Genomic DNA, 72,089 nt, shown 5'->3' with positions numbered 1-72,089 from the left:
TGTAGTAAGGGGAAGTCTGTTCCTATGAATTCGGTGATTCGTGGAGGGAGAAGAAAGTCGCCTACTAAGTTGAAAAAGAAGAAGGTTTCGCCTACTCAGTCGCAAAAGAAGAAGGAGAAGGTCGCAGAGGACATACCAGAGCTTGGTGATGAACTGGATGAAGAAGAGGTTGATGAGGATGAAATCGGCGAAGAGGAAAGGGAAGAGAGGCAAAGATCAGATGTCTGGAAAGATTTCAAGGTGGTCGAAAAAGCCAATGGAAAGTTGAAAGCGGCATGCAATCATTGCAAGAATGAGTATGCATGGTAATCTCACTCGCATGGAACCAGTGGGTTGAGAAGACACCGGTTCAGATGTAAAATGTATCCAAGGTATCGAGGAAGGCAGCAACAACTCAACACCGAAGGGAAAGTGGTATCTCGCAACTATGATCACACTGTGTTTAGGCAGATGGTAGCTAAGACAATAGTCCAGCATGATCTACCTTACTCGTACGTGGAGTATGAAAGAGTGAGAGACACCTGGAAGTATTTGAATGCTGATATCCAAACCATTTGTCGAAACATAGCGAGAGCAGATGTGTATAGACTATATGAAAGTGAGAGAGACACACTCAAGAGGGAATTAGCGAGTCTCCCTAGACGAGTCTCCTTCACGTCTGACTTGTGGACATCCGTGAAACGGGAAGGATACATGTGTGTGACAGCACATTACATGGATCGGAATTTGAAGTTGAACAGTAAGATCCTGACATTTTGTGCTCTACCACCACCACATACCGGTATGAGTATTGCGGTTCAACTCCTTGAGACACTGAAAGAGTGGGGAATTGATAAGAAGGTGTTCTCAGTCACATTTGATAATGCTACAAGTAATGACTCGATGCAGGAGATTGTGAAGTCGCAGCTGAATTTGAATGATGATTTGTTGTGTGGAGGAGAGTTTTTCCATGTAAGATGTGCAGCTCACATACTTAATCTCATAGAGCAAGATGGGTTGAAGGTTATTGGAGACTCTTTGCAGAAAGTAAGAGATAGTGTTAAGTATGTATTAGGATCGGAAACACGTGTACAATTGTTCCAAAAATGTGTGGATGTTGCGGGTGTAGTAGAAAGTGGGTGGCTAATATTGGACGTGTCGACGAGATGGAACTCAACTTACTATATGCTTGAAAGATCCCTCAAGTACCGTAAAGCATTTGTTAAGTTGGAGACATTTGATAAGAAGAGTTATAAATCAGCGCCCACAGCCGAGGAATGGACTAGAGCAGACAACATCTGCGATTTTTTGGGTCCTTTTGCTGTGATCACAAGCTTGATGTCTGGTTCGAATTACCCGACTGCAAACCTATATTTCTATCAGGTTTTGTTGATCCATGATTGGCTTCGGAGAAATGAGGAAAGCGACGATGAGATTGTCAGACACCTGGTGCCACCGATGAAGGAGAAGTTTGACAAATATTGGGATGAAGTTAGTGGTATTTTTGCAATGGCAGCAGTCTTTGATCCACGGTTTAAGCTTTCAATTGTCGAATGTTGTTTAGGGAAGCTTGACATGAGTACATGTGATGAAAAGGTGAAGAACTTGCGTGAGAATCTGAGTATTCTGTTTGAGACATACGACAAAAAAATCAAAGAATAACTCACCTTCTACTGAGCCACGTGAGACTGTTTCGCAAAAAGCCTGTGCAGCAGGATCTGTGCAGCAGGATCAATTGGGACTGTTTGGGAACTACAATGTGAGTGTTTTTCACTGAAATTCCTTCTGTTTGTTTTTTTTTTTCTTCTCTGAATTTTTTTTTCAACTTTGATGGGATTTCTTGGCATTTCGCAAAGTCAGTGGCATTGTGAGTGGAAAGACACCTCTACAAGCTTATCTTGAAGAACCACCATTGGACATTACTAATTTCCAGAGCTTGGACATCCTCGATTGGTGGAAAGATAATGAGCATCGGTATGGTGACTTGGCTGCAATGGCATGTGATCTTTTAAGTATTCCAATCACAACAGTGGCTTCTGAGTCCTCCTTCAGTATTGGATCGCGAGTTCTAAATAAATATAGGAGCCTCTACTCCCAAAAAATGTGCAAGCTCTGATATGCACTAGGAATTGGATCAAGGGATATGAATCTTATGCACATGGTAAATAACTGACATTATATATTTTTTTGTAAAATCTCATTATCCTTTATCCTAAGTGAATGAAGTTTCAGATATTTGCAGATGAAGAAATCAATGGTGATGGTGATGGTGAAGAAGAGAAATTACCAACATTTGAGTCCATTGTTGATGGAGAAGATGAAGATGAATAGATTAGCAAGTTTGAAATGTTATCTTGATTTGGTGTTTTGTTTTGATTACAATTTCGGATTTCTTGTTTAAGTTGCTTGGTTTTGTTTTGAAACTATGATTTAGACCATTTGGTTTTTTCTAAAATTTACTTTGGTTGAGACTTAGCTGTTGGTTATGTGCATTGTCTGGAGTGTATCTGTCTAACTGTCTTCAAGAGTAAGCAGTTTTGAATCGGTCAGTAACCAGTTGTAAGACTTCATGTCGTATGTCGGGACAGTAACCAGTTTTGTTGTGATCAGTTCTCATCTAAAACAAGAACTTGTAATAGAAAAAATAGACAGACTTCATGAACTTCAAAAAAAAACTAAACTTCAAGAACAAGATCAATATATGTAAAATTTTGTTAAGCTCCAATAGTAGATGCCTCATATGTTCATGTATCTTCATTATGTGCACTTAGGTATGTAGTGGAGCAGCCTGCAGCGCCGAGAAGCGTCCTGCTGCACTCCTTTCGCGTCCAGCCCGCGGGACGGCTTGTAAGGCACTGTGCAATTGGGCGGTACGGGATTGGGCCGACCTTTTGGAGACCGCAGCCCGCGCGGGACGGGACCGCCAGGACCCGCGAGATGACGAGCCCGCAGCGGTTCGGGACGGGACGGGACGGACCAACCTGTTTGACATCCCTACTAATATTCACTTTTCACTACAAAAAAAAATCTACATTGATAGCAGATTGTTATAGCACGTTTTACTGAACTGCTATCGTAGATGATTTAGAAATTTCCAGATTTATATAATAGCGTTAGATAAACGCTATGATAGAAAATAAAATAAATAGCACTTAATTAATGCTATTTTGAAAATTAAGTGAGGGGGAAGACAAAATTATTGATTCCACCATACTTCGCGGGAAAGTAGACTTAAGCGCCAAAAACATTATTTAAGCGGCTTCAGTAATACGCTATCAAAAACATATAATAGCATTTTTCTAACGCTAAAAAATCTATTCGAACCCCTAAACTTTAAACATGGTTTTAAACCCTAAACTCTAAAGAAAACCCTTAAAACTTTAATCTTTTTCATATTATAACTTCAAATCTTAAAATTAAACTCAAAATTAATCTTTTTAATCTTAAACTATAATTTGCTAAACACAAATCTTTATCAAAATCTATATCCTATAAATTTCAAATCAAACTATTAAAATTTAACTATAAATCTTATATCTAGTCTTCAAATCTGTTATTTCCCAACTTTAATACAAAACTAGATTTTGACCCGCGCTTTCAAAGCGCGGGTTTATTTTTGTTTATTTTTTCAATTGACAAATATTTAGTAAATGTCACATTTTCATATATTTGTGTTTTATTTTATAAAAGACTTAAAAATTTTATCTTTATTTATCGTATTTCATTTTAAATGACTATTTATGTTAAAAAAAATAAACTTTATTTTTTTAATGAATTAAGTTGGTATAACTCTGATAAATTAATTTTATTATGGGGTTAATATTTTAATTAAAAAATTATATACTTTTAATAAAGATTTATACTTTTCAATAAAAAAATTCAATTATTTTTATGAATACTTAAATTATATTAAGAAAAGAAAAAAATAATAACTAAGAATAGTTGAAAAAAAATTATTTGAACTTCGACTCAATGGTCCAAAGGAAAAAAAAAAGGTGAGAATTGAATCTGATTTTTAATAGGCCCAAATGGCCCAAGAGAGATTTGATTTGGGCTGGATCCAAAAATAATGACCCAATATAGATTTGTTATTAATATTACTTAATTGCCCTTAATGAAACATGCAATGTTAGTGAAGGAAACATGCCCCTAAGGTAATTATGACAATAGGATCCTGCTTTAATAGTATAGATACTAAACTTTAATCCTAAACCTAATATTCCAACATCCAAACCTTAAATCACAAAACTAAACTTTACACTTATTCATAATTATTTTTATAAACCATAGAATCGATATTTAAAACTTTCCAAGTCTATCTTATAGGCAATGGCTACAAACCTTATAGCATACTCCAAACCCTAAACTCCAAAACTTAACCTCAAACCACATACAACATTTCAAACCCCATACACTACAAACCTTAAACCATAAATTTTAAATAGAATATATTTCCTCTACAAACCTTATATCATACTTCAAACCCTAAACCTCAAAACTTATCCTCAAACCACATACAATACTTCAAACCCTATATACTACAAACTTTAAACCATAAATTTAAAATAAAATATATTTCCTCTACAAACGTTATATCATATTTCAAATCCTAAACCCCAAAACTTAACCTCAAACCACATATACTAGAAACCTTAAACCATAAATTTAAAATAAAATATATTTCCTCTAACATATATATACCCCAGACTATATACATACTCCAAATTCTAAATTACACAAACCAATCAATAGTTTTATTTAATTTAAAATTACTTATAAAAAGTGAAATCTAATCATTTTGTTGATTTTATATCATTACTTTTATAATGAAAATGAATAACTTAATTTTTATATAAACAAAAATACTCAAAAATATAATTAAAATTACTAAAATAACTATTAAATAAAATAACAGTTTTTATATTTATTGATTAATTTTGATCATAGATTGACTTTAATCAAATGGTCACAAATGAACCTTGTGGTTATCCTCACGCTTCTTTCCTATTGGTCAATTCTGTTAAGACAAGGATTGCACTTCTCTCTTTCTTCTCTCACGACGTTTCATCTCCTCTCTCTCTTTCCTCTCTCACGACAAGGACTAGATCTGAAGTTGATTGGAGTTTGAGTCCAAAAGTTGAGAGAAGAAGAATCATGGAGAGGACGACCAAGTCTCTGAAACTTGCTTCTGTACGCCTCCTCTCAACTCGTCGACACCACCACCACCGAGGCGCTCGTTACCACCACTGAGGCGCTCATTACCACCACCACTCCCTTCGATTCCGACGCACACTTCACCACCACTAAGGTCACCTCTATCTTCTCTCTCTGTATTTAGTCTGATGAGTGAAGCACGAGATCTGATCCGTCAAATGTCAGAAGCTTCTCAAATGTCACTCTTCACCACCACTAAGGTCAACTCTCGCTCTCTGTGTTTTGATTTTGATTTTTTGTTGTTCTTATGTATTCGATTCTCTCTGTGTATTTTTTTTTCATGTTCTTAGCTAAAGAAGATGGAGGATGCTGAAGAAGCTTGATGGTGGTGGTCTCAAGGTCGACAATGGTGGCTGAGCGTGATGGTTAGATGACTTGGTGATATCGTGCTGTTGACGATGGCAGAGAGAGAGAGAGTGACGACGGTGGCGAGGACAGCAGATGGTGGCGAGGGTGGCGGAGGACAGCATACGGTGGCTGAAGCTTTGTGAAGGTGGTGATGGCGGCTGAAGCGTCTAGGTTTAGATTAAGGTTTAGGTTTAGTTAATCAATTGGTTTAGTTAGGTTTACATTAATTAACTGATTAGTTAAGAGTAGAGTAGTAATATATTTATGTATTATTGGTTTAGTTTTGTAAACCAAAATTTATTGTAAACTAAATTTAATTTATAAATAAAATTTATTTTATTTTTAATTATAAAGCAATTTTAATTTAATTTTTAATTAGTTTATTTTTAATTATAATTATTTTTAGTTTATCGAAGGACTTATAATAGCACGAAAGTAGTGCTAATAGTTAAGTTAATAATATCATCTGAGTATTGCTATCATATCTCAACATTTCATAGTGTTAAAAAAATGTTATCGTAGAAGGGGTACCTATGATTGCTAGCGTATACATAGCATTTACGAATTCGCTATCAAACATCTAATATAGCATATTTTCCGCGCTAACAATGTACATATTTCTTGTAGTGTTTTTAACATTCCACATCATTTTATCTCTCTTTCATCTAATTATTTAACACTCATTTCACTTTTAACATCTACAATAGTTTTGTTTAATAAATTCAACATCATACCCCACCATTTAATTCATATTTTTATTTTTTGTTATTTAATAACTATGAGTTCATAATTTTTTTAGATAATAATAAAGATAAATAACATAAAATAATAAATTTTAAAATAATTTTTATTTAATTATTTTATATTTATTCTTAATTATTTTTAAAATTATTATATTAATATATTAAAGAAAACAAAATTACAAAACTTTAAACACAACACGACACAAATATACAACACAACAAATAAAAATATATAGTTTAATTAGTACAATAGGCAATAAAGCTCTTAAATTACACAAAATACTTTTAAAAAATTTAATCACAGACATTCCAAATTTTTAAAACAAGAACAAATTGAAACTAAAGAAATAATTGAAATTTAAATAATTTTTTTATAAAAACTGTTTTTCTTGTTTATATTTTGTAAAGAATGGATTTTTATTTGGTGTCCAAATTAAATGAAACAAATCTCTATTTATAGAATTTAAAAATTTATGAATTTTGATATAAAGTTTTCAAATAAAAATAATAATTATCAATTCATAACTGATCTCAAATTATTTGGATGAAAAAATAATAACTATAACTGACTTGTCCAATTAATTAATGACATACATTCATTTTTGGCTCCACTTTAATCGATTCAACTATGTTGAATGTTTTCAACAAGTTTAGTCCACCTAAGCAATTTTTTTATTCAACTTATTATTGCAACCTTTTCAACGGTTGAAACTTTTGTTTCAATTACCCATTGTAAGTAGTCTAAAGTGTAATAAAAAAACTTATTATGCTTTCACTATTCTTATCAGTGTAGCTGACTCCTTTAAGCTCTGTGTGTTTGCTTTTCATTTCATATCAACAAGCTCAAGATCATTATTCATGTACTTTTTTACGTAGACGCATATCTTGCAAGGTTCACATGTGCAGTTCCTTCGGGATGCTGAAAAAGGAAGCAGATGGAGAGGAGGCGAAGGTAAAGAGACACGAAGAAGTAATTGTGCCTCAACCTTCTCTAATGAATTTCTTTACCTGACATTTCCCAATAACGGTCATGTCTTAATTCGTGGTCTGGGCATCTCCATCCAGCCGTTTTGTTTATTTTATAGATTTAGATATACGTGTAACGTCGTCCATGATCGAGCTAACTCTTTTGTCTAATGTGAATTCTTTAATTTTGCCTCTCTTTAATGGATGTTTTTCGTTTCAATTTTAGCTCTCTGTTGCAGAAATACCATTGGAATTAAAAATGACTTGGAATAAAAGTTTTTCTTTCGATGGATTAAGAAGAACCATGAAGTCTTATGCCCTTTTTCAAAATAAAAAAAAAGAACCATGAAGTTTGTTATAAATCAATTGATGGATGTCCATAACCGGTCCGGTCCATAACCGGTCCATAACCGGTCCATACACTTAGAGAGAGAGAGACGGCCCAACCCTAGAGAGAGAGAGAGAGGCGGCCGTGACCTTAGGAGAGAGAGAGAGAGGCGGCTTATGCTTTGGAGAAAAGAAAACTCTATTTTCTTTTCCTTGTAATTGTTATCTTTCCATTATTATGTATTAGTAGTTTTTCTAATCCTAGTTGGTTTAGGTTTTTGGATACTTTCCTTTTTCTATGACTTGTAATCCTTATATAAAGGAACCCATGTTATGATTAATAATACACAGAACTATTCAGTCTTCAATCTTCTAATTACAACACGTTATCAGCACGATTGTTCTCTGCAATCTAAGCTAAAATCTCCAATCCCTTAAACCTAACCTAGCCGGCGAATTTAACCTAATCCCGACGAACCCTAATTCGTCCTAGTTCGCGTTCTAGCTCGTCAGCAACCGATCAGCTCCATCCCTAAGGTGTTCCTTATCCTAGACGACCTCAGCTTCCGTTCGCATCACAGCCAGCTCGTGTTCCCGATCAACCAGCTCGCAATCCCGATCAGCCGCTTGCAAACCCGATAGGAAGCAGCTCGCGAACCCGATAGGAAGCAGACGCGTCCCGTCCCGTTCAACTCGCATCCGACGACAGCCAGCTCGCGTCCGTCCGTGTGCAGCTCGAGGTTCATCAGTTCTCTTTGGTGGTCCAGTTTCAACCCTACAAACAAAGGTATACCGATTAATCTAAGAACATAATGATCAAACCCTAAAACCCTAATCCATTATTATGGAAATCCAATGTTCTTGATAAACCCTAAAAATTGGCATAACCTAAAACTGATCATCTTATAATGACTAGATTGAAATCGATTCCATTAGAACATGTTGATTGATTGTTCTGATCGGAATTATGAAAACCCTAAATCTTGGAATCGAAAACCCTAAAACCCTAAAGCTTGAAATCGATTTAAATTGTTCTTGCTTGATTGAATGATTGATAATCTGAGTTTTAAGATTAATAGATTGATTGAATCTCGAAACTAAAATCTTAAGGCCTTGAAACCCTTAACCTCATGTTGATAAAATCGGCCACTTAAATGTTTAAAACCCTAAATCTCGTTTTAAATTCCTAAAGGCCTTGAAACCTTAAATCTCATATTGCTTAAAATTTGAATGATTGATTTGAGGTTTAGGATTGATTACATATTGCATGAGAGTTAGGTTGCTAGATTACTCTGATTCTGAAACCCTAAAATCTAGCCGCATATTACCAACCTTGAAATTGGTAAACCCTAATTGATATGCAACTGAATGATAAGATTGAATGCATCTAAATTGATTATCCTTGTTTGCATTATATTCTGTTGTGGCCGTGTGATTTTGCTATGAACCATACCGAACGGCCGTGTGGCCTAACCATTCCGATGCATTGTTCATACTCGCGGCCTTGTGCCCTTGATAGATCACATTGTTTGCATCATGTGATTGAAATCCGTGTGGCTTAATGCATCATAGCTTGGCCGTGTGGCATAGAGAGACATAATATCTGAATGGTCGTGTGATCTTGCTTGCCTATCTCATGAACCGATCTCTAGGATCGTTGTATCACATTACATGGCCGTGTGGCCTAAGCATCACATATAGACCTAGCATTCTCGACTTGTTTCGCACCATGATCGAGTAGTAAAGTGTTTTGGTCGAGAGACTTATGAAATCATATGCACTGATTATTTTGAATTGGTTGCATCCTAAATCATGAATTGATTGATAATATGGTTTCGGATGCCGAGATTTGAGCCTTTGGATTATGTCATTCTAAATCCCTCTGGAGAAAATTATCTAGAATGGGCAATGAACACTTCAGTTGTCCTGAAATCTAATAAACTTGGCCGATTTGATTACTCTCTTCCTGCACGCCCAGGAAAGATCACGCATCAGATGCGTAGACTAAAGAACCTACACTGAGGTTCACATCAGGGGGAGCAGTACATGTTGTACTCTTTTTCCTTCATCATGGTTTTGTCCCACTGGGTTTTCCTGATAAGGTTTTAATGAGGAAACATTAAGCGTATTACAATCCCTAAATGGTTATGGCATCCAAGGGAGAGTGTTATAAATCAATTGATGGATGTCCATAACCGGCCCGGTCCATACATTTAGAGAGAGAGACGGCCCAACCCTAGAGAGAGAGAGAGAGGCGGCCGTGACCTTAGGAGAGAGAGAGAGGCGGCTTATGCTTTGGAGAAAAGGAAACTCTATTTCATTTTCCTTGTAATTGTTATCTTTCCATTATTATGTATTACACTACAAGAAAACACAAATTTAACGACGGCCAAAATCGTCGTTATTTCCTCGGAAAAGAAGGCTTACGAGGAAATGGCGATGAAAGGCGTTTCGTCGTTATATGATTGTCGTAAGAGAAGATTCGTCGCCATTTCCTCGTTAATTAGCGAGGTTATATTTTCCTCGTAAAGAAGAATTAAGTTTTCGTCGTAAAGACCACGTGGGGTTTCCACGTAACGCGGTCGTTGTGCTTCCTCGTAAGAAACTCGTAAATGATTCGTCGTAAAAGACACGCAAAAACCTCTAAATAAATTCGTCGTAATAAAAACGTAAGAAACACGAAAATAATTCGTCGTAATAGAATCGTAAGTAAATCCACGTAAAATCCTCGATAATTGTTCCTCGATATTTCGTCGTTAATTTTCCTCGTTAATACATCGGGAATTAGCGACGAAATTACTTTGTTTTCTATTTACTGAATTTATAAATAAAAATTATATTTATTTAATTTATTAATAAAATTTTAATTGAAATTAAATCGAATAGGAAAAAATTTTTTGGCCGAATTAAAATGAAATTATATAATATATAAATAAGTTTTGAATTTTAAAATACAATAACAAAAAAAAAACTAATGCTGCATTGCCGCGTCGTAGAATTCCTCGCTCCTTCTCGAGAGATCTTCCTCGTTGACTTGCACGGATGTCTCGCCTGGAATGGGGTTTTGTTGTCTCATGGTCCTGAACATGGCCTCCCATTCCGGATTTGTGGCCGCTATGACGTCCAAGAAGTTCTCGAGACCAGTCATACGAGCTGTGAACGACGATTTTGTCGAGGCCAACTCGTTTTGTGTCGACGACAGCTGATGTTGTGTCGTCTCCAACACGTCGCGCAGCTGAGAGACTTCATCATCCCGTCTCTGGCCATAAGAGGAAGTCGCTCTCGGAACATCGTTGACGGAACCAATCCCCAACACACGTCCCTTTTTCTTAGGAGCGACCTTAAAAAACAATAAAATATATATTAAAATTTAAATTTTAAAGTAAAATGGAATTAATAAAAAATTTATATAAAATTTACCTCCTCGTAAATTCTATCCACTTCTATTGTGGATAAGACGACGGGTAATCCGTCGGCGGACTCCTGCGCCAGCTGGGTCTCACGCTCGTCAATACGAGCTGCCACATCATTGTAGATCTTCTCAGACCTCTCATCTACAAATGCGCCCGCCTTGTTTTTGTGGGTCCGATCGAAAAGTTCCATAAGAGTCGGTAAACGTCCCAACTCCTTGGCCTAAAAATAGTTAAGAAAGTTTTTATTATATATATATATATATATATTAAAAATCAAAAAGTTAAATATTTAAATTACGTACCATTTCCAAACGGACGCGGGCGTGTGGTTTTTGGCCCGTACTATGTTGCATCGCCCTGTGGCCATGCTCATCTACCGAGTTACGGGAGGCGGAGCAAGACTGGGCGACTCTCATGGCATCAGGATCCCTCCAGTAACGGATGAGGCCATCCCACACGTCCGTGGTGATGGTTGAGGGTTTGCCCCGCTCATAGCCCTTCACGATCCAGTCACCCTTCCAGTTGGAGACCGTGTCCAACAAACGTTTCTTCGCCTTGTCGATAAACTCTTTCCGCACCTTCTCAGTGACCCCCATGGACCAATTAAATTTTTGCTGCAAAAAAAAAAACATTAATAATTAGTTTAGAAAAATAAAATTTAAAAAAATATAAATCAGGAATAAATTGTAAAAACTTACAGCGTAAATCTTGAACCACGTCCTTCTGATGTAGATCGGAGTGGATTTCCAGTTGGGATGTGCCATGGAGAAGTAACCTTTAATCGTCTCGGTTACTTCTGTTGCAAGGCAGTTATCAACCCCAAACCTGGAAAAAAAAAACAAATTCAAAGTTTTAAATATTTATTAAAGTCACAAATGAATTTTAAAAAATAAATGTAACATACATACCAAAGAGTTCCTTCAGGTCGGTCGGGGTCTATGATCGGTAAGCCTTCTCTGCCTGGCAAACCGAGAATGTCCTCAACAGTGTACTGAGAGTAAGGACAACTCGCTGGCACCATCAAATCAGCATGAACCTGATGGGCGGGCATCTGAGGAGGCACATGAGGAGCTGGCATCGGAGGAGGAGCTACCGGAGGAGGCACATGAGGAACTGATGGCGATGCCGTAGAAGAAGGCGAGACTCTCTGAGAAGATTGAGTCTCGGGGACGGTCTCCTGCTGACCCGAAGAACCAGGAGCTGAAGAAGAACCGGGAAGTGAAGACGGGTCTAACCGACTACCCGGTGGACCGAACATCTGCGAGTAGTGAGCACTACGCTGGTGCCTACGAATAGTCTGCAAAATTTAAATTTCTAAATTAAATTCAAGAGTAAATAAAAAATTATGAACAGTATTAACTACGTAATTAATAAAATGAGGAAACCTAAATTTTGTAAACTAATTTCGTAAACTAAATTCCCTAAACTAACCACCTAATCTAAATTCCCTAAACTACTTAGAGAGGAAAGAGAGTTACCATGTTGAGAGGAAATAGAAAGGCTCTAGAGAGGAATTAGAGAGGAAATGAAGAGGGCTGCGGTTTCGCCTATATATAGGATTAGTGTTCGTCGACAATTCGTCGCAAAATAACGAGGAAAGACAGAGGCCCGTCTTTCGTTTTGTCGCAAGGCCCAAGCAAATTAACGAGGATATACAGAGGCCCGTCTTTTATTTAACGTCGTTCTTGCGACGATTTTTGTTTTATCATCGATTTTACGTGGGCCCGTCTTTTGTTTCGTCGCAAGGCCCAAGAAATTAACGAGGATATACAGAGGCCCGTGTTTTATTTAACGTCGTTCTTGCGACGATTTTTGTTTTTATCATCGATTTTACGTGCAAATAGCGAGGCTTTTTTTGCTAACCCCTAAAATTTTAAACCCCAAACCTCAAACCCTATCTTTCTTATCTCCAAACCTCAAACCCTATCTTCCTTATATTTCTTATCTTATACTTCATATATTTCTAACCCTTTAACTTCAATATATATATTTTTTTGAATTTGAAAGGTTTAATACGTTGGAAAACAATTTTACAAATTTTGAATTTGACATATCACACAACAAATCAAACACACTCTACAAATCATATATGAAAGGTTTAAAAACATAAAAAAAAAATTGAAAATTAATTTTTTTTTAGTTTATATGAAGTAGGATGGGGAGTTTTAGGGTTTGCACATTTGGGGTTTAGGGATTTGGGTTTCATTTTAGTATATTTACCGACGAATTAACGACGAAAAGTAAAATAAAAAAGCTAACCTCGCTCATTCCACGTAAGTTAACGAGGCTCTTACGACGTTTTAGTCTTACGTGGAATAAGCGAGGTCCGCTTTTTTAATTATAAATCGTCTCTTATTCCACGTAAGTTAACGAGGCTCTTACGACGTTTACTGTTACCGTGGAATATGCGAGGTAATGTATTATAAATCGTCGTAAAATTCCCGTGAGATAACGTGGAAAGTACGACGACTGTCTCTAAACCCCTAAAACGAAACCCCAAATCCCAAACCACATCTTCTTTATCTTCTACTTCATATATCAAACACCTCTATCCTTTAACCTCAAGCAATTCATTCTAATCCAAACCGAAAATTATAAAAACACAATTCCTTTACTTATAATTAATGTCGATATCTTATTTATAAATAAACTCCCATTATCTTTAATTATATATAATAAATCAAACTCATACAAATATGAAATACATTAATCGGATTCATCGACATTCTCGTCATCACTTGAAACATCATCATTTACATGAAACTCGTCTTCAACAGCTTCCTCCGTGGGATCTTCGGTAAGATCTTCATACTCGTGATTATGCGGATCAATGAGAAGGATGTCATCAATTTCTTGTTCAGGTTCATGAACTTCATTTATTTGTTCTTCTTGCAATGGTGGTTCTTCTCCTACGATGATTCGTCCTCGAGGTGTAACTTTGATCACGGCTAACCAATTTATACCCGACTCTCTCATCCGTGGGTATGGAAGGAAGCTAACTTGGTCTGCTTGTGAAGCTAAGATGAAGGGCTCGAATTTGTTGTACCTCCGGCCACCGTTGACATCTACTACACCGAATTTGTTCAACCGAACACCTCTATTGACGACGGGGTCGAACCATTCACACTTGAAGAGGACGCATTTTAGCTTCAATATCCCTGGGAATTCGACTTCAATAATCTCCGTCAAGATTCCGTAGAAATCTGTTTCTCCTTTCACACAAATTCCATAGTTACTGGTTGCCCGCTGTTTACCATACTCATATGTGTGAAAAGTATAGCCTCGTGTGAAATACATCTGTGATGTGGTGACCTTTACAAGTGGAGATTGAATTACTTCGTGTAACCACTTAGGATAATCTGCATCGTCGTCATAATCAACCTATTTAAAAATAAAAAGAACGTTGAAATACAAATCATTCATGTATGAAAATTTTAAAAGTATTTGATTAATACCTGATTCTTCAACCACTTAACAAAGTGTTGATCTTTTCTTTTGTCTACGTCACTTGTGGATATACCAGGAAATGTTTCTTCGACTTGTGAAACAAACATGCTGTAAATTCACATTTTACATGAATTAATCTCTCTCAATTATATAATGTATACTCAATTTAAGTTACCTTTCAAAATAACGCATCAATGGATCCTCGCAATTGAGTAGAATATAGGTGTGTGCACTATGAGCGTCTTCTTCACTCGACCACCAAACCTGTTTTGATTTCCCACCAAGTCGTCCAATCTGGCTAAAGATTTCTGGAACACCAACAACTGCATATGTGGGCGCAACGCCACCATCATCATATCTTCTTGGAGCTCTTCTTCGTGTACGTACTTTTGACGCAAAGTAGTACGATGTGAAGTGAGAAACTTCTTCTGTCAAACTTCCAGCAATTATAGAACCTTCAACTTTGGCGAGGTTCTTTGCTTTTCCCTTCAAATATTTCATGGCTCGCTCGTACTGATACATCCATCCGTAATGTACCGGTCCACGAAGCAATGCCTCATATGGGAGGTGGATAGCTAGATGCTCCATCACGTCAAAAAAGCCTGGAGGAAATATCTTCTCCAAGTTGCACAATAAGATAGGAATGTTCTCCTGAAGCTGTTCTACGACTTCTTCTTTAAGAGTGCGTGTGCTCAAATCCCTGAAAAATGCTCCAATGCCTATTCCAAAAACAATTAAACACATTGTTAGTCAAATACTATTATTGTAAACTAAACCAATTTAATATTATTGTCCTATTGTAAACTACCTGCAAGTGGTTCATGTACGTTTGTTGGAAGTAGCTCCGCAAATGCAAATGGCAGAAGTCGTTGCATAAAGACATGACAATCATGACTCTTCATCCCGGAGAACTTTTGACCCTTTTCAACACATCTTGAAAGATTTGAAACATACCCATCAGGGAACTTCACTTCTGATGCCACCCAATTGAACAAAACCGACTTTTTTTCTGAAGACAATCTAAAAATTGGAACGGGAACTTGGCCATTGCTTTTTATATGTAACTCACTTCTTGAGCAAATATCCGGCAAGTCCAACCTCGATTTTATGTTGTCTTTTGTCTTCCCTGGGACATTCAATATTGTATTCATGATGTTCTCAAAGAAATTCTTCTCTATATGCATCACATCAAGGTTGTGGCGCAGAAGGAGATCCTTCCAATATGGTAACTCCCAAAATATACTCTTCTTGTGCCAGTTGTGATGAACACCGTAAGAATCAGGCATATTACGAGGGACATGCCAATTACCACCCCAGCGAACTGTTTCGTTAGCTCCGTAGTAGTCGATTTGCGCTTCAATTTGTTCTCCAGTTAGATATGGAGGAGGAGTGTCTCTCACAACCTTTTTGTGCCTAAACAAATTCTTGTTTCTTCGGTACGGATGGCCAACTGGAAGAAATCGACGGTGACAATCGAACCAACTTGTCTTTCTACCATTCTTCAGTTGAAATGCATCTGTCGTTCCATTACAATATGGACAAGCTAATCTCCCATGTGTAGTCCATCCAGACAACATCCCATAGGCAGGAAAGTCACTTATGGTCCACAAAAGCATAGCTCGCATCGTAAAATTCTTCTTCGTTGAGCAGTCATACGTCCTCACCCCTGTTGACCACAAATCCTTCAACTCTTTTATCAGTGGTTGTAGGAAAACATCAAGTGACCTTTTTGGATGCTTCGGACCGGGTATTAATATGGTCAAGAATAAAAACTCCCGTTGCATGCACATCTCCGGTGGCAGGTTGTATGGCGTAAGAAAGACAGGCCACAATGAATATTGTCTCCCTGACATTCCAAATGGACTAAATCCATCTGTGCATAATCCGAGGTACACATTCCGGCTATTGCTAGCGAAATTCGGATGTACTTTGTTAAAATGTTTCCAGGCTCTTGCATCTGATGGATGAGTCATCTCACCATCCGTCTGAGTATGCTCGGCATGCCACCTCATCTTTCCAGCAGTCTGCTCCGATTGGTACAATCTTTTCAATCTATCTGTAATTGGTAGGTACCACATCCTTTGGTTTACGTCCCCTTCCTTGCGGCTTGAATCGTGGTTTCTTGCAGAATCGACATTCTTCCAACTTCTCATCATCTCCCCAGTAGATCATGCAGTTGTCGATGCAAACATCTATCATCTCCGAAGGCAACCCAAGACTATAAACCAGTTTCTGAATCTCATAATAAGAATCAGCAGACTCATTGTCTTCCGGCAAATACTCTTTAAATAAATCTGCCCATTCGTTCATGCAACTTTCAGGTAGATTGTGATCAGTTTTAATATTCATCATTCTAGCAGCCAATGACAATTTAGAGAGACCTTCTCTACAACCACTGTAAAGTGGTTGATTTGCCGCATCTAACATTTCATAAAACTTTTTTGAATCTATGTTAGGTTCTTCATCTTCATCATCATGAGCTACGAATGCATCAGTTACCATATCATGAACCCTATCATAATCTACCATCGGCTGATCCTCCTGATGGTAACTATGTGCATTATGCAATTGATGATCAACCGGTTCTTCTTGAAAGTTGTTTTACTACTACTAGCTTCATTCTGATCATAACTATAACCTTCTCCATGTTGAAACCAGATATAATAATTTGGCGTGAAACCTCTATTTACTAAATGCTTCCAAAATTTTCACGATTTGCCAACTTTGAATTGTTACATTTCCTACAAGGACAGAATATTTTACCGCTTTCTTGGGCGAGCGGTGTAGAATCTGCTTGATGCATAAAACGCTCCAACCCAGCAAGATATTCTTTCGTCACTCTCCCGTTAGCATCTCTATGCATATACATCCACCTCCGCAACTCGAAAATATTTCCCAAGCCCGACATTTTTTTCACTTTTTTTTTTCTTGTTGGTGTGCTTAAAATTATGTTCAAACCTCCATATATATAGAAAATTTTCGAATCTGGTAGTTGAATTTTGCTAGGAATTTACGACGAAAAATTAGGTTGGTGGCAAAAAAAACGTGTTAAGTTGGTGGATTTCTCGTTCTTTCCTTGTAAGTTATTTCCTCGTAAAAATCATGCTAAAATTACGACGAATTTGCGACGAAACACATTTTTCTCGGAAAAACCACGTTAACTTACGACGATTTTACGAGGAAAATCTTTACTCGGTATTTTACAAGGCCATTACGACGAAACTTTATTTCCTCGCAATTTCATCGTTAAGTCATCGTAATTTCACGAGGAATAGTTTTCCTCGTTAAATTTCCTTGCTAAAACTGTGTTTTCTTGTAGTGTTAGTAGTTTTCATAATCCTAGTTGGTTTAGGTTTTTGGATACTTTCCTTTTTCTATGACTTGTAATCCTTATATAAAGGAACACATGTTATGATGAATAATACACAGTACTATTCATTTTTCAATCTTCTAATTACAACAAAGTTTTATTTGACAGCCCGGCTTTGTCTCGGACAGGATGAGTAAAAAAAAGTCAAGAGTTAAAATTGTGAATAGAAAGACATTTATTAAAGCATCACCATTGAGGGTTTTAAAATTTATCAATTATATTACTATTAACCGAAAAGTTTCCTAAAACTTTGAAATATTCATTTCAAAATCTTAAATAATTTTTCGAATGTAATATATTTAATCTTCTGAAGATTTAATTTGTAAACTACGATTTTAATAAAATATATATTGTCAACATACAATTAAATTTGACCGGCACAAAACATGATAACATTTTAGATGATTATGTGACATTTGTTTTCAATAAAATATTTAGTTATAATATTTCTAATATTAGTATATAATATATGTATAATAATAGTTTAAATTAAATAATTGGGTAGATCATATAATTTTATAACTAAACTTTAATGTTGAAATAAGCTAATCAATATCATATTAACCTAATATAAATTTCTAAATTAACATATTAAAGTAGAAAGAACATCTATCGTTAACATAACATCTTTCACAACATAATATTCAAAGTTGGTAAAAGTAAGTGTTTCAAAAAAAAAAAGTTGGTAAAAGTAATGTGAGTTTAGTACTGAAATTTGTCTTCTTTCACCTTCATGTATGTTTGAGTCCAGTTTTGATATTTGTTCTCAAAATAAAAAATAACGTATGCACCACAGACTACAGGAACAAATTGTTTATTAGTTCACATGAAATTATTCTAGGGGGGTAAATAATTTAAAACGCTCATAGACCCACGGTAGAAAAAAGGGAAAATTACCAAAACGGAACAAAAAACAACATAGTTGTCCCTTTGGTATAAAATCATATTTGTCCATTTATTCTCCATTTTAACTTTTCCATTTCTGAAATTTAATGAAATAAATAGTTTTATGAATCCAAAAAATATTAAAAATATAAACAATTAAACACCTATATACACAAACACATTTTTTTGGGGGTTAAAAAACTTGATAAATAAAATTTTAAAATTACGTTCTAATAAAAGTAGAATTCAGTCTTATAGAGAAAATGAGTTAATAGAAAACGAATTCCAGAATAAACAAGTCTATCTACTTTTTTTAGAAGAAACAATCTAAAAATGATTAAAATTCTAAAAATGTGGAATGTGAATTCTACTAGTTGTAAAGATCGCTATTTTTCTTTTGAATGTAGTTTCTACTTTTATGAATTATTCTAAAATTTCGGGTATGCTAAACTTAACACGAACGTCTACAAAAAAGTAGAAATTCTATTCAGAATTTTTGTCAAGGTTCAACACAGTGTAGAAGTGCCTTCTACGGATAAAAAAAACTAGTTTTTTCGAAAATTAAAGAAGTTTCAGTTAAGAAAATATTCTAATTTCCTAAAATGTGTCCTGGTCGATTTTCTTTGTCAAAATATTTAAAAAAATGATTTTGGTTTTTCTTCTTCATCAATCTATGACTTCTCCATAGTTTGTCTTGTGATTTTCACAAATTATTGTTCTATAATGCATATCTATACAATATGTTGTGTTTGGGAATTTAGTGCAAGCACGAGATGGTTTTTTTTGGCTGAAGATAAAGAGGGTATGCTACTGTTATTGGAATCAAGTTCTACCTTAGAGGATTTTAAAAGAATATTTTTGGAGGATTTTAGAAACCAAATGCAATTAGGTTACATGATATTTTTGATATGTGTCGTGTGTTCTTTTTTTTAAAAAAAAAATCTTTTTACATTTTTTTCTTTTCTAAAACATTATGGGATTACCTTATTTTTTTATCTTTTTCCATTGAACTTTTTAAAAATGGTTTTAATTTATGTTTAATTTGATTAAGTAAATGTTAGTTTTGGGATTATGAAAAATATTATACTATACGAACAATTTAGTGATGGTTTTATACCATAGGGACACCTACGTTGTTTTTTTGTTCCGTTTTGGCAATTTTTCCTTAAAAAATACCAAAGCAAATAAATTAGCATGAATGCAAAAATACGACTGTTATATACTTATATGATGTTCACAAAGGTTCAATCTTTTTTGAATTTTGCCTTAAGTTACTGTTATACGTTCTTACGTTGTTGCAAAAAGTCACATACTATATAATTGAAAAATAAAAATAATAATTTATCATATTTAATTTTATATCAAGTTAAAATGCATATACACTTCCATATTTTCAAAAGATAATATTGAACCGAATAGAAGCTTTCAACACAGTTTTGTTAAAAATAAATATCACGAAAAATCTGTCAATTTAATCCACTTCGCACCAGATCAAAATTTTGAAAATCCATCGTTATCGAATAATACAAATATCTATGATTCATATTTTGGATTTTACCAATCTAACACATTTACATCTTCAATTCTTTATTACCAAGTTAAACATTTTGATGATATATATAATACTTATGTTTTTAATAAAATTACTTGAAGGATACACACTTAAATCTATTTTTTAGTAATTAAGGATTTCAAATCTTCTGTAAAAACTGTAAATAATTGTATTTATATTTTAAAAAAATTTATTATCAAAATTTTACCCAAACATATATAAAAAAGCAAAGGGAAATAGACATGCATAACCATATCTGATTCTTTTTAATTAACTTTTTTAAATAATGCTAAAAGTTATTACTCGCTTCTTGCTTTTAATATGAATGTCATTTATAAAAAAAAAAGTTATTACTCGCCTCAACACCAAAAAAAAAATTTACTTCGATTCCATCATATATGTTACTAGCAGCTTCGTAAAGACACAATGAGTCAAATTAAACAGCTTTGAAGTAAAATACAAAACATAAAATAGCATAGAAGAATAACTTAAATTTAACAAGACAAAAATACCAACAAAGACTATCTTCATATGCTTTAGTGACAACTTTTGTCCATGAGAACCGGGCCTCGTGGTCTGGTGGTAAATGAACATCGGCTGAGGTGCCCGCCATCACGAGTTCGAGCTTCGGCCACAACGGATTTAACATGGTTTCCGTTTGGCCTCTAGAACCTTCTTCGCCAGTTCCGGTTGGACGCGGTGGGATAGTCAGACTAAGTGAGAGGTCCGGATACCTGAATTATCAAAGAAAAAAAAAAAAAACTTTTGTCCATGGGTGCCAAATTATATTGAACTTTTTAAAATATATTTGAAAATTAATTGAAATAAATATTATAATGCGCGGACAAAAAAACCCAGTAATTATTAATAACTTCAGCAATCGTATATTCCTTTATCAAAATTAGGTGTAAATCACGTTTAACAATAAATTAGCTAGAATTTCCTTTCCAACCTAGGCGCAAGAACCAATGATATATATATCCCATTCTTATCAGCCCTTTCCTTTTCCCTCTCCATGTTTACTAGAGATGAAAACAGACGAGTTATATATATAATAAACTTTAGGCGCAAGAACCAATGATATATATATAATAAATTTTAGTTAGTTAATTAAGTGTAGAGATTATGTTTAGGGTCTAGACGACTTACATTTCAATCGTCTGGTGAAGAAATGAAAATAGAAGAATTACATGTAAGTCGTTCAAATATTACAGTCTAAAATTTTTTAAAAAATTATTTTCCCGCTTAAATAATTTAAACCATCGTCTGGGAAGTCTTCTATTTTAGTTTTCCGCTAAAAATATTTTAATTTCCCGCTAAAAATATTAAATTCTTCTGGACGACTTACATGTAAGTTGTCTAGGAAGTCGTCTGAATCAAAAATATATAACCTAATTGGATTTTTTGTCACCCCATATAAAGAAAAATTTACACATTCTCTCTCCTCCTCTCAAATGGCTGCAACAAAAATGTAATGTTCATCATTCTAAAACTCTTCAACCTCTCTCTAACTCTTTGACTTGAAAACACCAAACTTTATATGAATTTTTCAGTTTTGTCTGTCTTTCTTACTAATCTATCTTTTTTACAGGTTTTTAATCAGATGGTACTCACCTTCCACTCATTTAAATGTAGATCTATTAATTTTAGAAATGTATTTTTGTGTGTTCTATAAAAGTATATTTATCTAATCTTCCAATCATTTTCTCTGTTTTTTAAGCCCTTTGAACGTTTTTGGATATGCAAGTTTTTCAGATCTGGATTTGATATGAAGATTTTTCAGATCTGGAAGACTTCTGGGACGACTTACCTGTTAGTCGTCTAAAATATAATGCACTAGACGACTTCCAGGAAGTCGTCTGGACTTCCTAGAAGTCTTCTGACGAAGTCTTCTTCCATATCAAGTGGAGTCCAAGCTTGTCTTTGTAGAGGAATGATCTATAATAGTTTTGTTTGTGGTTTGCTTTGTGATGTGCATGTCTACTCTTTTAGTTGTGGATTTTTTGTAAAATCAGTAATAATGTTTCCCAAGATGTAATACATGTGCTAACAAGGTGTTTACACATTTACAAATTAATGAAATAATAGACTTCAATAGCCTTTTTCTTATCTTTGGATCTCTCATATGCAATAATAAACTCCAATAGCCTTTTTCTCATCTTAATAAACAAGAATGTTGGTAGCTTCATATTGATACAACATTTTAAGAAGCATTTTAACCCTTCTTCCAACTCATAACAATAATCATCATTAGTGTCTATAACAATAATACTTAAGAGATGGAAACAAACAATAGTAACTAGTCAAAACATATCATATTTTTTTTATAAATTTGTGTTGAAAAACTTAGTCAAATTTAGTAAAACTAAGGGATAAAACATATTTTGAAAATATGAGTTTTACATATCTTGAAGTTACTTATCACTCTTAAAAATACAAGTTATTCAAAAACTAGCGTAGAAGACTTAAAAACTAGCGTAGAAGACTTCCACGGAAGTCTTCTCGGATCAGTTAGAAACTTTAATTAACGTGAATGTTGGTAACCTCATAAATATCACCAATTAAGTTATAAATTTCATTCAGTAGCCCAAATATTCATTGATAAACATGAATTCACAAGAAAATGTTAAAAAGACTTTATAGTTTTAGAGAAAATGCAAGTTTATTAAACATTGACGCAGACGACATCCACGGAGGTCGTCTAGTAGACTTCTAGAGAAGTCGTCCATTTAGGTCGACGCGGACGACTTCAATCTAAGTCTTCCAGACGACTAAAATATAAGTCGTCTGGTCAACGCAGAGGTTATTTTTGTAATTGACTTTGAAATCTGTTATTTGAGACGACTAAAAAATAAGTCATCTACTTTTGTTTGGTTAAAAAAAAACTCCAAAAAGCTAGACAACTTACATTTCAGTCGTCATAGGTTAGTTTTGCATTTGGCTGGATTATTTCAGAAGTTTGACTTTTCTGGACGACTTACATTTCAGTCGTCTAGTGAAAATTGAAATATCAATATTTTATTAAATATAGACGACTTACAATTCAGTCGTCCGTTCGACGGCTTACATGTAAGTCGTCCAGGATTTACGAGGTTTGACCAGAATCTAGGAATAAAATTCTGGACGACTTACATGTAAGTCGTCGGGCGGACGACTGAATTGTAAGTTGTCTGGGCATAATTAAATATTGAAGTTTTTTTTTCAATTGCAAAACTAACCTATGACGACTTAATTGTAAGTCGTCTAGTTTTAATAAAATATTGATATTTCAATTTTCACCAGACGACTGAAATGTAAGTCGTCCAGAAAAGTCAAACTTCAGAAATAATCCAGTCAAATGCAAAACTAACCTATGACGACTGAAATGTAAGTGGTTTAGGTTCTTTGGAGATTTTTTTGTAACCAAACAAAATTAGACTTAACTTTCAGCCGTCCCAGAAAACTGATTTCAAAGTCAATTGCAAAAATAACATCTATGTTGACCAGGCGACTTCCAGGTAAGTCGTCTACTGCCTGACGACTTCACAGGCAAGTCGTCTGGACGAACAGATCTGGAAAAAAACTCGATTTCGTACCTTAAATTGGTGAGATAACTTACTTAGCACACATAAGGCTTCTCCAAACACACAGAATCTCATACGAAAGTGACCCACCCAGAATCGTTAGCTTCTATGACTTTATGAACCATAAAAAATGTAGAATCAAAATCTTGGGTTTTTTAGCTGAATGTGGAGAGAAAGTGAGAGATGTGTTGTGTTTAGTTCATAAGAATGGAAAAAGAAGAAGGGTAAATCGATTTTGGGAGCATTAAGAGCTTCAAATTGGTTGTTCATGGTGGTTAGAGTATTGATTACAATGGCAATCTTGTAATTACTTGAAGATGAGGGTGAGAGAGTAAAAATGTCATTTTCGAAAGAAAAAAAATGATGGCATTTTCGTGAATTATATGAACTTGTGGGGTGAATAGGGCAAAACAAATTTTCAAAAAAAAGGAGGTTAGTTTTGTGTTTGACTTTGAGTTCTAGGTCAATTTTGCAAAAAGCCCTAATATTAATTTCAAAATCCATTAATGCTAAAAATATTTTTATTTATCTCAAATAGTATTGGTCAAATAGGTGTAATTAATAAAATAATAAATGATTTCAATTTTTTTTCTAAATCTATATGAACAATTTTAAGGTGATACTTGCTAAAAAAATTAAGAAATAGAGAGAATAGCTTCTAACTTAGTTTATATTTGAAGAATATTCAAACTTTTATTTTACATAGATATATGTTGTGATGGATAATATTTTTAAACCAAAATGCATAAGTAAATTATTATTTAGTTCTTAACAATAACATCAACAAATGATATGAGTAAAGTATGAATTGTTATATAATTTTAATTATATATGAATAACTGTATTATAATCATTTTGTTTTTATTACATGACGTTTTAAATCTATGCACACAAATTTAAAAAGAATTATTTTTAAGATTTAGAAAATAAAGAACATTAACTATTTACCAAATCACAACTCAACCAATAGAAAATAAACTATGGAATAAAAATTCACATAGCATTAAAAGATATAAACTTATATTGAAAATTAAAAACTTAATCTTGTTCTAAACAAAAGATTTTTTTCTAAAACATCTTCTATTAAAAAACAGATGGAGTCATTTTGATTGTATAATATATGAAGAATTTCAATTTAAATATTATATGCGGCTCAAGGAAATACATACAATTAAAACGGTTATTTGTGTTTTATTAGATTTATGGAGTTTTTAAAAAAACGAACCTTCAAGTCAAATTGAATTTATCAATTTAGTTATTATAATCAACACTATCATATAAAATCATCTTCCATAATAAATTTATTGTAAATTGTATTGTAAACAATTATCTTTCAAGATCCCAAGGAAAATATATCTTGTTATATACATAAGGTAACTGAGAATTCAGTTAGCTTGGAGTAACTATTTGAAGTTATATCATTGTCTCTATATTTGGATTTTAGTAAGTGCACCATGATTATATACCATTTTGGTAATAAAAAAAACAAAACATTGTAGTCGCCACTTTCAACTCTTGTTATGTGGTGTTTGAAGACCTTCCTTTCATGTTCAACGTTTGGAGTCAAACATAAACACATATTAGCAATGTTCTAAAAATCGCTAGGCGGTAACTAGGCGCTTTATAGAGGACTAGCGACTAGGCGGATTATTCGGAGCCTAGGCGAGGCCTAGGCGTTAGCAAATTGTTGATTTATTTTATATATTTTATACATTTATATAACATATTTTAGTTTTTAAGTTTAATTATCAAAATTAGATATACAAAACAGAAGAAATTAAACAAATTTGTAGATTTGTAATAATATTATTGTTTTATTTAACATATATAGACAATTTTAGATTGATTTTAACCAATTTTAACCGATTTAGAACAGTTTAAACCAATTTGAATTATATAAATCGGTATAAATCGGATTTTAAGAAAATCGTTTCGGATATGACCGAGTTGCTGTCTAGGCGGGGGCCTAGGCACCGCCTAAACCGATTTTTAGAACCCTGCATATTAGTATACAGTTCGACAACCATTTTTTAGGCTTGTGTATGCGTCTACATATTTTTCATCGGCTTAACCTGGGAATACGTAAATGTATACTACCAAAGAGTCAAAACTTTGAACTTTGTTTATGCTCATTCCAATCTACAATCACTAACTTTGTTTACCGGCAGATTAAATATTATGAATCTATTTATTTATTTATTTATCATTCGAAGAATTTGCATTGAGAAACAAAATATTGAATGTTTTTCTAGCATGCATAAAGTAAATAAATTAGTATAAACATTTTTTTGTTAAATTACTCTATTTTCAACCAATCAACTGAAAATGATTTTCAGCTTATTTAGTTCCAAAAGAATAATTGTAGATTAATATTTTCTCTATTGAAAAGACATCTTTACTTCCAGTTTCATTTTTATTTTCCCTTTTCTATTATTTCTTTTCCACTCCTTTAGTCTGACAGTAAAACCACTCTTCTATTGACTTTGTCCACCTCCTAACATGTTACACACTCATAATACAGTCATTACTTATTATTGCAAGGGTGAATAGTTAGTTATTGATCAAGTGTAGAGACCTCATCGTCATCATCTTCTTCTTCTCACGAAAAATCAATGGGACTTTGCAGGTGTCATAGTTGGATTCAATGGAAAGTTGAGTGTCAATAACTTCATATGTAAACAGATCTCATCTGATAACATTGAAGTACATATATGTATCGTGACGGCTGATGCCAAAAATTAACCATACACAATGAGGAAAATTTACTATTAAAAAATCATATATTTTGTTCTCAAAAAGAACTATAATAATCTTAGTTAAAACTATGAGTTTGGAGTGCAATCCTCAACCAATCTTGCAGCCGCACATGAATAACATTATCTATGTTTCTCAGACTCTTCACAACAACTTCTCCTACAAATATTTGCACAAACCGGTCTGTGATCTGAAAACCGTGATTCTCCTAGAGTATAAGAAAGTTCTATTCCTTCTCCTCCTCATGGAATCTGATCAAACCTGAAAACATTCCAAACACACCACAAAAACGTGTTTCTAGAGTTTTGGATAGTACCAACCAAGCATAAGTACATAATTTTTCTGACTTAGTGGCTTCTCCGGCGTGAGAATCTGAGTTTCGAGAGAAACACTCATCCTGGTCTTCAATAAAGATTTGAGTTTTTAAGATAATTTCTACTACAAAACCTGGTCTTTTTCAAGAAGTGTGTCACAATCATTGTCTCTAGAAATACTCATCTCTTAATAGGCTAAAGAAACTCTGTAATTCAAATCTCCAAACCAAAGCACTCGACTGCAACTTCGCAAACAGAGTCTTCAAAGGGTTGTTATTTTCTTTTACAGAAAGAAGGTTTATGATTTTCACTGAAACATACTCGTGATCAACTATTCTTTCAGGTGCGCAACAATAAGGGTTCTTGGTGATTTTGGGGAATTGTGTTATGTTACAAAATCTCAGCTACATCTGTTTTACAACTAAGATTGTTATAATTCTTTTTGAAAACAAAATATATGAATTGAAAATTATTATTTCTTCATTGTATAGCTGTATCATATATGTATATCTGGTGGCTGATGCCAAAAATAAAATATACACCGATAAAATCTTGAAGAAGTAAGATGACTACTTACGGCCATGGAGAGTGCAACATAACCCATTCCATATTTGTGGCAATTCTCAGGATCTTCAAATAGACCTCTCCTTTGTCTTTATAAACAGTTGGGATTATGATTGATGGTATATTCCCAGATTTTCTGTTTTGGGTTTCGTTAGTATCATATCATTAAGTAAAACAAAAATGAACAGAATATCAAATATTCAGACATGACTTTTAAGGCTTACTTACAAGCCGCACATCAACCAACAATGAGACCACGAAGATGTAGGCGAAGGAGGCTTAGTGATGAGAATACAACCCAGCTTAATAAGGAAACAATGACGAATGTGAAAAGAATATTAACAGGTACGAAGAACCTGAGAGAAAAGATCTAAACTCCTAATGGAAAAATTCAGGTGAGTTACATGTTCACCAAGCTTTCATATGTTACGCTACCAGCTAAACGGTTTCCAATAGCGAAGGACAAAACACATAGAAGACAATCTATAGATAAAAAAAAAATTAAAGTTGAGTTGTATGTTAGATTTATAAATAGAAAGAGTTAATTAAGTAATAACCAACGCTGTTCAAATATTTCTTAATTATCATGACCAAGAAAATTGACTCCATCAAAAGCCATATAAAATCCAACTGTTGTTATCAGCAGAATCTCCACCACTGGTTTCGATGAATTTATCAACAGATGCAAAAGCTTCAACCACTAGTAAAAAATATCATTATAGCCACGTTACTTTTTTGTAGCTATAATCTAAATTTTGTAGCTATATAGAGAAAAAGCTACGGAATGCTACGAAAATCAAATCGTAGCTATACGATCGTAGCCAAAATCAATCGTATCAAATTTTGCTACGGCGTTGTTACAAATATTTTCGTAGCTTTTTTGCTACGTTTTTGCTATGAAATTTTCGTGGCTAATTTAGCTACGAAACAAATCGTAGCAAAAGTATGTCTTTTTAAAAATATATATATTAAACAAAAAATTCAAAAATGCATAAAAATATTTTTTTATTAATTAAGTTACAAATTATGAATATATACATATATACACACAAATATATACACAGGCTCAACCACCGACTCCACCACCGGTTCCGCCACCGGCTTCACCACAGACACCTCCACTGGCTCCGGATGCTACGTCTGAAGTGGCGACTCGATCTGCTTCTGGAGCCACCGGTGTAACGGACAAAACTCAACACACACGCTTCTTCTGCTTCCTCACCGTAGCTTCTTCTTCTTCACCCTTCAAGCCGGTTCTGCACACGAGTCACGAGCCACCACCACCTCTGCTAACTCCTCCTCCATCAATCTCCTCTGCCTCTTCTATCACTACGCCGAGAAGCTCCGATGGCGTCCAGCAAGAAGACCTGAAAATATCCAGAAGAAATAAACTGTTATGCCCTCTTCATTGTAATAAATATTATATAAATCAGTTTAAGTCAAACAGAGCAAAACTATTACAGGTCAAGAGAAGTACTAGACAGAGAAGACATGGAAGAAAGGAGAAGTAAAGAGAATCGTGTGAGAGAGAAAGAGATAGAGAAGAAAGATGAGGGAGGAAGAAACACAAAAATATTAATCTGGACCATTAGATTCAATCCAAATTGTGATCCTTCCACTCATTATATTAACCAATAGGACACGAGAAGGACTGATCCATGTTTTTTGACATCGACCAATCACATTATTTCTTACTTTTCCCCTCATTTATTTATTTTCCTCCCGATAGAAGATTCCCCCTCATTAAAAAGAACTAGGTGCATAGTCTCCGCGGCTACATTATAGGTGTATTGTATAGTTTTGTTTACGGGATTTTATTGTTTTTTGTCTATAATGTGATTGATGAGATTTTGGATATTATAGGTTGATGAGTTTGATATAAGAATGAACGACGAAGTCATATGTTGATATTTTTATATCTTATATGTTCAAAGTTGAGGGTGATGGAACTTGTTAGTGTTTACTTAGGTAGTTGTTTGCTCTAGTGACAACTCCTTTTTTTCTCTATGTCGGGAATGTGGGCACTAATTTTCCGATTCATGTAGGTAAAATTGTTTTTTAGTTTGTGAGATTGAAAATCGTAGATTGATTTTAAGCATGATTGATGAGAGGTTTACTTGCATCAGATTCGTCTGCCGTGTGTGTTGAGTTTCGTCGGCGTCAGATGTTAGACATGCAAGAGAGAAGATCTGAATATGTTAATTTCGTGTTTTGATTTTTTTTCTCTCGTGTTTTGTGGGTTCCACTCTTTGCTCAGGCTGTACAATAGATGAAGTCTGGCTAGGCCGTCTCACTTCTCTGAAGTATTCCCTTGATTAAGCTCCCACCAACATCTATCTTCTGATTCTGTCTTGAAGTCGAGGAGCTTCCAAAAAAATTAGCTTCCATCTGCTGTTCCGCTTGGAATGAAGAGTTCTGAAATGCCGCATAAAAAACATATTGGCAAATAACTAATGATTGTCAACAACTATCACTATACTAAATAGAAAATAAATCAAGGTTTTTTGTTCTGCACAAACTAAAATCTTACAACAGGGTTGTCACGGTCTTTTTTCAGGAGCAAGATCTTTTTCTTCCCAGAAACCATAGTCAATGCAATCCTTGGGAGAGAGCTATCCATGACAGAGGCTAAAGTTGCGTAGATGAAAAAATAGATCAGAAACACAATAGATTTTTTCAGATAAGGAAAATATGGGATAAGTTGTTGACTAATTACCAGTTTCAGTTGTTGGTATGTCATTCCACTTGAATTTGCCTGATTGTAATCTTGCTTGGAGCTGCCAAATATGCTATGTTTACCAATTTCTAGGTTTGTGTTCGCAATCACTTGGAGCACCTAGCAACCTCAAAACGATCGACTTTCACAATGGAATCTGCTTTCAAAGATGGCATGTAATGATTAGCATGTCCGACGGGAGTAAACCCATGAATCACGGAATCTGCAAATAGTATCCAACAAAGAATCAGGAAATAAATTAAAACTATTATGTTAAATAAGTGTGATAGATCGAAGATTAACTTATCTTTTCATCGAGGAAAAGAACCGTGATTCCCACAAACTCCCTGTCTTTCTTGAAGTTCAGGGAATCCCATAAGCGGAGGAAGCCAGAGGCTATGCTCTGACTACTAAGACCAAGACGGAGAGACTCGAAGGTTGAGTGACGGATGTCGGGACGCCGGTTTGACGAATTGGAGAGGCAGAGAGAAACATTTTCTAGAAGATGGTTAAAGCTAAGAGGAATCAATGAGTTTTGTGGAGATGCAGATTGAGTTCATCAAAGATGAGAATCATATATATATGGTTTACATAGGGGATACAAATCAGGAACATTTATGATCAGGCGATTTAAGATGGGGACATGAAGAGTTCACCGGTGAAAAAATAGATTACGAACATATACACGGCGCAACTCTGTAACTCAGACTTGTTTGAGACAATGATGAAAAGAACCCATATTAAACTACAACAGTTTACAATATAGGAAAACCATAATTGTTGCAAACTTAAGCTTTTTTCATATAACGTGATGAATCCCATTTAAAAATAAAACCATAACACACTTGTAGGTCCGACCTTCAGAGGAAGCCGAAGAAGCAAGGGCTTCCGACCTTCATAAATATATATTAGGTTCGGCCATCAATGTACAAAGGTATCAGTTAGCTTAGTGGTATAAATGTTGGTGTTTATATCTCAATAACCCGGGTTCGAGCCATGAGCTTGACACTTTTTACACTTTTTAAAAGTGGGGCCCACAAAACGATGACGTGGCGCGCTGAGGAGTGAGCAAAAACTGATCTATTATAATATAGATTTAATATTTGTATTGGGTATTTTAAAGTTTGTATATATATATATACTAGGGGCATTGCCTCCACGCAAGCGCGGAGTTGTGGACAGAGTTTTTGTTTCATCTCAATATTTGCTAGGGTTATTGTAGTTGTGAATTTGCGTTTTGAGTTGTTTTTAAGTTTTTTTTATTGTTATAGGGTTAGAGTTGTGATGATGAACTGTGTATGCATTGTTCTCCATTTATGAAGGACTAAACTGTGTTAGTAATGTGATTGATATAGTTCGTGATGTTGTTTGTTGTGTCACTGAGACTTATTGTTTGTTTGTCTTTTTAATTTGTTTTTTTGTACTGCTGAGAGAACATAAAGTATATTAAAATTGTTGAAAGTACCTTTTGTTTCTGGATATTTTTTCTACAGTTTAGTTGTGTAAATTGTGTGTATTAAGTAATAATTTTTATTATCCTTATTATTATTGTTATATGTTTTTATTTTATTTTTAAACTTGTTGCTCTTACCGGACCTTTAAAACAAATACTTGAAAACTTGTAGAAATAGCTATAAAATGAGTGACAGTTCTGAGTATTTGGGCCTTAATGGGTTTTAAACGGATTTATGTATTTCTCATAAGAATACAATAACATTGGCGTCTTGACATTGGGCATGTAAGCTATTTTTATAAGACAAGATGAGTGAGCAGGTAGAGATGTTGTTGCCGCCTTTGTGTCTGTTGGGATTGACTCTTGTATCTCCTGATGTGCATGTGTTTGTTTATCTTTTATTTGATGGGTAATATGTAAACAAAAATCATTGTTAGTTGTATTTATCAGAATTCGTAACTTACTCTCCTTTTTTGTTTAGGTAATTTCACTGATCTTGGTTGTCGTCTTCGTTACGAAAGTAAGTTTGTAAATTGTTAAATAGCTGGTCGTGTAGTGTGTATTTGTTTAGCTGACTCGATGTATGTGTCGTTGAATTTTAGTTGAAGTGATTGGTTTGGTATATTTGTTTTGAAGTTTATTTCTAAGATTAAACAAAAAAGAGAGGTGGTCATTAATGATTCGTCTCTTTTGGAATTCTAGTTTTTGGTGTTTTGATTGTTTGGGTTGTTGTGGTTTCTTTTAAGTTGTAAAATAAAGGTTTGTGTAAAATTAGTTTGATAAGTAAGAGAGATAAATAGACGACCACAGATTTTGGGTAGGAAATATTTTTGATTATTGATGTTAGCACAATATAGATAATAATATAAAGGGAATTGTGTGTTGATTGTTTCTTACGGATCAATGAGGAGACGGATAACGACTCGAATTGTTTCTTTGGTAAGGTCAGAGCCCTGGATAGAACAGATTTACCTAACCACATCTGCGAGTTTAAATATCAGTTATGATATCGAAACATAATATAAACTCAGATGCAATATGATAATATACTTGGGAGTTCTAGGTTTGTGTTCGCAATCACTTGCAAATTGTTGAACCGTCTAATTATGACTGGAGATTGATCTCAGGAGCACTCGTGATGACTTCATCAATAATAGTTGGTGAGATGAAACAAATGAAGATGGATGGTCAGTTATCTTGTACATGCTTGAGCACCTAGCAAACTCAAATCGATCGACTTTCACAATGAAACCAGATTTCAAAGATTGCATGTAATGATTAGCACGTCCGACGGGAATAAACCCATGAATCACGGAATCTGCAAATAATATTATTCAACAAAGAATCAGGAAATTAATTAAAAACAATTATATTAAATAAGTGTGATAAATCAAAGATTAACTTACCTTTTCATCAAGGAAGAGAACCGTGATTCCCATAAACTCACTGTCTTTCTTGAAGTTCAGGGAATCCCAGAAGCGAGGAGGTTTGAGACTATGCTCTGACTGCTACGACCAAGACGGAGAGACTCGAAGGTTAAGTGACGGACGCCTGGAACGCCGGTTTGAGGAACTGGAAAGGCAGAGAGAGACATGTTTTAGAAGATGGTTAAAACTAAGAGGAATCAATGAGTTTTGTGGAGATGCAAATTGGGTTCATCAAAGATGAGAATCATATATATAGGGTTTACAGAAAGGCTACAAATCAGGAACATTTATGATCAAGCGATTTAAGATGGGGAGATGAAGAGTTCACTGGTGAAAAATAGATTACGAACATACACACGGCGCAACTCTGTAACTCAGACTTGTATGAGACAATGATGAAAAGAACTCTAACTCATGTTAAACGAAGACAATTTACAATATGGAAAAACTATAATTGTTGTTTTTTTCATTAAAAATGAAACTCATTTAAAAATGAAACTCATAATACACTTGTAGGCCCGACCCACAAAGAAAATCGTAGAAGCAAGGGTTTCCGACCTTCATAAATATATATTAGTTTCGGCCATCAATGTACAAAGTATCCTTTAGTTTAGTGGTATAAATGTTGGTGTTTAAATCTCAATAACCCGGGTTCGAGCCATAGCCTTGACAGTTTTCACACTTTTTAAAAGTGGGGCCCACAAAACGCTGACGTGGCGCGCTGAGGAGAGAGCAAAAACTCAATCATTATAATATAGATTAGTTTTAAAGTTTAGAGTTTTATTTAAAGTTTTCAGTTTAGAGTAATGTTTAATGTTCATGAAATAATGTTTGAAGTATAAAGTTTAGAGTAATTTTGATTTGCTTTTTAAATCATATGAACTGAAATTTATGATTTACATGATTATGTTTCAAGTTTTTTAATCTTAATTAATGCTGATATTATTGTAGCTATGATTCAGTTTATATAATTAAAAGTTAAAAATTAAAATTTACAAGTTTGTGTATTATGTTAGAGTTTATAATAGTATATGTTAAAGAATTAAGGTTTGTGTTTAAAAAGTTATAATTTATGGTTTAAAATTTATGATTTGAAAATAAAGTTTGAAAATATTAAATTTATGCTTTATTTTTAAGATTTTATTTTAAAGTTGAAAATATTAGTTTTGGTGTTTGGTTTTGTAATTTTGGGTATAATTTTTAGGGTTAGAGTTATGGTTTGGGATATAGTGTTTGAGGTTGGATTTGAATTTTTAGAGTAAAATCTGAAAAATATTAAATTTTGAGTTTAAGTTTTGAGATTTAAAGTTAAAATAAGAGTTTTAAGGGTTATACTTAGAATTAAAGGTTTAAAAATATGTTTAGGGTTTAGTGATTCAAATTTTCGTAGCTATATCGTAGCAAAAAAAGATATTTTTTTTCAAATTAGTTACAATTATAGCCACGATTTACTTCGTAGCTATTTTGCACGAGAATTTCGTAGCAAAACCGTAGCTATTATTTGCTACGATTGGTTTTGTGGCAACTTCGTAGCTTTTTTGCTACGTTTTACATACGAGAAGCTACGTTTTTTATTTCGTAGCATTTTCGTAGCATTTTCAAATTTGCTACGAAATTTTCGTAGCAACTTCGTAGCTATAGGCAATATTTCTACTAACATCTCTACTTACAAAGTCTTTTTCAAAAGCTAATACATGCACACATGATTCCGGTTGTTGCATATGCATTTAAGCAGAATAAACAATGAATTAGAAGAGTTGCAAGTAATCAGAGCTTGAACATATTATAAATCTGAAAGTTTAGGTTAATGATCTTATTCTCAAACAATGATATAGTGAATCTAATCCTTAATCGACCTGAAGATATGCTATAATTAGAATGGTCAAAGGAAGGAAAACGTTTGACGTTGTCCTGTTGCATAAGGTGGACAACAACACCTTGAACCGTAGCAAGAAGTTTCAAATTTATTACAGACTTCAAAATCCATACCTTAGGAAGCTGATATGAACACTTTGAGCTCCGTTCGGAACCCTACTCCTCCGCAGATTTCCACATCTTCCTCTGTCTCTGTCATTGTTTGCAAACCCTGGCTGCCATCAGTAAACCAGTTGGAGGTAGCCACTAAAGCACCGACCATGGAACCACTGCATGAAACCTCCCCGGCTGCACAGCTGTAGATGGGAGAGTGTGGTGGATTTAGCAGCAGTAGTTTTGTCTTTTTCCGCGAGGCTGTAGATTTTTGGTTGATACGAAAGACTTTATATAGGAGGAGAAACGTAGGGAGTTGGAATGAAACCATAAAGGAAGAAGGAGTAAAGAAAATGTTAAATGACTCAGAAGTGAAACGATAACGACGGAGAGGAAGGGCCGGAGACGATTAATCAGTTGGGAGGAAGATTAGGTTTTTGCGAAATGTGAGCAATTTGGGCCATGGAAAAATAAATTAAACCCACACAAATAAGCCCACTATTAATCATTCTCGACAAAGGCTTAATGACGTGTCAAAATGCTATCTGTGATTGGATGATTTTTTAAAATGACGTGGACACTTTCTCCATTGAACATATCTCCCTTTTAGTATTGTTAGATATGTCCCTCCTCTGTGTATCTTTTTTATTCATTCTCTATCTTTAGAGTTCTTTTTTATTCATTCTCTATCTTTAGAGTTTGACAATATTGCGTCTCACAAGCTACATAAAAAGAATATTAAGATTCTAATCTTTAGACATCTTGCCGATCAACTTACAAAGCTGAATGTTAATGCGCTACAACAGAATTAACTGTTTAGGATAATTGGTTTTGTCTCAGTCAGTGAACTTCTTTGATAAAAACTAAAAAGCGATCGACCAAAAAAAAACTAAGAGAGAAGATGAAAGACCTTTCCTTGGTAACACAGACAGAAAAGTGATCTAACTTGAGAAAAAAAATTGGTATAGCTGAATATACATAATCCTTCCCTAGGAAAAAAATTGTTTACCTAATTAGGCTCCTCCGATTTTTATTTATTATTTTGGCCCCTGTTTGGTACTGTTATATTATAATTATCATGGATATTCAAAAAAGGCCTTTGAGTGGCAGGAAAAAAAAACAAAAAACCCTCTCTACTTGGGTTCGCCCTAATTTTCTTCATTTTCTCCGCCGCCGCCGTTTGGTGCGCGTGTGTGAGTTTTATTTTATGCTTTCCGGCGTCTGAGCTTCATATACAAAGGACAGATCTTCTTGTTGGTGGTTGCAGAGGCGAGCCCCTTTGATGTGCCCCAGTCCATGGATCAGTACATGGAACCAGCTCCGCATGGAGATCAGGACGTTCTGAACATTGAACCGAGGTTCATCCATCCAACCGTACCGATCAGACTGTCCGAGCCGTGTACCGGATCGACCCGCGTTCGTCCGAAATGGAGTTTCGGCTGGAACCACGATCAGACGACCGAACTGACCGTACTAGAGCTCGTCTTTCCCGACTATCTCGATATTCTAAGGACAATAGTCGAGCCAGACTTAGCTTGGGTCGTGAAGAACCTGAAGACAGACGTGGATTCTCACCCGACGGACCACCCGGACAGTCCCACGGGAGTCCTTATCATTACCGCCGTGCTTCTATCAGGTTCGGATGAACCTAGACAGTAGCCGAAGGGTTTCCTTGACCAGAATGTGAACCGAAGGGTCATCTTTGACCAATCTGCATGGAAGACTGAGTCTTTGACTCATTAATAATATTCTAGTCAATGTTCCTATTTTCTATGCTTTATTTTCCCACAATTCTCTTTAATTCTCTTTGACTACAAGTAGTATAAATATGTAATATATTCCATGAATAAAATCAGTCTAAGTTTGAATTTTATTTTTGTTTCTTCTTTTCTCTGAGTGAGAGAGAGAGTTTTTTAGCTAGTTCATTGGTGTGAACCGGCTTGTTGATTTGGTGGCCAATCAATTCATCTTTGTGTGTTGTTTGGTGGTTAGCCAACACATTCATTTTTTCTTAGGTGGCTAGCCTTAGATCGTGTGTATATCAAGAGCCATTCTGCATCTCTTGACGATCATTTCATTCCATTTCAGTTCCAGAAGTGTCATTTGCCTTCTCGGATCATATCCAACACCCAGCTAAAGTGATCCTTCAATCTAGGACGTATCATGTGGTATCAGAGCCACTTTGGCTAGTTTGTTTTCATTTTATCTTTCCATCTTCTCATCTCTTCACAAATTTCTTTTATTATTACTTGTTGGATCCGGGCTGTACCTTTACTCCCTTGTAATCGCCTTAAAAAAACAAAAAAAAAAAGAGAGTAAAGTTTTGGCTTGAATCACTTCTGAAGAGAAATCCAGGGGGAGTGGTGGAAGAGAAACCCAACTGGCTGAAGAGAAACCCAGCCTTAGGACAGTTAAGGCGGATCCATACAAAAAAAAAAAAAAATCTCTTCATCTTTCTTTTTCTCTTTACCCTTAAAAGTTGTTTTGGGTTTTGATTGCTGAATTTTGACGGCCTATCATCCTTTGAACCAGTGAAAAGAACTCTGGGTGATCACCTAAAAATTGTGAGCTAAACACTTTGAGAGTGTGAGGATTTTTATTTGCTACTCTTTGGTTAAGTATTTTTCAGGATGTTTGGACTTCACAAGAAATCAAATCAGGCTTCAAAACCACAACAAGACGTTTTTTATCCTTTTAAAACCATGTCTGAAAAAGAACAATTTATTTTTAGAGATAAGAAACAGTTTGCCTCTAATGGATTTGATTTTGTGCAGAAACAAAGAAACCAAAGGAACAGACAAAACATGTTCGATGAAGATGAGAAGAGGGTCAGAAATGGTGATCGTCCCTTAACCAAAACCAAGAGAAGCAACTGTGATGTGCTTGATCGGAACGAGCTTCAGACTTATGCCAGTTTGGAGAAGATGTTGCATAAGACAATTTTTGCTATTCAACAACTCAAAAAGAAGGGAAACACCAACACTTCTTCTGCACCAAAACAGCAATGTAAGTTTTCTTCTCTTTCAAATTCCGATTTGAAAACTAATGTGTTTTCTTTTGATAAAAGCAAAGCTGTGAAACCCACAAGCAAAGCTCATTCTACCAGCTGCTTCAAATGCCATAGGATCGGTCATTATGCTAACAAGTGCCAAAACCAGAAACCGCTGGTAACTTTGGAGAATGACAAAGTTGAAACCGAGCCAGAAAAGGAGGAATTTTCAGACCTATCACCAATTTTCGATGACTATGCACATAAGTCAATGGCAGGTTTGAAATCTTGTGAACATGAGAACTTATTTTCTTGTCAATCTGAATCAATTCTTGATGAGTCTTGTTTGCAATTAAACATTTTACAACCAGAGAATCCAAGAAGTTTTGAATTAATTTCTCAGTTTGAAAAGGATTTTGAAAACATTTTGAACAAGGATGAATTTTCTGGTCCTTTGAATGCTCTTGATATTGGTACATATGACCTTGGTTTTGGAAGCTTTGTGTCAATACATGAAGAGCCAGATGAAGAAAAAAACTGCGGTCATCAAACAAACCAAGAAAGATCTTCTTCCATTCAAAAACCGAACCAAACTCAAGGTGAGCAATGTTCTGATTATGATTCCTTTGCTTATAACCTTTTTCCTTTTAATGTTACAGATTTGAGGACAAATCTTTTTGAAGAAGGAGGAAATGATGTGCCCCAGTCCATGGATCAGTACATGGTACCAGCTCCGCATGGAGATCAGGACGTTCTGAACAATTCAACCGAGGTTCATCCATCCAACCGTACCGATCAGACTGACCGAGCCGTGAACCGGATCGACCCGCGTTCGTCCGGAATAGAGTTTCGGCTGGAACCACGATCAGATGACCGAACTGACCGTACCAGAGCTCGTCTTTCCCGACCATCTCGACATTCTAAGGACAATAGTCGAGCGAGGCTTAGCTTGGGTCGTGAAGAACCTGAAGGCAGACATGGATTCTCACCCGGCGGACCATCCGGACAGTCCCGCATGAGTCCTTATCGTTATCGCCGTGCTTCTATCAGGTTCGGATGAACCTTGACAGTAGCCGAAGGGTTTCCTTGACAAAAACGTGAACCGAAGGGTCATTTTTGACCAATCTGCATGGAAGACTGAGTCTTTGACTCATTAATAATATTCTAGTCAATGTTTCTATTTTCTATGTCTTGTTTTCCCACAATTATCTTTAATTATCTTTGACTACAAGTAGTATAAATATGTAATCTCTTCCATGAATAAAATCAGTCTAAGTTTGAATTTTATTTTTGTTTCTTCTTTTCTCTGAGTGAGAGAGAGATTTCTTTAGCTAGTTTATTGGTGTGAACCGGCTTGTTGATTTGGTGGTCAGCCAATTCATCTTTGTGTGTTGTGTTGGCGTTCATTCTTTCTTAGGTGGCTAGTCTTAGACCGTGGGTATATAAAGAGCCATTCCGCATCTCTTGACGATCCTTCCATTCTATTTCAGTTCCAGAAGTGTCATTTGCCTTCTCGGATCATATCCAACACCCAGCTAAAGTGATCCTTCAATCTAGGACGTATCACCCTTCTTTCTCTGTGACGATGAGGTGTGGTTTCGGGTCCATGCCGCGGCGACCTTCATGGCGATTCTCCGCTGTTAGGAGCTTCCACGGATCTCTGGTCGATGTTTCGAGGACGACATCGAGGAGTATCGGAACCTAAGAGTTTGGAGATAGCTTCGAGGACTCGAATTGCATGCGGCTTGAACAGTGGGTTTCGTCAAGATTTAGCCGGTGTTCCGGTGAGAGAGATGGAGTCGTTGAGGATGGCGGTTCCCCTCTCCGGTGTACTATGTCTCTCGAGCTTGATAGTTCCGGTTAATCGGATTGAAGGTTGAAGTTTGTGTGAGGTTTAGATCTGTGTGTCAGTGACTCATTTGAGTGAAGTGTGAACAAACGGTGGTCGGCTTTGTCTTGGCGAAGTCGGCGTTGTTGGCCGCGGGTCTCCGGCGAGGATAGGGCGAGCAGCTCCGAGAGCTAGGAGTACTCTCCTCCACCATGGATAGCGTTATGTCGGCTGGATCTGGACAATCCGCCGCGCAGCCTCCCATTCCAGCGTGTGGGGCTCTGCTCCGTCGCTCATGTCCACCAGTGTCTGTTTTTTTCGGCCCTTGGACTCGGGATTTCTTTCCCTTCCTCTGTTTCTTTATGCTTTGTCTCCTAGCTCTCTACTGCTAAGCCTAATCTATTTCTTGCCTCACTGTTTCTCTGTTGTCGGCGACCAGCCGGTGGGTTTGTCCCGACGCCCTAAAAATAATAATATTATAATTATCAATTTCAATTACTTATATGATTATGTGGATTTAGTACAATTAATTAATATAAAGCCAATGCAAATTTATATATAATTAAAAATAATAAAACAATAAAACTATTGCTAATATAGTTTAACCTTTAAAATATAACATATTGCACAAATAATTATTGATAAGAAAATATATATAATAAATGTGCAAACTTTTATAATAATATATCATCTAATACATGTTTTATTCTGAAAAACCAAAAATGTTTATTCGACATAAAGAATGAATTATTATAACAAATAAATTATATATATATATATATATAATTATAATTCACCGTTACTTTATATATCTACATTTCATTAATACCTATTCAGATATATCTATATATATTAGCGATTAAAATAATTTATAATTTAAAACAATTAATATAATTGATGCATAAGAACTATAAAATCATATTAAATATCTATTAAATATTGGTAAAGGATAAAAATATATACAACCAATCATGTAAGACAAATTTTAACAATATAAACTTTTAATAAACATCCGCAAGCGCGCGGATCAGAATCTAGTATAGTTTATAACATAACTAGGGGTTAACCCGCCCGTAGGGCGGGTGAGTTGACATTAAAACTATTTATATTAAAATATATTTTAATTTATATAACATTGAAACTTTATTTTATATTTAAAATAATAAATATAATCTATTTTTATTCTAAGATCATATTTTTATTTTTTTTGATGAAATTTCAAATTTATTGACCTATCAAAAGAATGTTATCTACAAATTAGACCATTTTAAGAACTGAAAAACTATTCTATAGATGTAAAAACTACATGTTCCAAAAAAAAATAGATGTAAGAACTACTCATAAGGTGTTACTCAAACCATCTTCTTAATAATCCTTCCAACTTATGATTTGGATTGTACTTGAGTGAACTAATCATGTTCTTCATTGCCTTGTTTATTCGGCCTCGCATGTTGTCTATAGAAGTTCTAGGCTTCTTGTTAAGTAGCCCTCGTATATTGTAAATTTCTTTTTGTTGGTTTGAAATGAAAAGACCACTAACAATATTTTTGTTAGACACCACAAAATTATTAAATAAAAAATTAAGGAAAATAAAATTATTTATATATTTTTAGTTGATTTCTATTTCAATTTCATATAGTTGAAAAAAATATAAAGTAAGAATAGCTACTTTTTTCTAAGAGTATCAGATTTTTCAATAACTAATTTCATATAGTTGAAAAAATATAAAGTAATAATTTCATATTATTACAATAACTAATTTTCTCACAATAATAAATTAATACACCAACTCCAAGCCAAATCATTGAAAATCAAACATAATGTGATAAAATTATAAAATTTAATTTTTATAATAATATAGAAATATTTAAACAATGTCATAAATAATAATTAGTACATATTTTGTAACAACAAATGATGTTTTATAAAATATGTTTGTTTCATTTTATATTAGATTTTCAATTTATAAAAGGGTAAGTTTATTATTTTAGTCAAAAATGACTTCTGTAATATTTAAAAATTACTTATGTAAAATATTTAGTATACATTAATAAATCAAATTTATTATAATTTGTTGAATATGTATTTAGTAAAATCTTTTTCTAATTCCGAGACTCTTTAATCTTGCAACTTACGCTTTAATCTTGTTTATTTAAATCGTTGTGACAGGTAATGGGATTGTTTACTTGAGGATTAGTGATAAATAGCTGTATTGTAAAGATAAATGTGTTGTAAAGGATAATGGTCCACTCATCAATATATCATTGCCCAAATTTTAAAATCTTTTATGTTTTTATTTGGGGGCTTAACATTTTTTATTATTATGTTTTGGTTGTAGCTGAAAGAGTGTATTGAAAATTATCTCCAACACTAAGCCGATAAGGCAAACTTAAATCCAGTTTTGGTGTTATATTATTCCTGTTTCATGTAGAAACTCTGAGTATCTCACTTTGTTGTGTTGTTAGAGAATGTACATAATCAATTGATTCAGATTCAAGTGCTTCTCACAATCGCTACCTTCGTGGCTTTTATTTTTTTGGCCGCGAGTTTTTGGGATGTATCTCCTTGAAACTGTTTTTAGAGATGAGGCGATGTTCCAATGGTGGCATTCGTATAATAGGTTTATTTCTCCTGATTCTAAGAGAATTTTTACCATTGGTATAATGGAACATAAGGTTATAATTTCTTAAATCAATTCTCAAAGATAAACAAATTTGAACGTGAAACTGGTTTTTGTTCATTTAATAATAACCTGATAAAGTAGATTTCCCATGAAATTAACTAAAACTTTTTTTGATCAAAGAAATAAACTAAAACTTAGAAGAAGAAAAACTCAAATAAAAAAGGTTGAGAATGAGAAGTCTTCACGCAAACTCATTTACTCCTTAGGTCAGACTTCAGTCTTATGCGGGTCTTCTTAGCGGAGTGACAATCCTCCAGAGCTGGTTCTTCTTCCAGTGTTTCTGACATCAACAGGGGGTCAGTTGGTGGATCTGTCTTAGCTGTTCCCTTTCTCGACCACACCATCAACAGTATTAGCTGTTCCCTTTCTCGACCACACCATCAACAGTATAGCCTTTTGTCTTTGTTGCACAACTCTGTTCACAACAGGAGAGAGGCTTGTCTTATCAGCTGCAGCACCAGGCAAGTCATTAGCTCCCTGCCCATGTACAATAACAAACAATAGTCAGTGCTCTCAGATGTTAAACGATTTAGTGAAGAGGGTTATCAAACCAAAAATATGATATAGGCCTTACGTTTTAGGTAACTTTTTCTAGCATCACATTCATGGGTAAAATAAAAATGTGTTCTGGAGGTTGCATTTAATTGCGAAAAGCCGACATGGAATTACACAGAGTAAAACAATGAAAAATATTCAACTGAGATACAGATGTGTCGCACTTTAAGATCTTTTTTTAACTCCAACTAACTCGAGGCTGGGGTTTGTCGATACGGCCACGAGCCACCTTTGGTCACACCTGATCTTGCTAATTTCTCATCAAGTAGAACAGCTAGGGCATTGTTGGGGTCAAAATCGGTCACGACGGAATTGATGTCCGAAAGTCCTCAGAAAAACATAATCTCGGTCAAAACTTCAAAAGCCGAGAAAACTAATAGCCGAAACGGATCGCCCGGCGAGCTCGACCATGACACGAGCCAGCTCGCCCCGCGAGCACGACCGTGTTGCCGGTCGACTCGCCGGCGAGCTCGGCCGCGACACGAGCCAGCTCGCCCAGCGAGCACGACCGTGTTGCCGGTCGACTCGCCAGCGAGCTCGGCCGCGACACGAGCCAGCTCGCCCGGCGAGCACGACCGTGTTGCCGGTCGACTCGCCGGCGAGCTCGGCCGCGACACGAGCCAGCTCGCCCGGCGAGCACGATCGTGTTGCCGGTCGGCTCGCCGGCGAGCTCGACCGTGGCACGGATCAGCTCGCCCGGCGAACGCGGCCAATTCTCCGTGGACCATTCCGAACCCGGTCCCATCCCATAACCATGCATCTTCGTCCGAAGTTTCCGTAACTCAGTCTTCGGGTCCGTGGATACGACACCAATGTTCCGTCTAAAAAAATTGTCGAAAGTATTCAGGAAGTTGGGAAGGTTATGTCTCTCGAACTGTTTCCTATTCTTCGTAGTAGAGCTGGTTACGGTTAACTTAACACCAACTGCCTCGGCTATGCGAAGAAACAGGGTTCCGTTGGAAGAACCATGCTTATACCAATGGCTACTTCGCGAGTAAAATCGTAAAAACGCTTAAGTCTTGATACGGCCCAAAGAGGGTTCGAATTGCGGACAACGGCCCATCTATGGTCCCAAAAGACTTGAGCCCAAAGACTGGTATGACGGTTTATCTCATCCGCGGGAAGAGACAAATGTCAAATTTCTGAAGATAATCACAAAGAAGAAGGAAATATGGAAAAGCCCGCTTCGCGACAATTCCTGCCCAAGAAAAGGTAAACCGACCAACGGAGGAGTATATAAGGAGGACCTAGGACGAAGAGATCGGAGCACATCAGAGCAACTTAGCACTTAGAGCAATTTAGGCATCTTTTTCCGTTTTTACTAATCAAGCTGCGACTCAACTAGTTTAGATTTAGGTCGCTAGACTAGCGGATGTACCGACAGCTCTTGTAGCCTAGGTCTTTACTTGTTGTTCACGCTCAAACGCGAATTCGGAAATAAGATCCTTTTATTCTCTTTTTCTGCTTATTTTCATTTTATTCTTTCATATTGATCGTGTCGTGTGTGGCCCAACAGATAACCGGGACCTTCAGGGAAGGCTAAGTTAACTTGGCTTTCCTCCGATTAACAAAACTCGACGGTGTGAATTTCAGTTCCCACAGTTTGGCGCTAGAAGGAGGGAGGGGGGTACGGATCTATCTCTCTCGCAACCACACACGCTCAGTCCGATATGACGACCAACGCTGACAAAGACCCGCAAACGCACGACGGGACTCCCGTCAATGCCAACGCTGATAAAACTCCAGCTGGAAATGTATCAACGGTCACTGACGACACCACGATACTAGACCAGATGAAGGAAATGTTCGCCTCCGCTCAGAAAAAGTCGGACGAACAAGGAAAACTCGTGGTCTCTCTCGCAAAACAGGTGGAAACCTTAACGGCGAAGGCCAGGAGCAAAGCCCCACGCGTTACCACAAGAGCCCGCAGCGGTAGAAGACTTGATTTCGAGACTCCGGGCAATCAAGCCGCACATGCGGACAAGGCTTCCTCAGGCCAAAACCCTGATGAAACGCTCCAGCCAGGTGCACAACCAACTGCGGAGAACCTTCCACCTCCTACCGAGAGCAACGAAGGAGAAGAAATCGAGCGCATCGACCTGGATATAAGCGACCAGTCCGATCACTCGGACGACGGTGCTGACATCCACCCAAGAAGAACGCGAAGCCAGTCCGCTCGGCAGGACGCGTCCTTCGAAAGACCCATGACCGAGGAAGAAGAAAACCTCTATTGGGTAGAACAGGAAGAGCTGGCCGAAAAGCAAGCCAGAATCCACCGCAGCCAACACAGACAAGCTCGCAAGGCTGCCAGAAATCTTGATGAGATCCACGATCTCCGCGAGTACATCGCGAAAACCGCAGCGGAGGTGAAAGCGGTGAAATCACAAATCCACCACGCGACAAGCGCTGCGCCCGAGATCGACAAACTTCTCGAGGAAGCACGTAAAACCCCGTTCACTGCCCGGATTACTGAGACCAACGTCTCGGACCCAGGGAAGATCAAAATTCCCATCTAAGATGGCACCACCGACCCGAAAGCGCATCTGCAGTCTTTCCAGATCGCGATGGGGAGGTGCAAACTCAAGGAACGCAAACGAGACCCTGGCTATTGCCTCCTCTTCGTCGAAAACCTCAAAGGAGCCGCGCTCGAATGGACTTCTCGCCTAAAACGAAATTCCATCGGAAGTTTCCGCCAACTTGCTTTAGAGTTTCTCAAGCAGTATTCCATGTTCATGGACAGAGAAACCTCGGACGTCGATCTCTGGAGCCTGTTTCAAAGAGGAGACGAGCCACTTCGCGAGTTCATGAACAGATTCAAGCTAGTAATGGCAAGAGTCACCGAGATCAGCGACAAAGTGGCGATCGATGCTCTGAAGAAAACTCTCTGGTACCGGTCGAAATTCCGGCAATGGTTATCCCTCGAAAAACCGAGAACGATTCAGGATGCTCTTCATTAGGCAACAGACTTCATCGTAATGGAAGAGGAGATGAAAATCCTCTCCCAGAAGTACAACCCGCAGAAGACGCCCACGAAAAAGAAAAGCTCTCGAAACGACAAGTATGTCCACCACAAGGGAGAAGACGTCCAGGGCGAGCACAACTACACTATCAATTCCGAACAAGGAAAGACCTTCGGAAACACCTGGACCAGGAACCAGTACAAGGATAACTCCTGCTGCGAGTTCCACCAGACCAAAGGTCATTCCACTACGAACTGCAAAGTTCTCGGCGCAAGGCTAGCCGCAAAACTCCTCGCTGGCGACCTCTCGAAGGTCACTAGCAAAAAAGACCTCATCCTGGATTCCGACCGCCCTCCCAGGACTGATAAAGAATCTCCCGAGTGGAACGCATGCGCAAACCAGTCTGGCGAGAAACGCGGAAGAAGGCAGGATGACCATGGAGACAATAGTACCCGCCGGAGGATAAACATGATCATCGGAGAATCGCAATTCTACCGTGACTCTGTTTCATCCATCAAGGCCTACGGAAGAAAGGCGGAAACAAGTTCTAACTGGACGACTCGGTCCTCGACCGACAACACTCCAAACGATACGATTGTTTTCGAGGAGGAGGAAACCATCGGACTCGATAAACCTCACTGCGACCCGCTGGTCATCGACTTGGTGATTCGAGACCTCGAAGTGGGAAGAATCCTCATCGACACAGGCAGCACGGTCAACGTCATTTTCCGCGACACTCTCCGGAGAATGAACATAGAACTCGGGGAAGTCGTCCCGGAACCAAAACCCCTGACCGGTATTTTGGGCACAACATCAATGACCCTCAGATCGATCAAACTTCCGGTCATGGCAAGGGAAGTCACAAAAATCGTTGACTTCGCCGTAGTCGATAACCCGGCCATCTATAATGTTATCATGGGAACCCCATGGATCAACGCAATGAAGGCGGTACCGTCGACTTACCACCTTAGCATCAAGTTCCCAACACCAAACGGAACAGCAGTAATCTGGGGATGTCAGAAACAATCTAGGCTCTGCTTTTTGACCGAGCATAAGCTATGACAAACTCGGAACACCCCTGCGATTAGCCCGAAGCGAGTCAAGAAAACTCATAGTACTCCCGAAGGTTCCACAAAGAGCGATTCGGAATCACTCGCCCAGGCAACGGCTCCGGACAGCGATGCGATCCCGGAGTCCATCGCCCTACCAGCGGAAAATCCGACTCACGAAACGGCCGCCGATTTAACTAAAGCCTCAACGACCGAAGTAACAGAAACGGCCCTATCCAACGAGTAGGAACGCCCGCAACAACAAAGCAGAACTACGAGATGGCTTGATCCTCGAAAGAGGTACGTATGCAGCTTGTCCTATTGACAAGTTCAGCTCTCCCCCTCTCCAAAAGGGGGGGGGGAGTGGGTACGTATACTCGTATACTCCCACAAAGTTCGGAATATCCACACATGTACTCGATATTTTTGAAACTTTTCCAATAAAATTCATTTTATTTCGGTCTCCCGATTCACTTGCAATAAGCCACAACAATCGGAGATTAACCTGAGAAACACCCAAGACAAGGGTCTCCAAACACGCATACCTTTCAAGCAGTCCTTGGATGGGAACTAACTTAAACAACAATCACTGCGTATCAATGGTCAAGCAAGATCAAATACATCTTCTATAAAAACGAAGATCGTAACTTTCTCACTACAAAGGATATACCTTTCGGAAAAAGCGAAACGTCGTAAATATTTTTGAGACATATTATCCAAACACACGATCCGTCCGCGACTCTTAAAAAAAAACAAATTGCCCGTCGATTGGCCCCGACGGACAAACCCAAAACGTTCTAAAAAAATAACTCGTAGTCTAACCTTTCGTAAAAGTAAAGGTTCTCTTACATCCGACGAGGATACCTTAGCGCGCTATACAAGAAATCCGAAATTTTGGTCAGCACTCCAGACGGTCTCTGGAGAGTGCTCGGTTCGTTCCATACAAGTCATATAAGCCGGCGCCAAGTCGCGGACTTTAAATCGGAAAGAACCAGGTGGAAATCGCCCACAGGCAAAACGAGAGCCGATCAGTAGTCGCACAGCCTTAGAGCCGAAAGTAAACCTAGGTCTTGTCCTAAACCCAGTCCTACTGGTCCACTAACATCTCAAGACATGATACGAGATCTTAAAAACATGTCCCATCGTCCATATCTAATACGCTCACGAAACTTCGTGGAACTCCTAAACGTTTCCGAACGCCCTCGTTCAGTAAGAGCAAACGAACAAGACGATAAACTAAGAGTTAAGATACGAAGTGACTACTCGTATCTTTCCCTCACACTTGGAAGAAGTATAAACTAAAACGCACAGAATGTCAATCATTCATCATATATATAGAAGCCGCAAAAAACGGCTAGGACCCAAAGCCACCAAACGGCCGGTCTCAAACACATAGTTCACATAGCCTCGCAAGGCCATAACACACATAAATCAAATACAGCCACACTCGGCCATGATACAGAAAACCTCGAAAGAAAACTAAGGGAAATAATCCCAACAATCCTCAAAGCTCAAAGTCGAAGAACCCGGACATGGAGACCCCGAACGAGCTCGCAAGTTGGTCCACCTCTCCGTCCGCGACTCCGGCACCTTCATCACCAACACCGGTTCCCGCTTCCGCCGTGTCCTCCGAGACCTCGATGGAATCCCAAAGCTGTCAGACCCTTCCTTCGATCGGAGGAACCAAGGATTCGGCATGGGCACATCCGTTCATAAGACCCGACATCTCAGTGACCTCTGCAGGAAAAGAGAAGTCCTCGTTCTCCGACTTGTAGAGGGTAGCGACCGAGCCACGGCACTCGCGAAAATCGCCCACGAATTCTTGAGCATCCTTAAAGCTTTCGAATTTGGTGGCAAACAAAGCAGCCCTCCGCTTCATTTCGGCGACAATCGCTCTCTTTCCTCTCCTCTCTGCACGGACAAGGGCCCGAGAATGGAGCTCAGCCTGTCTCCGGCTCTGTTCTTCGACCTCCTTCCGAAACCAAAAGAGTTCTCTTTCAGCCTCCTCGGCTTTGAAGTGAGAGATACGCGACTCCCGGAAACTTCCGTCGAGCGCCGCATTGAACACCCTCATCCCCTGCACGAACTTAAGATCGGAAAAGGAAACAAAAAAATAAAATAATTTAGATCAAAGTTCAAAGGATAAACCTCGTTGATTAAGCTGGAGCCTTCGGTGAGTACTTTCCTCCTCGACTCTTCGTCCAGCGACTCATGAGTAGTAAAACCGGGAGGGAGGTCGGCAAAAAAGTTGCTGGGAGGGGGAACCTCGCTAGTTCCACTCCTTTCCCCTGGGGAGAAACTAGGGTTCCATTCTGGCAGCGGAGGGTTTCCCAAGACGTTCTCAGAGGTAACTCCCTTGCCTTTCCGAAACCTGGTTCTCTGCCTTTGAGCAGGCAAAACATCAATGACCGGTTCTACGTCATACGGAACGTCAAGAGGCTGAGAGATGGCTCGAGATCGATGGAGCTCCACCGCGCTTCGAATCCGTTCAACGGTGAAGGAATTCCAGAAGAACGGTCTGCCGCGTAGAAGATCTCCTTGGCAAAAAGATCGGCAGGAGTCGGCAGAAGGATCCTGTTCACTGCAAGATAATAAAAAAATCATCTTCGCATGTTTTCAAGGTAACAAAAGCGCTCCCGATGAAATAGGTGGAGGTAGCTCTCCTCGACAGACTCCCCATCTATCCGGACAAAGAAAAAGCGCTCGAACCATGTCTTAGGATGTGAAGTGTGCCCCTGAATTATAGCCATGCCCTTCTTTGGCGCCATGCGGTATGAGCCATCGATCCCCATTCCTCTCATAGACCAAAATCCCTCGAAGTCGCCATGGTTAAGATCCATTCCTAGCTCGTAACTCGAGATCAACACGCCGAGCCAATGATGCAAGGCCGGAACGCTTAGCTGGCTGATCGAAAGCTCAAAGTGGTGAAGCGCGCAGACGATGGTACCAGGGATCGGAAACCACATGCTGCAATACACCAGGAAGGCCTCGTAGCAAGTAAAGAAACCTTCCGGAGGGTTCTTCGCACTCTCGTTGCCACTCGGGATCCAAAATACGACTCCACTTGGAATCTGGTAAAAGTCCCTGAGAGCCGTGAGGTAGTCGGGAGAGACCATGCTCGGCGTGAGGGGTGCGTTTGGTGACCTCACGGGCCTCTTAGGAATCGGAATATCTTGCGAAGGCGGAGGCGAGCCGCAAAGAGCTTTGTAGTACGCATCCTTTGCTTCTTCCTCAACTTCAAACTCTTCTTTCGGGGTGATCACCTCATTGACCGAAGAGTCACCCGAAGATGAGTGTAAGGAAGAATTCCTCTTTGAAGATCCTTTTCTTGAAGACATTTTCTTTGAGCAAAGAGAGATATTGGAGAAAAAATTTATATCTTGGAGGAATCTTTTCTTAAGGGAAGAAGTGAGTAAAGAATTTGAAAAACTTACTTCCCTTACTTATACAATTTTTTTTTACTATTCACCTTCAATCTTTCGACAAACGATTACGTCTAATTCCACCTAGAACAGACTATACCGCAAGCTAGGACCTAACACCCAGGTCCACGGATCCTAGCTAGCTGGGGGGCTAACTGTTGGGGTCAAAATCGGTCACGACGGAATCGATGTCCGAAAGTCCTCAGAAAAACTGAATCTTGGTCAAAACTTCAAAAGCCGAGAAAACGAATAGCCGAAACGGATCGCCCGGCGAGCTCGACCCTGACACAAGCCAGCTCGCCCGGCGAGCACGACCGTGTTACCGGTCGACTCGCCGGCGAGCTCGGCCGCGACACGAGCCAGCTCGCCCGACGAGCACGACAGTGTTGCCGGTCGACTCGCCGGCGAGCTCGGCCGCGACACGAGCCAGCTCGCCCGGCGAGCACGACTGTGTTGCCGGTCGACTCGCCGGCGAGCTCGGCCGCGACACGAGCAAGCTCGCCTGGCGAGCATGACCGTGTTGCCGGTCGACTCGCCGGCGAGCTCGGCCGCGACACGAGCCAGCTCGCCCGGCGAGCACGACCGTGTTGCCGGTCGGCTCGCCGGCGAGCTCAACCGTGGAACGGATTAGCTCGCCGGCGAGCTCAACCGTGGAACGGATTAGCTCGCCCGGTGAGCGCGACCAATTCTCTGTGGACCATTCCGAACTCGGTCCCATCCCATAACCATGCATCTTCGTCCGAAGTTTCCGTAACTCAGTCTTCGGGTCCGTGGATACGACACCAATGTTCCGTCTAAAAAACATCGTCGAAAGTATTCGGGAAGTTGGGAAGGTTATGTCTCTCGAACGGTTTCCTATTCTTCATAGTAGAGCAGGTTACAGTTAACTTAACACCAACTGCCTCGGCTATACGAAGAAACAGGGTTCCGTTGGAAGAACCATGCCTATACCAACGGCTACTTCGCGAGTAAAATCGTAAAAACGCTTAAGTCTCGATACGGCCCAAAGAGGATCTGAATTGCGGACAACGACCCATCTATGGTCCCAAAAGACTTGAGCCCAAAGACTGGTATGACGGTTTATCTCATCCGCGGGAAGAGATAAATGTCAAATTTCCGAAGATAATCACAAAGAAGAAGGAAATATGGAAAAGCCCGCTTCGCGACAAATCTGGCCCAAGAAAAGGTAAACTGACCTAAGGAGGAGTATATAAGGAGGACCTAGGACGAATAGATCGGAGCACATCAGAGCAACTTAGCACTTAGAGCAATTTAGGCATCTTTTTCCGTTTTTACTAATCGTGCTGCGACTCAACTAGTTTAGATTTAGGTCGCTAGACTAGCGAACGTACCGATAGCTCTTGTAGCCTAGGTCTTTACTTGTTGTTCACGCTCAAACGCGAATTCGGAAATAAGATCCTTTTATTCTCTTTTTCTGCTTATTTTCATTTTATTCTTTCATATTGATCGTGTCGTGTGTGGCACAGCCGGTAACCGGGACCTTCAGGGAAGGCTAGGTTAACTTGGTTTTCTTCCGATTAACAAAACTCGACGGTGTGAATTCGGTTCCCACAGGCATCAAATACACTCAAGCATAAAGACAATTCTCTATATAGACGATGTGGGTTACTAATATTCATTTCCAAATTTTAAAACAAAGGTGACGTAATGGAAGAAAATTTAGCAAGCTACCTGAGTTACTTCTCCCATTATCTGGTTGGCTTGGCGCTGTTAGTAATCGGTTAAAACACATTCAGATTCTTAATATCCACCTGTGAACCAACAAAAACATGAATCATCAACCAAATACAGTAAAAAATTAGCTAGCTACCTGAGTTAATGGCATCTCACTGGCATATTCAGTGGCATCGAGCCTAATTTTCATATGTTCAGGTCAGGTACAGTCTCGAGCAAAGGAGTTTCTGCTCTGTTCAGATTTAGATGCATCATAAAAGCAAACAAACATTAAGAAACGGCTAGGAGAACGTTTTTTGGAATGAGTAAAGCCGATAATGGTGATGCGTGAGATGGTTAGGCTGTAAGATATTTGTACGGTGTAGGTCTTCATCGATTACAGAAGACTTATTTATAGGCCAAGCTTGTATATGTTACAGAAACCGTTCGTGAACCTGAATAAATGAGGCAGAGTGGGAGGAGAGGTGGGGTGGAGTTTAATGACTTAATTAAAGCATGTGTTTAAGAAAAGGAGAAAACGTTACGGAAAATCTAATCGGAGACCATGGCAAACGATAGGGTTACGGGGTCGGAGAGGAGGAGGAAGACAAAACTGATCTAACCCTTCCAAAACGGACCACAGTTATGAAAGTAGGAAGAACCCAAAAATAACTAAAGCCCATCAATGTTTTTCACTAAACGACAGATTCAGAAAGAATAAGAAATTGTCTCTTTGCTTGACACGTGTCGAAAAAATGGGTTATGAGAGGTGTGGTGGCGCATTGTGGAGTATTTCTCTTATACTTTTTTATTATATAGATAGATATATTAACCACCTTAAAAAAAGTATTTATGATTATTTTGCTAGTAAAGAGTTTCATCTCTTAAGTACCCAGGTGATCATCAGCTTGGAAGTCTTATGGGAAGATGGTTTGAGGTGAATGGGTGAAGGGAGATTAGTAGATTCTTGGCCACGATTCTTTTTTTTCTTTCCAATTCTTTACCTTGTAATTTGTAAATGTCTTTTGAACGATGAATGAATTTAAAATTTCACCACAAAAATTAAAGAAAAAAAAAATACATTAGGACCGGCGAAAATGGACAGCAATACGGGCCGGCCCATTAAACACATACTCTCATGGGTTCGTAACACAAGCGGAAACCCTCCTAGGGTTTCATTCATTCATTCATTCTAGGGCTTCTTTGTTCCCTCCTTTAAAAACGCGGCCGCAACTTCAGTAACCTCCTCCCTGAGCCTAAAAGAAAACAGAGCTAAAGAAAGAGAGAGTTGAGCAAGAAAGCGAGGAGAAGATGAAGACGATCCTTTCTTCCGAGACGATGGACATCCCCGAGAGCGTCAGCATCAAGGTTCACGCTAAGGTGATCGAAGTCGAAGGACCCCGCGGCAAGCTCGTTCGCGACTTCAAGCATCTCAACCTCGATTTCCAGCTCATCAAGGACGCCGAGACTGGGAAGAGGAAGCTCAAGATCGACTCGTGGTTCGGATCTCGCAAATCAAGTGCATCCATCAGAACCGCTCTTAGCCACGTCGATAACCTCATCACCGGTGTGACCAGAGGTTTCAGGTACAAGATGAGGTTCGTGTATGCTCATTTTCCCATCAACGCTTCCATCGGCGGTGACAGCAAGTCCATTGAGATCCGTAACTTCCTTGGGGAGAAGAAGGTTTGTGTCTTCTTTCTTAATCTCTGATTTAGCTTTTGCTGATTTAATTTTTTTCTTACTTAGAAATGTATTCATTGGAACATATAGGTGAGGAAGGTAGAGATGTTGGATGGTGTAACCATTGTTCGGTCTGAGAAAGTTAAGGATGAGATTGTTCTTGACGGAAATGACATCGAGCTTGTCTCAAGGTCATGCGCCCTAATCAACCAGGTATATTATCGTTAAGATTGCTTTATCTATTTCGGTTGATAGATGAAATTCATTATCTCTTTTTGTTTGGTAAGAGCTGCGTTGATTCATTTTCTGCTCGACTGTATGGGGATTGATCTGAGTTTCTCATACGCACTTACATTATCACGTAGGAAAAAAAACTTAACTTGGCCGAGTTTGCATACTGTGCGTTCTTACTCTTGTGTTTATAAGTTTTCTTTGTTGGTTTTTGATAGCAATAGTAATTTGGACTAGTATTCATGTTGTTTGTTTGTACCCTTCGTATTTAGACGGAACCTTCTAGTAACTTACATGTGTATTTGGTGGATGTTTGAATTTTGGATTTACAGATGTATAGTGAAACCATTTTTGATTAATACACTGATTGATTTTAGACACAAGTGTAAGAAGATAATCACAATGGGTTTTGTATGTATTGTGCAGAAATGTCACGTGAAGAAGAAGGATATCAGGAAGTTCCTCGACGGTATCTATGTTAGCGAGAAGAGCAAGATTGTTGAAGAGGAATAGACATTTATGTCTCGATCATCTTTTGAATGTTTAGTTTGTTTTTCACAGACCAAAATCTCACCGGTGTTGCAAAACTCGGCTTATCCCTTGTTGTCTTTTTGTTCGAGATTTTTATTTACTTTTGCAGAAGTTTTTGGACACAATTTGCTAGTCTTTATACCCACCCATTTTACTCTTCTGAATCGTCTTTTTTTTTCGCTTCAACCTATATTGTACACGTTCGTAGATCTTACAAGAAATTTCGACCACCACTATACATGTAGGTTTGCTTACACTACCGTATCGACCTAAAGTAGACACTCAACTAAGGCAAATGAGGATAATTTCATTCAACGGAAAGAATCTTATACTATTATCGAAAGACCATTTCCTATGTATTCTCCTATTTTTACCTCTATAATAGAGATGTGTTTTGCTTCAATGTATTTCTCTAAAATGGAGATCTCAAAATAAAGAGCAAAATATAGAGGAATGATATTTTTTCCTTTATAAATAGAAGATAAAATAGAAGATAAAATAGCAATCTCTATTTTAAAGGTAGAAATAGAAGTGGATTAGAGTTATTTTGTCTTTAAATGCTATTATAGAGGTAAAAATAGGAAGAGTTGGAGATGCTCTTATGTTACTCTAATGTTACTTTGAAATATTACCTAAAACGGCTTTTAATAACTGAAGAGATTTTAAAACTTCTAAACATACCTATGGATTCTCAAATCCGTTAAACACATACACAAATTCGATTTTACAGTTTCACCATACCCCAATTTTAGTTAACCGATGTAAACTAACTTTGACCGAGAATCTGTGAATCAACTGTTAACCGTACCAGATAACAAAACGATGCTGTTTAGATTTAAAAAAAATCAAAAACTAAAGCGTCAATACGACGTTGTTTTTCCTAAAAATCAAACTTCTTTCTTCTTCCTTGTTAACTCGTGACAAAGAACCCATAATCGAGATTTCAAATTGATAGAAAACTTGTAAATCTATTATTTACCTCATCTACCCCAATCATGAATCAATAATTCTTCAGAACTCTTCGTTAGCTCTTGAAATTTCCCCAATTTAGTAGGTTCTTCGAAACCCTAATTGCTTTAGTTTTCCCAATTTGTTTCTCTGTGCGAGTTAAAGAGGAAAAAGAAGAAAGTTTAGATGATTTTTTAGGCATAAAGACGTTGTATTGAAGCTTTTGTTTTAATTTTTTTTCAAATCAAAATGGCTTTTTGTTTTGTCTTTGCTACAGTTAACGGTTGACTTACGAATTTCGGTCAAAGTTGGTTTACATCGGTTAATTAAAGTTGGGGTATGGTCAAACTGTAGAATCGAGTTTATGCATGTGGTATGTAGTGAACAAACTCGAGAGTCTAGTTATGTTTCGAACTTTTAGAAACTCTTCAGGCATGCAAAAAACGTTTTCCCCTTTTTTTCCCCACTAGTTTTAGTCATATATGTACGGTTGAACCCCATTAAGAACATAATTGTCTAACAAAACTTGGTACACGCCTTTCATCACCAAAATCATCAACGTACGTTATATGCATAAAATATTCCTCGTACTCCTATTATCACCGAAAACCAAACTATATCAAACATTGTCATATATTAATCGTTTCGTGTCCAGTTCTGAGTATAACATGAGGGCTTCATCCTATAATTACACGATATCCAATAGTCTCGAAGTATATTGGTAAGAGTTTGGCTTACAGACGACTATGAATAGGGAAGTTCGGCTTAGAAAATGTTAACTTAAAGTTACATTATTCTAAATTACTCCACTGATCTGTCTACATTGAAATAGAAATAGAAATAAAATCAGCCTCCACTCATTCGTCATTTTGGTTTGCTATCCTAACTATTGATAACAAATCGGTTGTGCACCTTCTTCAACAGTTAGATATTGCTGTGTGTAGAACATATATGTACCTGGATAACAATTAGTGATTGACTTCTATATAAGCAGAAACATAAACAAAAAATAATATCAACCAAATCATCAAAGATTACTGGATATAGCTGTTGTAGTGTTAAGGGAAAATATATAGCATAATATAAAAAGCTACAAAGCATTTATACATCTGATCAAAACAGAAGTCATTATACATAACAAATGAGGACATAATAAAACTATAACACCCGACCGCCGATGGCTAATGGACCGCCCACAACCGCTCACTCGACCAGATAGTTCCATTCCGTCTGAAGAGCGGTGCGTTAGTTTTCCGAAAGCTCGAAATCATTGTTTACTGACCATGCAATCACCACATGACATTTCCCTGTGCTATGACCTCAATCGCACGCTATCGTGAATCACTTCCCGGTATGTCACCAATCATTTCACTACTCCACCCCAAGCACCCTTAGTCTTGGAGTTCTAAACGGATGTACGACAGAAAAGGTAAGTCAACTTTGGTGACATAGGTAGTCAAATCAATTCTATTAAACCTTTTTCCATATATCATAACTCGGGATGTTATAATTCACCCCCTCTCAAAGAATGCAACGTCCTCGTTGCGCCCCACGACAGGTCTCAAGACGCATCTCGGGTCAGAACCAAGATGGCTAACCTGGCTCTGATACCATTTATAAACGCCCGACCGCTCACGGCTAATGGACCATCCACGCCCTCTCACTCGACTCGTGGGCCCCATTCCATTTGACGAGCGGTGCGTTAATTTTCAAAAGGCTTGAAATCATTGTTTCTGACCCTGCAATCACCACATGACATTTCTCCGTGCTTTAGCCTCACTCGCATGCTATCCCGAATCACTTTTCGATAGGTCACCCATCCTTTCACTACTCCAGCCCAATCACATAACTCTGGAATTCTAAACGGATATGTGACGAAAAATGTAAGTCAATTTTGGTGATATAGATAGTCAAATAAATTTTCTTAAGCCTTTTTTCATATATCACAGCTCGGTGTGTTACAAAAACATTTGTTAAAACTATCTATTATCGGTTCCCTTCCTGACCAACAAATATACACGAGATAAATGACTTACTTTATTAATTGACAGCAGCTCCCTCTAGGTTTATTTTAGCTTTAAACTTCACCCGCACTTGAACTTTACTATGAAATAAAGTAAAAACTTTTTTTTTTGATGTAAGAAATAAAGTAAAAACTTCAACTATCTTCATCAAACAAAATGATGTTCAAGAACCTGTAAAGTAAAACACATAAGCGAAAGTTAAAAAAAGATTAACATAGCTTTCATGAAATGGATGCATGTTAATGAAAAAGCGGTTAACCGGAAAACAAACCACTTTCTACCGTCTGTTCATCGTCTCATTACAAGAAAAAAACTCATATTCTCGATGAATTCCCGATGAAAACATATTATAGGATCTATTTTCGGGAAAAAGATTTCGTCTAAAATTTATCGGGAATTAAGACGGATTTCCAACAATCGTTTGCTGCCAAAGTTTTTTTTTGTTGTTGAAAATTAATCAGAAATTTGTCTGTCGTACATGTTCTCTCGCGATATTTTTTCGTCAAGAATTTGTCGGAAATATTTCCACAAATTTCTAATGAAATATTCCTGACAGAAATAGTTCGTCAGGAATTTTGGAAAATTTACAAAAAAAATAATAATAAAGAAGATTTAAATTTTTAGAATTTAATAAAATATACCAAAATATTAATAATTTATAAAAAAATCAATAATGTTACGATCAATATCCCTAATCTAACAAACTAAACAAACACATCCTAAATTAACAAATTCTAAACTAACAAATTTATGTAACTGAAATAATAATTTTTTTTTTCTTAAAAATAATAAAAATAGACATAATTTTAAAATGTTTAAAATATAAAACTATTTATAGAAATGTTTGTAGTTTGGAAAATATTAAAATATTTTTAAATTTTTTAATGTTATTTCAAATAGAAAATAGAAAAATAAGTTTTATATAAAGAAAACATTTTTAAAATCTGATAAACAAAAAAATCGAAAAGTAACAAATCTTAACACTGACAACAAATAATTATCTTTAAACTAACAAGATTAAACACAAACAATAAAATTCTTAACCTATCACTCAATCTTAATTATATCTTCAGAATCCCTAAAACTAATTTCCAAATCACTTAAACCAACAACCTAAAAAAGATTTAATTAAAAAATCTCTATTAAAATGAAAACTTACATGATTTGAAATGATATAGAGAGACACAGAAATGCAAATTTAGGAGAGAATGGTGAGAGTGAAAGGTGAGAGAGAGAGAGAGAGAGAGTAATGCACAAGTAGGGGAGAAGTTTTTGAGTAAATATGTATAAAAATTTCCCTACGAAAAAATTCGCCAAGAAATTGTGGGGAATTCCACTTTCACGCAATAACCGGAATCTTTTGCGGTCTACTCTCCCGGATCTTTGTTCGTGATCCCGAAAGATTTTCAACAGATTTCCAACAAATTCCCGATTTATTTATTATTATTTTTTTTGTCATCGACTTATACATACTCATATGGACTCTGTGGCCCACACTAGGAGATCTTGATCCATGTGAACGACGAAAGACGGCTGCTTCCTGACACTACGTGCTAGGCGATCCACCATTGAATTTTGCGTCCTTGGTACATAGATGATCTCTGATCGTATGAAACTTCCTTTCAGGATTCTAATATCTTCCAAATAACTTGCAAATGCTGGCAATTCTTCTGGTTCCGAAACCATCTTCACCAATTGAGAACAATCTGTTGCAAACGTAACCTGAAATTGACGTAAGTTCTTCATACATTCCATCGCCCATATTAATGTTTCCATCTCCGCATGCAGAGGAGTTAAACAAGCCCGAACATTCTTTGCCCCCAACAGGGCATCAAAACCTTCTAAAGTACTACACCAGCCTTGTCCAGAAAAATATCATTCTCCTTCCAGGAACCATCTGTGAAACACCATCTTCCTGTGATAAATGGGATAGTCGTAACCTCAATCGATGATACTATCATGTTTTCATTCAATACTTGTGCCGCAGCCCAAAATGTTGACTCTGTTTCTGCCAATTTGAGTGTATCCCTAGGATCCATGTCCAGATTACTAAAAATTTTATTATTCATTCCTTTCCAAATATACCAAAGAATCCACGCAAACTGATGATCATCCATCTGTGGTGTAACTCTCCAGAAAAGATGATCCATATTTGTAAAGAGAGAGCATGTTGGAAAGTAGATGGGTTTGATGGTATCTTGGATAGAGCCCATACCTGAAGTGCTGGAGGACATTCAAAAAACACATGGTTAATCGATTCTTCCTCTGCTCCACATCGTGCACAACATATATCCCCTTGTATTCCTCTCGCTTTCAGATTCCTCTTGACTGCTATACATCCTGTTACCAATTGCCATAGAAAATGTTTCAATTTAGGAGGACACCGTATTTTCCAACAGTAAGACTTCAATGCATCAACTGTAGGTCCAAACATTAAAGGTGGGTTTTCCCTGTCAGGGTAAACTCGTTCTATCTGATATCCTGATTTAACCGTATACTTCCCATTCTTTGTAAAATGCCATCCATCCCTATCCAACATCTGAGTTCTACTCAATGGTATACTCTCTATAATTTTTACATCCTGGGGATCCATCAAAGTCCGGAGTACCTGCGATTTCCAAGTTCGCGAAGTAGAATCGATAAGAGAATCCATTGTAAGGTCTGGGTCGAAAATGTGTTGATTTTTATTTGCTGGTCTCGGGCGAGTGGTTGGGAGCCATGGATCATTCCATACAGAGATAGATGATCCTGATCCCACCCTTTTAATTAGTCCTTTGCTTATCAGAGATCTAGCATAAACTATGCTCCGCCAACCATATGACGGAGAATATGAACGAATCGGTTCCAGAGGTGAGGCATTCCTGTAATACCTACCTTTGAAAACTCGAGAAAATAAAGTATTTGGCTTCTCAATCAGACGCCATAACTGTTTACCAAACATCGCTGTATTGAAATCAGTGATGTTCTTAAATCCTAAACCTCCATCCTCCTTAAATCCTAATTCCAGATTTATTGTGGTTTCTGATTAAGAAAATGAAAAGCAACTATTTAGAATATACGATTACATTATACCGCTGGTATATAAAGGTTTATTATCATCACACTCCTCAAAACACCTAAAACAATTTAAAGAAAATTATGGACAAATACAATTAATCATTTGTATAAGTACTACTAGATGGTTCCATGCCCCATACGCAGAAATCAAAACTTTTAAAAATTATTTAATTTAAAAATAAAATAAAAATTATATTTTTATTACATTTTGTTTTAGGTTTATATCTTCTTTAAAAAGTATAGAGTAGTCAATTGTAATTTACTATTTAGTTTAGTTTTATAATCTGATTGTATTTAAGTTACTCTAATTTAATGATTTTTTTTTTCAATTTACAAATTAATAATTTTTTACTATTTTAAAAGATAAATTTTATTAATTTTAGTTTAGTTGGTTATAGTTAAAAAGATTAACTTATAAAAAATATCTATTATCCTAATGAACTGAATGGTAATCACTCAATATTATTTTATCACAACAAAATTTTAAATACTTTAAATAATTTAGAAACTTGATTGGGCTTATCCTTACATTGAGTAACAAAATTAAATATAAATTTAATTATTTAAATATGCACCAAAACTATAAATATTTATATAATTTTTTTATTTTTGATATGATATAAAGATTATTAAAATGTCTAAAAATCTTGTCAAAATGTAAATATCTATAACTTGATTATGGAGAAATTGCCACAAATACCTTATTCATAGTACCACTTTTCATGTATACATTAATCATTTTTACCTTCACTTTTATTGAAGGGTAGAAGACACTTATACCTCGAGGGTTAACTAATCTAGACTTAAGGTTTAGAGTTGAGGGGTGGTGTAGGGTTTTTGGAATATGAAATTTAGGATTCTAATAAATATATAAATAAATATTTAAATTTTTTTAAAAAATTTAAAAAATAGTTTCAAACATAATTTTTCGATTTTCTAAAAGAAAATTTGAAAAAATAAGACAAAAAATTTTCGTAAAAAAAAAAATCAAAAAAAAAATTTATAAAAAAGTTCGAATTTGAAAAAATATAATTCGAAAACTTTAAAAAGAATTTTTTTTTTAATTTTTAATTTATTTATTGATATCTTGCATATTTGCATTGTTTTAAGTCTCTATTTTGCACATAATGATCATGTAGATTAAGAATTTAGCATCTTTAGGATTCATATTGCATTCATATGTCTTTATCAGGTATTGGAGTGTCCTATGGAGTGATTGGAGGTGTTTAGGAGCATTGTGGCTCAAAAAGGGATGAAAGATGAAGTTTGGTCAAGTTGGGATGAGTGCAACGCGGGTTGACCCACGCGGGTTCACTAACCTGCGTCGACTCATCAAGATGAAGCAATGAAGAGCTCCAACGCGGCTTAGATCACGCGGGAAGCCGCACTCGCACGCATGAGAATGGGGCTGCTCGACGTCTTGATGCAGGTTGAATCACACGGGTTCCCTTACCCTCGTACGAAGAGAAGCAAACGATGGAGTCACGCGGGGTGAAGCAACGCGGGATCGCCTACCCGCTCGCATGAAGGAGAAGACTCGACGTCTTGACGCGGGTTGGATCACATGGGTTCCCTCACCCGCGTACGAAGAGAAGCAGTCGATGGTCTGACGCGGGGCGAGCTCACGCGGGGAGTCGCACCCGCGTGCATGAAGTAGAGTCGCACGACGGTCCGACGCGGGGAGAGTGACTCGGGTTTGATCCGATCGTCTTTACCCGAGTCGAGATTAATCCTTAATCGAATTTTAATGTTTTTAAAGGGCTTTTTAGACTTTTTAATGGAAACCATTAGGTTTACCAAAGACATATAAATACTCTTGTAATCCCAAGGTTGGGAATTATCTTATTTTCTATCTAATCACAAAGAACTTTTAGGTGAAAGATCTAATCTTTATCATTATCTTTTGTGATTGCTTAGTTATATTGATCACTAATCATGATTAACACCAAATCATCATTGATTCTTGGGTTTATCTTGAAGATTAGTGAGTAGTCATCTTTGGATTCATGGGTTAGGGAGACTAAGGGTGATTAAGCTAGATCTAAGGTGTTTTAGTATAGATCCATCTTGTTCCTTGCTATTAGAGTGCTTTATTGCAATTTTAGAGTTGGCCTCTCTAAAGTTGAGCCTTAGGCATTTCATACCCGAAAGGTGTTCGATGAAATGCCTGAACCAACTCTACTAAGCTTTTAACATTCTTTACCAAAGAGATTTGATGTTAAAGGTGTTAAGATGGCTAATGGACTTGAAATTAATGATTGCTTAGATAATATTCAACCAAAGAAATTTGATGCTTGAGTTATCTTAGTGAATGAGCATTCATCTAGAGATAGAGTTTGTTTAGGATTGTGTCTAGGTCTAAGGTTGACAGATTGATTGAAAGGTACCACCTTTAGTTTGAAACTTGATCACCCAAGGTTAATTCCCTTAGCCCATGAGTTCTTCCATTTCATAAGAAACGAAAGCTTTGTTCTTTATTGCATTTTAGTAGGAATGTAGTTCAAAATCATCTTATCACTTGATTGCACTTAGATTAAGTTTGAACCTGCATTCTCTTTGAATCAAAATACTTAGAAATTGATTGACATCTTAATTACTATAATGATTTGATTATTGGACCCTTGAAAAGTCCATTTCAAATTTGGCACCGTTGCCAATTCTAAGTTGTTTTGACATTGAGATTTGGTCAATACTTGAGACTAAGTCTTAATTTTTTTTATATCTAGTTACTGATTCTCTTTCCTAACACTTTTATATCTCAGGTGCATGAACTTGAGGAGCAGAGGCCCAACAGACCTAGTTCCAAGAGTTGAAGACATTAGAGCACTTGAAAGGGAGATTGCAAGGAAAAGAAGAGAAGAAGAGCAACAGGCTCACCTAGACAGATTGGGGTTTGTGATGGATCAACATCAGAATCAGCCTCAAGATGGAGTGGGCAAATGGCCAAGGAGCTGACAACCTTAGGCCACAACACCCACAGCGGCAAGCTAGAGCTATTGGCACCCATGATGAGCCCAATATCCATGGGCATAGAGCTGACATCAGAGCACCAGCTGTGGAAAATAACAACTTTGAGATCAAGTCAAGCCTGATAAACATGATCCAGAGCAACAAGTACCATGGTCTTGCCTTGGAGGATCCACTAGACCACTTGGATAACTTTGATAAGCTGTGTGGAGCTACAAAGATCAATGGTGTCTCTGAAGATGCATTCAAGCTAAGGTTGTTTCCATTCTCTTTGGGAGACAAAACTCACACATGGGAGAAGAGCCTTTCAAGAGATTCAATCACCACATGGGATGAGTGCAAGAAAGCCTTCCTCACCAAGTTCTTCTCTACTTCAAGAACTGCTAAGCTAAGGAATGAGATCTCTGGATTTCATCAAAGGAATCTTGAAGGCTTTGGAGAAACATGGGAAAGGTTCAACAGCTACATCTCTCAATGTCCTTATCATGGCTTCAATATGGAGAGTTTTCTTAATACTTTCTACAGAGGTGCTTTGCCCAAGTTTAGAAGTCAGCTTGATACTGCTAGCAATGGTTTCTTCTTGGGAAGAAGTGAAGCAGATGCTTTGGAGCTTGTAGAGAACATGGCTAAGAGTGATTCAGTCTACAGTGATGAGCATGATAGAAGCAACAGAGGCAGTGGAGGTGATGATACAAACACCAAGAGAGAGTTAAAAGCTCTACAAGAAAAGATGGATATGCTTCTCTTGGATAAAGCTAAACAAGAGAAGGTGAACTTTGTTGGTGAGAAGAAACAAGAATGGACTGCTGTGCTTAATGAAGTTGATGGTCTAGAAGGTCAAAAAGAGTTGTGCTTTGTGAATGCTAATGGAAAATGGTACAAGAAGGAGCCTAAGTTTCAGTACAACAACTACCAACAAAAGCATTTCTACAATAACAACCAACAAGGTGGTTACCAAGGTAGACAAAACTACTCTCAAAGCTTCCCCTCCAAAGGAAATCAGTCTACACAAGCTCAAGCCAGCTCTTCTACCTCTACTACACAGGAGAGTAGCACTGATACAATGCTGAAACAAATCTTGGACTCTCAAACTAGAAGTGAGAAGCACATTGGATATGAGCTGAAGAACCTTCACACCAAAGTTGATGGAAGCTACAATGATCTCAACAACAAGTTCTCAAACCTTGCTTCCAACTTCAAAGCTTTGGAGAACCAGTTTGCTTCAATGAGTAGTAACTCCAAACGTCCTATGGGATCACTTCCCGGAACTTCTGAGCAAAACCCCAAGGAGACAATGAAATCCATCACCCTAAGGAGTGGTAAACAATTGCCTCTTAGAACTCTCATTAGGGATAATGAGAAGCAAGATGGGGGAGGTGATCATCAATGTGGATGATGATGTGGTTATTGTGGATGAGAAAACCAATGAAGAGATCTTGGAGAAGATAGTTGAAGCTAAAGGGAAAGGAAAGGTTGGAGAAGAGAAGAAGGCTGTGAACAAAAATGAAGCTGCCACTTCATCAAAAGGAGCTCCATTCATTCCTCCTCCATATGAAGCAAAACTTTCCTTCCATGGTAGATTCAAGAGACAGCTTTTGGAGAAATACAAAGCCTTGTTTGAGAAGCAAATGAGTGAAGTTCAGATCACCATGCCCATTATTGATGCCTTCATGCTAGTGCCTCAATACAACAAGTTCCTCAAGGATGCTGTAACCAAGAAGAAGAAAAAGATGGAAGGGATGGTAGTTCTCACCCATGAATGCAGTGCTATTATACAGCGGTTAGCCATTCCCAAGAAGCTTGAAGATCTAGGAAGCTTCACTCTACCTTGTGCCATTGGGCAATTGGCTTTTGAGAAGTGTCTATGTGATTTGGGAGCAAGTGTGAGCCTTATGCCTATTTCCATTGCAAAAAGGCTTGGGTTTACACAATACAAGAAGTGTAGGCTCTCTCTTGTGCTAGTTGATCGCTCAGTGAAGATTCCCATTGGTATCCTAGAAGATCTCCCTGTTATGATGTAGAAATTGTGAGATTCCTACAGATTTTGTGGTATTGGAGATGGATGAAGAACCAACAGATCCTTTGATATTAGGGAGACCTTTCTTGGCTACAGCAGGAGCTGTTGTGAATGTTAAGGAAGGGAAGATTGATCTTCATCTTGGCAAAGGGAACACTTTGCATTTTGACATCAAAGAGGTGATGAAGAATCCCACTACCTAAAGCCAAGCATTCTACATTGAGGAGATGGAAGCTTTAGCTGAAGAGTATTTGGAGGAGTTGGCTATTGAGGACTCTCTTCAACATGCCCTTACAGTTGATAGAGAGACTCAATTGATAGAAGATGAGGAGAGTGCAAGATATGCGAGGATGCTAGACTACCACAAGGAGAAAAGTGGAGACGACAACTTCATAGAGCTTCCACAAGAAGTTCATCATGCTGCCTCAGTTGATCAACAAGAGAACCTCCTAGAAGATGATTGGAGTGAACTCAAAGCACCAAAAGTGGAGCTTAAACCTCTTCCCCTTGGTGTAAGGTTGCATTTCTTGGACCTAATGAGACATACCCTGTCATTGTGAGTGGTGAACTAAATGTAACTGAATTGTCTCAACTTTTGAATGAACTTAAAAAGTATAGAAAGGCAATAGGCTACTCACTAGATGATATTAAAGGGATATCACCTTCTTTATCCATGCATAGGATACATCTAGAGGATGAATCTATGACTTCTATAGAACATCAAAGAAGGTTGAACCCCAACTTGAAAGATGTTGTTAAGAAAGAGATTCTAAAACTCCAAGATGCAGGTGTAATCTATCCTATTTCAGATAGCAAATGAGTGTCTCCTGTGCATGTTGTCCCAAAGAAGGGTGGAATAACTGTGGTTAAAAATGATAAGGATGAACTAATACCAATAAGAACAATAACATGACATAGGATGTGCATAGATTATAGAAAACTTAACTCAGCATCTAGAAAGGATCATTTTTCATTGTCATTCATTGATCAAATGCTAGAAAGACTTGCAAATCATCCCTATTATTGTTTTCTTGATGGGTATTCAGGGTTCTTCCAAATACCCATACATCCAAATGATCAAGAGAAGGCAGCATTCACATGCCCTTATGGTACCTTTGCTTATCGAAGGATGCCATTTTGGCTATGTAATGCTCCAGCCACATTCCAAAGGTGCATGATGTCTATCTTCTCTGATCTTATAGAGGATGTTGTGGAGGTGTTCATGGATGACTTCTCTGTCTACGGATCTTCGTTTTCTGTTTGTTTGTCCAATCTTTGCAGGGTCCTAAAGAGATGTGAAGACACCAACCTTGTGCTGAACTGGGAGAAGTGTCACTTCATGGTTAAAGAGGGGATTGTGCTTGGACACAAGATTTTAGAGAAGGGGATTGAGGTGGACAAGGCTAAGATTGAAGTGATGATTGGTTTAGCTCCACCAAAGACAGTGAAAGAGATTAGAAGCTTCCTTGGTCGTGCTGGGTTCTATAGAAGATTCATCAAAGACTTCTCCATGATAGCTAGACCAATGACTAAGCTTCTATGCAAGGAAGCAGCATTCAATTTTGATTGGGAGTGTCTAGAAGCATTCAAGAAGTTGAAGGACAAGCTGATTAGTGCCCCCATTGTGCAGCCACTGGATTGGGATATCCCCTTTGAGATCATGTGTGATGCAAGTGACTATGTTGTGGGAGCTGTCCTTGGTCAGAAGAAAGACAAGAAGACTCATGTGATCTACTATGCGAGTAGGACTCTTGATGAAGCCCAAATGAAGTATGTTACAACTGAGAAGGAGTTGCTAGCCATTGTCTATGCCTTTGAGAAGTTCAGAAGCTATTTGGTTGGGTCAAAAGTCATAGTCTACACTGATCATGCTGCATTGAGACACCTTTTGGCCAAGAAGGATGCTAAACCAAGACTGTTGAGGTGGATCCTGCTGCTACAAGAGTTTGATCTTGAGATCAAAGACAAGCCAGAAGTTAAGAATGGTGTAGCTGATCACTTGTCTAGATTGAAGATTGAGTGTGGGATCCCCATTGATGAAGGGCTTCCAGAAGAACAAATCATGGCTATTAGAGCAGTAGTAGCAGTTTGTGAAACTGGAAAGAAGCTAGAAGAGGTGAAAGCAACTGAAGAGAAAGGTCCTTGGTATGCTGATTTGGTGGACTACTTAGCTTGTGGAAGAGAGCCATTGGGTCTTGAGGGATATGCCAAGAAGAAGTTCTACAAATATGTGAAGAGATACTATTGGGATGAGCCTTACCTCTACATACTTTGTAAAGATCAACTCTATAGAAGAGTAGTAGCTGAAGAAGAAGTTGATGGGATCCTTACACACTGTCATGGGTCATCCTATGGAGGTCATTTCGCTACTTTCAAGACTGTTTCAAAGGTGCTACAAGCTGATTTTTGGTGGCCTCATATGTTCAAGGACACTCAAGACTTTGTCTTGTGATTCATGCCAAAGGAGAGGGAACATCACCAAACGGAATTAGATGCCTCAAAACCTAATTTTAGAAGTGGAGGTGTTTGATGTATGGGGTATTGATTTCATGGGACCATTCTCATCATCTTTTGACAACAAATACATCCTTGTAGCTGTTGACTATGTCTCCAAGTGGGTGGAAGCTGTAGCAAGTCCCACCAATGATTCCAGAGTGGTGATCAAGATGTTCAAGAGCACCATCTTTCCAAGATTTGAAGTTCCAAGAGTTGTGATCAGTGATGGAGGATCTCATTTCATCAACAAGCTGTTTGAGAATCTTCTCAAGAAGAATGGTGTGAAGCATGAGGTTGCAACCCCTTACCATCCTCAAACAAGTGATCAAGTTGAGATCTCCAACAGAGAAATCAAGTCTATTTTGGAGAAAACTGTGGGAACTACAAGAAATGATTGGTCTATCAAGCTAGATGATGCACTTTGGGCTTATAGGACTGCTTACAAGACTCCTTTGGGAACCACACCTTTCAACCTTGTGTATGGAAATGCTTGTCATCTACCAGTTGAGCTTGAGTACAAGGCATTGTGGGCTGTTAAGTTGCTGAATTTTGACATCAAGAGTGCCAAGGAGAAGAGACTTCTCCAACTCAATGAGCTTGATGAGATTAGACTGGATGCTTTTGAGAACTCAAGGATTTATAAGGAGAAAACCAAAGCTTTTCATGACAAGAAGATCTTGAAGAGAGAATTCAGTGCTGGAGATCAAGTGATTCTCTACAACTCTAGACTGAAGTTATTTCCCGGGAAACTCAAGTCAAGATGGTCCGGCCCTTTCAAAATCAAGGAAGTTAGGCCATATGGGGCAATTGTGTCATGGGACAAGAATGGTGGAGACTTCACAGTCAATGGACAAAGAGTTAAGCTCTACATGGGAACCACAATGGAGGAGAAAGGAATCTCGGTTTCACTCTCCGATCCTGTCACCGCCTAGCCAAAGGAAAGCAAAGTCAAGCTAGAGACTTAAAACAAGCTCACTTGGGAGGAAGTCCCATGTCCATCCTTGTACATACTTCATTAGGATAAAAAAAAAAAAAATTTTGAAGGCTCATGCGGAATAGCTTACCCGCGTGACACGAGCTGGAGAGAGATAGAGAAGAACCAACGCGGGTTGCCTTACCCGCGTAGTTTCGTCGATGGCTCGACGCGGGATAAGCTCACGCGGGTTCGCTTACCCGCTCGCATGACGGACACATTCTAAGACGCTATCACGCGGGGTGAAGCACGCGGGGTCGTGCGAGTCTATTTTACCCGCGTCGGCGGGTCTAAACCCACTCAGGTAAAAACACCCCCTACCCGCGTCACTCTCTCCCGTTTCCTCTATCTCTCTTTCACAAAACATCAAAACCTCCCACACCAAATCACCCCATATCTCACTCAATTCTCCACCAAATCACTCCATTCTTTTTCCTAAATCCAAGCTTTCGCCCCTGTAGTCTATTTTCTTGATTCAACTCGTCATTTCCTTTCATCTAAAGCAAGGTATTGTATCACAAAGATCAATTTCGTAGGCCTCATGAACCTTAGAATTTTGAACTTGAAATTTGATCTTTCTCTTGCTAGATTCTTGTGAAATAGACTAGGGAAAGCTTTTATATCATGTCGGTTTGTTGATTCTATGGTGAAATTGAGTTGAATTTGACCTTTGAAAAATTAGGATTCATGAGATTTGGGGGTTTTTCGAAATTGTAATAATCCCATATGAATTTGGCTTAGCTTGGTTAGTTAGGATGTTTGAGAGCTTGATTAGAGAACTTTCTCTTTGAAGAATTCATTTATTGCTTAAACTTTTGATTAAGAGCTTTATTCTTTGCTTATGTCTCTTTCTTGTAGTCTTGTATCAATAACTTGTGTGCAATGTGATAGTTCTGCGTAAGCTAAGTGATCATGAATTGAATTCACATTTGCATTGTCAAGTTTTCTTCTTCCTTTTGCTTATTCTTTTTCAAGGTTTGAAATTTTCAGGTACAAATGGGGAGAAATGATCAACACAAGACAGAGGCTGAGAAACAAGAGCTTGCAAAACAAGAGACTGCTAGAACTGAGAAGCCTTTAACCTCTGTGTCTACAACGGGAGGAACTTCTAGGCAACAAGCCTTGGCAGCAAAGAAGAGAGATGGCAAGCAAGTTGCCACTGTTGAGGGAATGGATGCTAGTGGTAGAAGGCCAGCCCCTCCCAAAAGATCTAAGGAGCCAAAAGATAAGGGGGTAGCTCTTCCTCAAGTGGAGGAAAATAAAGACATCACTGAAGAAGACCAAGCTCCCCTCAAAAAAGCCAAAGTGTCTAAGGGGAAGAAGGTTGATACTGAGAGGGATAGAACTAAGACACCAACTGAATCTGAGCTATATGGGCATTTGAAGAATGGTGTGTTGTGGCCTCCAACTCGATTTGCGGATATCAAGATTATGAAAGAGTTGGAAATAGGTGACGACATTAAGAAAATGTTGGAGCACATGAACATGCAAAGCTTCTTCTCCATGGCTTACCCTACCTATGAAGAGGTCTCATGTCAGTTCTTGGCATCATTGGAGGCCACCTTTCACACCTCTAAGCATGTGAGGCAAGGATGGGGAAAGATCAAGTTCAAAGTCCATGGGAAGGTTCATTACATGACTTTCAAGGAGATTGGACAAGCGCTTGGTCTTAAGGACTTGGAGGAATCATCCATCCCCATCCTCTATGATACCCCTAGGGAAGAGAGCATTGCCAGAATGGTTTGGAAGGTGTTGGCGGGGAAGACTCGCAAGCCAAGCCGTGACAAGAATGCTTCCATTCGCCATCCTTCAGTGCGCTATCTCCACCGGTTAATTGTCCACACCATCTTCCCAAGGAAAGAACCAGGAACTGTTAATGATGAGGAGCTATAACTTCTTCACCAAACCGTTCAACATTATGCTCACCCATCTCAGTTGCCTCTTGTCAGCACTAATTTCTACAAGAACTTTGGAATGGTGGGATTCTTTGTAAAGCGCCTCATCCACTACAAGGAGTGGGCTTGGACAACAAGTGACTCGGAACCTCAGATTGGAATTGGTGGCTTGATAACTCCATTGCTTGAGTACAAAGATATTCCCTTGGGAGATGATCCAACTGGTCCAACCTTCTTGGATGGAAGCTACGTGAAGAAAGCTCAGTACTTCAGTGGAAGGCTCGATGGAACTTGTGTCTACTCTTACCTACAGTCTACAAAGGAGGTTGAAGTGCTTCTCCCAAACTGGAACCTAACGAGCTTAACGCGGCCAGGAGCTATTAGCTTTGATATTGGGAGAGAGCACCTCCTTGGACCCCATGGTCCCCTAGGCCCCATGAGATCTCCCAAGAAGAAGAAGACTGTAGATAAATGTGGTATGTACCAAGAAGATACTTCCGGTTTGAACTCTGAGCTCTTCTATGGTCCTCCTCGTTACCACTTTGACCAATGTCCTGGCGCTTTGCCCAGTGGCCCCCTTCGCCAAGCTCAGGACAGAACTATCTTCAAGCTCAAGGACAAATGCAAGGAGTTGAGTAAGACTGTGAAGAGGCAAGTAGAAGCTTCAGCTCAGTTCATGAAGAAGGTGGCTGATATACTGACTAGAGGAGCTGTAGCAGGATGATCAACATCAGACTTTGACTTCCTTACCCCCCCCCTAAGCCCCATCCCTCAATAGGCCCTTTGGCACTCAGTTTTCCCGCCGCCAAGAAACAGCTGCTCCGCCGGAAGAGAAACCCACCAGCTCTACCTTCCGATTCTGGAAGCAAATCTCCATCCCTTGCCTCAACAGATGAGGAGGCTGACACCGAGGATGAGGCAACGGCCTCTTCCCACGCTCCATAGTGAGGTACTTCACCACCTTTCCATTGTATATACCAGTTTTTCTTTGCATTTATCACTCTTTTCAGTATCTCCTTCAACTTCCTAACACAGAGACTGTGTGAATTAAGTTTGGGGGAGGTAACAAGTATTTGATCATGTTTTCTTTGATGATTTGAGTCT

The 72,089-nt window shown here is 37.6% G+C and overlaps 1 protein-coding gene, 3 long non-coding RNA genes and 1 other non-coding gene across 10 annotated transcripts; 2 read left to right on the top strand and 3 right to left on the bottom strand.

Moving 5' to 3' along the window:
* Positions 1–4,085: 4,085 nt before the first annotated feature.
* Positions 4,086–5,894, top strand: LOC125589265. The gene is made up of 2 exons (XR_007325446.1): positions 4,086–5,393; positions 5,484–5,894. It is a non-coding gene; the product is annotated as an uncharacterized LOC125589265 (long non-coding RNA).
* Positions 5,895–26,422: 20,528 nt separating this feature from the next.
* LOC106384748 lies at positions 26,423–35,523 on the bottom strand. Of its 6 annotated transcripts, none has more exons than XR_007325445.1 (7): positions 35,025–35,523; positions 33,015–33,180; positions 30,156–32,926; positions 28,901–30,067; positions 27,664–28,806; positions 27,453–27,575; positions 26,423–26,822 (listed from the first exon to the last, which is right to left on the bottom strand). It is a non-coding gene; the product is annotated as an uncharacterized LOC106384748 (long non-coding RNA). The 6 variants fall into 6 exon arrangements; XR_007325441.1 differs by having other exon boundaries at positions 27,668–28,806; positions 35,025–35,522; XR_007325444.1 differs by having other exon boundaries at positions 26,423–27,575; positions 27,668–27,741; positions 27,844–28,806; positions 35,025–35,514.
* A 7,017-nt stretch (positions 35,524–42,540) lies between these two features.
* Positions 42,541–52,632, bottom strand: LOC125588265. Its single transcript, XR_007324644.1, has 2 exons — positions 52,182–52,632; positions 42,541–42,980 (listed from the first exon to the last, which is right to left on the bottom strand). It is a non-coding gene; the product is annotated as an uncharacterized LOC125588265 (long non-coding RNA).
* A 691-nt stretch (positions 52,633–53,323) lies between these two features.
* Positions 53,324–54,767, top strand: LOC106389950 (60S ribosomal protein L9-1). Its single transcript, XM_013830306.3, has 3 exons — positions 53,324–53,849; positions 53,937–54,059; positions 54,504–54,767. The coding sequence occupies exons 1-3, from the start codon at positions 53,475–53,477 to the stop codon at positions 54,588–54,590; spliced, it is 585 nt and encodes a 194-aa protein (XP_013685760.1). The 5' UTR covers positions 53,324–53,474; the 3' UTR covers positions 54,591–54,767.
* Positions 54,768–63,989: 9,222 nt separating this feature from the next.
* Positions 63,990–64,096, bottom strand: LOC125589362. The gene has a single exon (XR_007325551.1). It is a non-coding gene; the product is annotated as a small nucleolar RNA R71 (small nucleolar RNA).
* Positions 64,097–72,089: the final 7,993 nt, after the last annotated feature.

The sequence above is a fragment of the Brassica napus genome, chromosome C6 (assembly GCF_020379485.1).
Source record: "Brassica napus cultivar Da-Ae chromosome C6, Da-Ae, whole genome shotgun sequence".
Taxonomy (NCBI): Eukaryota; Viridiplantae; Streptophyta; class Magnoliopsida; order Brassicales; family Brassicaceae; genus Brassica; species Brassica napus.
The sequence above is the reverse complement of the archived record's forward strand: the minus strand, read 5'-3'. Positions and strand labels throughout refer to the sequence as shown.

Coding starts and splice junctions, on each gene's coding strand:
- LOC106389950 (XM_013830306.3), top strand. CDS start 53,475: ATGAAGACGATCCTTTCTTCCGAGACGATGGACATCCCCGAGAGCGTC. Junction 53,850..53,936: donor ACTTCCTTGGGGAGAAGAAG/GTTTGTGTCTTC, acceptor TGGAACATATAG/GTGAGGAAGGTAGAGATGTT. Junction 54,060..54,503: donor CATGCGCCCTAATCAACCAG/GTATATTATCGT, acceptor TGTATTGTGCAG/AAATGTCACGTGAAGAAGAA.